The sequence below is a fragment of the Amblyomma mixtum genome, chromosome 3, assembly GCF_055824585.1.
Source record: "Amblyomma mixtum isolate Tamu chromosome 3, ASM5582458v1, whole genome shotgun sequence".
NCBI classification, from domain to species: Eukaryota; Metazoa; Arthropoda; class Arachnida; order Ixodida; family Ixodidae; genus Amblyomma; species Amblyomma mixtum.
In genome coordinates this window covers 17,548,567-17,620,655 of record NC_143014.1, presented here as the reverse complement: position 1 = coordinate 17,620,655, position 72,089 = coordinate 17,548,567, and positions in this window count along the sequence as shown.

Sequence of the window (72,089 nt, the reverse complement as noted above, 5' to 3'; positions counted from 1 at the left end):
ACGTGCGGTGCAGGAGGCGAAAAAACTGCTCACGAAGTGTCCTTTCGCAACCCTGGAATTTTACAGCGCCCTGCTGGAGTGGCGAAACGTGCCAAGGGACGAGCAACTGAAGTCGCCCGTTCAAAGGTTGATGGGCCGCCAAACAAGGACCCAGTTGCCGGTTCTTCCCCAGCACCTCGAACCACAAACTGTGCCATCACAATCCGTTCGCAATCGCCTCCAGGAAATAAGAGAAAAGCAGCGCGTCTTCTACAACCGAACGGCTAAGCGTTTACCACATCTTCGCAGCGGGTCTCAAGTATCGGTGTACGACACCATACGCAGAACATGGTCGCCAGCTGTGGTTTTAGGCCCTGCAGGAACACCTAGGTCATACACCCTACTTACAGACAACGGACAAGAGCTGCGGCGCACCAGGGAGCATCTCAGTTCCAAAGAAATGCAACCAACGTCGGACCCTGAAGCGACCATTTCTCCGGAGTCGGTATCCCAGCCTGACCAGCTGGCGGAGCTACAACCTGAGGGCATCCTTCGTAGAAGTGACCGTCAGCGTAGACCGCCACAACGTTACCCCCTGCCAGAGAGACCGCAGCATTAGGTCCCTGGCATGTGAATTTGGAAACTGTTTTTCCTTTTTTTCTTTTTTTTCTTTTTCTCTTCGAAAAGAAGGAAGATGTAAGTATGCGCACTGTCATGTTAACACGTGCCCTTACGGTACCAAGTGCGCATTCTCATGCTTGTACCTGTCCTTATATAAGCAGCCCCTTGTCTTATAATAAACACACTTTGTTCCCTGCCTCCCGGCCGTTCACACCGTTGAGCAAGCGGCAGGTCGGTAGCGATGGCGCGATATTCGGGTGCAGTCATACAACAATCTAGGCAGAACCTGGGGACAGGCATTTTGATCGGAGAAGTCGTAGACAAGAACAGGATTCAGTTTCTCAACACACCCGAGGCATTCGCCGCGAACGACTGACGACAGGCAAGACAATGAGTCGGAGACATAGACGGCACAGTGACCATCGGAAATCGTGAGAGTGGCGAAAGGAAGCAGAAGCCGGTGAAGGCGGCTCGCGGTTGCAGTGTGTGCAAAGAGAGCAGGACTGTTGAGAGCAAAGTCAGAAGGGAGCGAAACGAGCTAGGCAGAAAAACAAATGACGGCAACTTCATCTGCAAGAAGCTTAGCGGAGCACACAGACAGGTCGCACAACGGTATATTACTAACGAGAGAAAGCATAAGTTCAGCATGGACACAATCACTGCACTTTGGGTCGAGACGAAGTCACAGCCGAGGATGACATCGTGAGAACCGTTACGCAGCCCAACAACCTCGATGCTGTCTGCTACGTTGTTGATAGAAACTCAGAACGCGCAGGCTGCGATGGGATGGATGCGCTGCGAGCTGGTTGTACGGAGCGAAAGTTAGACAGCGGCATCGTCACCTTGCGAATTTTGCGGCGAAGGGCGTCGTAATTACCGGCACGGCAGCGCCCCTGTCAACAAGCGAGAGAACCGGGACGCCTTCAACAAACACTCGAGTCGCATTAGCGGGAGGAGAGGGAGGAGTTAACGAGTTCGCAAAACACGCAGTTCTTACCTCCGGAACTGCGGCATTCAGTTTTCCTCCGGGAGGGGAACCGGTCGTCGGAGCATCAGTGTAAGGGAACATCTGCGAGTTGAAGGCGACCGGTGAGTGGATTATTGTAGGTGAGGCGTTGCCGAGCCAGAAGAGACGCTGGGCATGGGCGGCTCCGGATCGTATCTGTGCTGGCGTACATCATCCCCAGAACGAGGTGAGCGCTCACGGAAAAGACGTCCGACGAGGCCTGGAAGCCCGCAAGCGTAGCAGATGGGCTGGTTGTCGTCGGCACGCCAAGACTTCGTAGGGTGTCGTTGGGATCGAGAAGACTTGCGGTGGCGGCACGTATAGGGGTGAAGCATAAAAGGCAAGACTGCCGCGGAACGTGGGAGGGGCGAGCGAGCGCCGTGTCTGGGAGGCTGTTCGACATAGGCCAGTGGGGCTGCCTCTGAAGGAAGCCGGGGGACTGGATGGAAATACTTCAGCGACCGGCTCCCGAATAACATGGCGGAAGTAGGCGTGAGGGACGACCTAGATCAGGAGTAGGACAGACAGGGTCTTGAACGTGATGCACGAGGGAAAGCTGGCAGGTGGCTTCTTCGCGGAAGAAGTATGACGTGGTGCATGAACGGGGACTGCTCATAAGACGATGCACCAAGGGCCAATCCAGCAAGACCCTCGGGATACGCGACAGAATGCCGCGTAGACGCTCGTTGTTTTCGTAATTCGTCATAGCTCTGGCACAACATGAGGACGTCGCCGACGGAGCTAGAATTCTTCGCCAGGAGCATTTGGAAAGCGTCATCGGCAATCCCTTTAAGTATGTGGTTAATATTGTCAGTCTTGGGCATCCATGGGTTGACACGCTTGCATAAATCAATGATGTATTCAATATAGCTAGTGAAAGTTCCAGCCGGTAGCTGAGCTCGAGCACGGAGACGCTGCTCGGCGCAGAGTTTCTGCACGGCGGGACGGCCGAACAAGTCGGCAGTTCTTGTCTTAAATTAGAACCACTGGGGAGATGGGCTTCATGGTTACAAAACGACAGGTTGGCAACGTCCGGGAGGTAGAAGAGGATGTCGCTAAATTTGGCGGAACCGTTCCATCGACTGTAACTGCTGACGCGCTCGCTGGAGGCCAGCCAATAGTCAACGTCATGGTTGTTGGTACCACTTAAGAGACAAGGGTCACGCTGGCGTTGCACCCCGAACAGGACGGAGGCAGTAATGGGCGGTGATGGTTGGCTCGGAGCACCTTGCATGGTGGCTGGGGCCCGTAATGTTCTGCTCCGAAGTTCCATGATGAGGACGGGGACGTGGACCGACACACCTCCGCCATTTATTCGAAGCGCAAGTCGATGGGCGTAAATTGAAAAGCGCCACGACGGACACACTTGTTCGCTTCTGGTGGAATGGAACAAACGCAGCGCGACGGATTGAGGCGTCACTCAGGATTCCAACTGCACTCCGCCTACCTCTTCGCTGCTGCGCTTGAACTGCTGCCGGTCGGTCCGATCACGTATGCACCATCAGCTGATGATGAGCTGTAGATTTCGCTCGTGATTGTTTGTGACAGGTTAGAACGGAAAGTGGTTATTACTGCGTCTATGATGTCTTGAATCTTCTTGCTTGGAATGGATAAGGCATGGGTACGTTTGCCTGTCTTTCTACTGAGTAGAAATACCGCCCAGTGGTCGCTGATATTTGTAAATTTCTTTTTGCCAACTTCTTTTCCCCGCACAGCTGCAGACTGGAATGACCTTCTAAGCGTCATTGTTGTCATCATAGTGACGGTTCAATAGCGCAAACACACACAGACCAAGGAGGAGACAAGACACACACAGCGCTGAACTTACAACTGTAAGTTCACGCAGTTGTAAGTTGTAAGCAGTTGTAAGTTGTAAGTTGTAAGTTCAGCGCTGTGTGTCTTGTCTCCTTCTTGGTATGTGTGTGTTAGCGCTTTTGAACCATCACTATGAATTTACACCAACTAGCCCAATCTGCAGTTCTTCTACAGTTTGTTGTCATCACCTGATCATCCAGTCTCATTGAAAATGTAAAAAATATGGGCTAACGTAACAGTGTTTTCCTAACATTTTCCAACCCTTATAAAATACCCCACTCCTGAAGCCTTTAAGGAGATAAAATGAAATGGAGTCCTCCAGCTGTCATACAATATTCAGGTAAATTCAATTAGAAGTGAATGTACTGGTGCGGAGGAATTTCTTGTCATCCTTGGGGCTGTGTGAATCATGTTCTAAAGCCATGCGAGGAGAGAATCGTTTGAAGCACGTGTTCAAAGAGGGACAAGTTAAGCAAGCCTATGTTTAAATCACACCCTAGTATTAACGTGTAGTCATTCCAGTCTGGGATTTCTAGCAGTCTTTCAAGGTAGCCAGTACAACTGTTCTCGCATCCATGTCTTCGCCTGTAAATCAAAGCAAAAATATAAGGCTGACGATCAAGAGCAAAATAACGGCCTGAGGGGCGAGTTGGTACATGATGAAATGAACGCATCCCTCTCTTGTTAGTGACCTTGTTGCACCGCCGTTCATTTCATCAAGCAAGAGCAAGACACACAATCCAGGGTGTGTCAGGAAAGTAATTCAGTTTTATTCGTAGAAAAAAAATTAATTAAAATATCGTTACAAACGTTGAAAATTCTTCGAAGTAGTCACCTTTGGCATCTACACATTTAGCCAGCGACTCTGCCATGCACTGCACGCATGCTGGAAGGCGTCGACAGCAACCTCGTTAGGGCCTCCGTCACGGTGGTTTGGATCGCTTCGATGTTGCCAAAACGGACTCCTTTCAGAACGCTCTTGATTCTCGGGAACAGGCAAAACTATACCGGAGCCAGGTCAGGGCTATAGGGGCGGCTGGGGCAGCGTCGCTAAATTGTGCTTGGCCAGGAACGACCAGAAACGCGCAGAAACGCGCAGAGAAGTGTGGCTGGGGAGAGATGTCGTGGTTAAACAGGTATCGGCGATCCTTCGCGCTCGGAGGACCCTTTGAGCACATCCACGTAATAGACAACATTGATTATCTGCCCTTGGGATACGAATTCTTTGCGGACAACAACCTTGACGTCAAAAAAAGACAATTAGCTTTGTTTTCACTTTCGACCTGCTCATTCTTGCCTTCCTGGGGCGATGGGACACTGAGGTGTGCCATTCGGAACTTTGGCGCTCCTTCTCAGGTCGCCGGTAATAACACTGTCCAAAAAATAAGGTTCAATTTCCACGCGTTCCAAAATTTCGCTCGCGATCACCACTAGCTTGCTCTTATGATCGTCAGTCAAAAATTAGGAAACAAGCTAGGCGCCCACTTTCCGCATGTTCAAATTGTCATTTATGATGCCATGCACGGTGGTTTTCGAAATTTCGAGTCTCTGCTATGATCCGCACACTCATTCGACGGTCGATGTTCAAAAGATCACGAACACAAGACACATTTTCGTCACTTTTGCTCGTTGATGGCCGTCTAGAGCTGGATTCATGATCAACGTTTTCCCGGCCCTCCTTAAAAGCCTTCAACCACCTTTAAACTTGAGAATACGACAAAGCAGAATTTTCGTACGCTTGCTAAATTATTTTGTAGGTGTCGGCAACACTCTTATTGAGTTTGGCACAGAACTTGATCGCGTACCGTTGCTCGCGTGTGGATGCCATCGCGCGTCATGACACAGCACTCTCAGTAGGCTCACGGAAACAGCGGTCCCGACGCTCCCAGAGCCTGGAGCAGATTGCGTTAGGAGTGACGAAAAGCTGAACGTTCCCCGCTCCCACCTAACCCAACCAATCCGAGTGCCGTAGGGACCGATAGCAGCGCTCTAAAAACAAGTAATTGTATTACTTTCCGGACGCACCATTAATGAATTACTTAGGATATCACATTGAATGCATTTAATATTCAGTTGTACTCCTCCACTCCGTATTAGCCACAGGCTAAAAAAGAATGCCGTAATTATTTTCTTGTAGAGCATGTTACCGTTAGCATGCGTATATAAATAGAAAATGTACAGCTCCGACGTCGTGTCCCTACTGGCCCAGTTGGAATGTCGTTTGGAGAGTTGCTTGGGCGAGAGGCAGCGAGCGGGAAATGAACGGGGAGACCACCACCGACTCGGGCAGGGAAAAGTACGCAGTTTTCCCTCCCGACGTCCCTGTCTTTGCCGGGGGACGAAGAAAGCAGGTTATTCAACGTGCGCACCTATTTGTATGCTCGTGTTCTGGGCCGAGCTTAGTCCTTTCGCCCGCCAGTGCGGCGCTAGCGCTCCAGATTCGGGAAGGCCTGATTTGGCTGGTTCCTTGTCAGCGTCGGCTGTCGCTGGTGGCGACGTCGACCTGTGTCGTCAACATGTCCTCAGTGCATTCCCCATCCTTTCTTGTGTGTAACCCTTTGGTTCGCCGTGTTGTCCGCCAGCGCCCTTAGCTCGTCGCGTGTGCAGTCTTCGCTTTGCGCATGCGGGGACCCGTTTCCGGGTGCTGAGGCAGGGATTGGTGCAGTGCTCTGTAATGCAGTATAGCTAGACAGCTAGGCTTGCTGTGTAATCAACACTTGCTGTGTAATCAACACCTGTGCCTTTGATTAACTGTGCCTTCCATTCTTCTGAGCGAGAGCGCAGGCGCTAAGTAAACGCTGGTTGTGCCCTCACCTGCCCTGACCCGAGTCCGCGTTATGTGGGCGAAGTACCACTTAACACCCCTCATTGGTAACCTTACATATTTGGCGCACCAACGTGGGGCAGTTCCTGCCTTTCTAGCTACTGCTTACAGTGGCAAGCTTTAGGGCCAGTTTCGTTCGCTGGCAAAACGAATTTAACTATCATTTCTATCCTCCGTTGAGAGTAGTCAGGATCTGTCAGCAAACGTGCTATTTTCTAGCTTCGAGTTGATGGGTGCATAAGAAAGGAGCTTTTATTCGGAGTTGAAGAGGGATGCACTCAGACTTCCATCATTTGCCTGCTTGCTACTATCACGCCTGTTCCGAAGGGGACTCTGCGCACGAGCAGCCCCGCGCCGAGGAGTGGCAGAGCAGAGGCTCGGCTTGGTATGGCACTGGGTAACCTAGCACACTCCTTAGGGGCAGAGAGTTTAGAATTGACGGTAGTTGCGGGGAGACAATGCGTCGGAACGTTGCTGGTATTGCGACGAGCGCAGGAGGCCATGCAATTCTCGCTTGGAGAGCGACCTGGCACCATAACTCTGGCTTACAGCGGGCGCATAGGGGCCGAAGCCAGCATTTCCCCCGGGGCTTGCCCTGGGGGGTCATGACGGCCCGTGCCAAATTGTCGATTGACAGCATCGCAGCATCTCAGCCAAAAATAATCAAACCCTTTCACCACCCATGGCTGTTGACGACGGTCAGTACGGCAGACTGACCGCGACAAGGCACTCGCATTCGCTTTCGAGGTGTTAAGAGCCGATCCGAAGAGTTTTTCCCCAGCAACACTCGCCAATCGTTGTTGAGATTGAGCGATGAGAGATGGCGCGAAAGGACCTTTTCTCTGTACACGCAGTTTTCCTCTCGGCTTGTTCGAGCCCTTTATAGAGCACGAAAAAGTCGGGTTACGCTGCCGACTCGGTCGCTTACTGCTATGAAAGAGGTGATTTTGAGGTCCATTGATTTCACGTCTTGGCACGCGGGCACTACCGAAGCACCTTCAATTGTCTCTTCGCTGCCTCTGACGACGACATCCACTTTTGCGTTTTGTCCCACGCTTTTTATCGCACATCTTATATTCAGAACGTTACATATCGCACATATTATATTCAGCTTTCGCCGCGGTGAGTCCGTTCTGTGGCTTTCCAGGAGCAAGCCACTTAGCTGTGTCGATAGCACAACCCGAAAGGGGAAAGAGTGCATGTTACGTTTCTGTACAGTGCTATGAATGATGCAACGTGTTTTTGCGTTTAACTGCTTGGTGGTTGCACATTACGCGTATATTCAAGTGCTTTGTTTGGTCCCTTATGTACCGTGTAGTGTTGTAAATCCAACGTTTTTCGGCTAACTGCACAAGAGGTCTTTCTTTTCTCTCATTGCTTGTATCGCGAAGGGTCCTGCTCGGGGTCTGCCTCTTCCGGTAAGAGCCGGTAAGGCTAGTGCTGCGGGGCTGAAAAGCCTTTTTTTTTCTTTTGTTGGTGGGCCCTGCTCCTTTTCTCTGTATCCGCTCACCACGTAGCTGCTGCTGTTTGCACCTCTCCCTCGCCAGGTGTCTCTGCAGATGTCGGAGAGGTAGTGTGCGCGAGTACGAATCTGTCGAACGAGGGCCTTGTAAGGGTGTAGGAATGTGAAAAGAGCATGCAGAGCAGTCACTGAAAGGCATGCTTGTTAGCGGCGTTTTGGAATGTGTGTGCGCGCTCATTGCGGTGCGTGAGTTGTTCATCTCCACTCTGTTCGTGAACATGCGCTGCCCGGAATAGCGGCTGGAGTGTGTTCGGAAATACTTTTCCTTATTCAACGACATGTACCCCTTTAGCGGCTTTCCGAGGGCCCCGACTTTGGCATGTTTCATTTGGGACGCTCCACTGCTGCCGCAAATGCTCTGATGTGTATGCGCAAGCTTGAGGCTTGTTGGTACGTGACAGAGGACGTTGTTGGACCAGCGGGACTTCAGAGGCCACTTGCGCGGAGCTAAACGTGTCGTCGCCCTGCTATTAGACTATTTTCACAGCTTCGGGTGCCTGGCGAGCTTGGCAACCGCAGCGCGACGATAATCAGTTAGCTGGTTTCATAAGAGGACAGCTAATTCTGTCGGAGATACCGTGGTTCAGCGGCTAGTTGTGCCGAATTTTTGCCGGCGCGTTATTGCGCCCCTTCCGACCCATTGTGGCAGCCCGAAAGCAGACTTCATTTAGTATATATGCGAGACTATAGCTTATGTAAAAGGTTGTAGCCAATAAAGATGTACAGAGTGCCGTGTTTACGTGATGTTCGAGTGACCCTGGCAAAAACTTCCGAACCAGTTCGACGCCGATGCGACAAACTGAGAGGCGTGGTGCTGGTGCGCGAGGTAATCAATCAGTTTTCCTTTCTGGGGTCAATAACACGTGGTAGCATTCTTTGAGCTCAGAAGTTGAGCATAATGTTATCCGTTCAAGCCATGTAAGGGAGGAAGTAGCATTTCGGGGCACTTTTCTCGTTGTATATGCAATCCGAGGAAGCCAAACTTTATCATGGAGTCCGATAGTGTTATAGGATGTAATCTCGGCTCGTTATTCAAGTAAGAGTAGCGGTAATAGCTGCAACTTTCCCAGGGGGCGCTGTGAAACTGCAGCAGTCCTGCGCGCTCACCGTGCGGGCTCATCCCCCCGGAATGCGCCTTTCGCTCCACAGGAGCAACTCGACCCTGGAGCAAGAGAGCACGAAAAGCAAAATACACCCCGGGAGTCATCTAGGCGTCTCCGTGCGTCTCTCATAGCCTTAGTCGCTTTGGGACGTTAAACCCCATAAACTAAACCAAACCAGTCATCTAGAATCAATTCTGGGCATCGTCAATGGGAACCACGTTGCTTTTATGTAAGCACCCGTGCTCAGTGACCGGCGCATAGGAGAAAATACGCGGAGGTAGAAATGATTGGAACGCTTTGGCCAGTCCACTCGAGCTGACCGGGGTCCTTCGCTCACAAAAGCCGGACGGCTCCCGGCTGCAGAAATGAAATCATGGCATGGTTGCACCACAAACAAGCAAATAAGAACTCTTATTGAGCTGATTGGACAGTGTCTGTTCGGCCGGGGAGGAGCTTTGGCATCAGTAAAAGCTGAAAATCTGAAAAACAAACGGCAACTGAAGTTTTCTTAAGACAAAATCGTGCTCTAGGGACTGTTGTTGTTGTTGTTTGCCTCAGGGACTGTGAGGCAAGATTTATTTTTCTGTCATAGCGCTCAAGTCTTCGCGAGCGAAATTGTCTTCTTTGCTTCCCACTCATAGCGCGCTCGCTACGCTGCTGCTGCTACCCTCTCAGCTTTGCCTTTTCTGTGTAGTTATGGCTACAGAGGAATGTGCGGGACGCAGCAGCATTGTCTGAGAAAACGATATCATCTCAGGAAAACTCGTTTAGGCGCGGCGTTTTCTTGTGCGTGTTATTTTGCACTAAAAAAGGCCTCTGGTGCGAAGGGACTGAGCCTGTGAATGCGCAGTTGCGTGCGCATACTCCAAATTTAAACTTGGTGTTTAAAATTAGATTTTCTGAATAACTCCAAAAACGAACAGCGAGCAATACATGAAAGCAGTTTTTGGCACGTGTGTTATGCGACAAAGCGGGCACATTTTGAGGGAATAATTTTCGTAGTCGGTCAACAATTTCACTAAAATCATTTAACAAACGCTTTAGTCGCTTCACTTAGCACGCATACTGTATTAGAAACAGAGAGGCGGTCACATTCATGGACTACCCGATTTAGTGAATGCTCATTTTCAGCTGCATCCACGTAACTGCTCATGCAAGGTGGTATCGATCGCCGCAGAACTACTTCCGGCGTGACGTAGTTGTCGCATAAGGCATTTCGTCCACTAACGGCTTAGAACAAAGAGTGAAGCTGGTAACTATTTATCTTTCGCTTTCTGCTAGCGAAGTGCAAAAAAAAAACGCCATAGACGTATACGCTGGTCCCCGGCAGTGCGGGCGTCCGATGGAAAAGCAGCATTTTAGCGACCAGGAAGGAGCCGTCTTCGTCTTTTCCTTCGCGGTTGTCTCAGCTGATGTGTTCAGTAGAAAAGTGATAACTCGATTCGGCACCGTCCGCGCCTCAGACGGCTAGGAAAGGACACAGTTCTCCGGCATTCACGGAATTGTGAACGGATGCGCCATGCCCGGCAGCCGAGGCCGCAACAGACCCATATATACAGGCAGCGGTAGTGCGAAGGGGAACACATGATGGCTTACTTGTCATGTGCGAGTGAACGAAAACTCTGAAAAGTTTTGTTCTGCATTAATGATGCACATTCGACGATTTCAACTTCGATGCAAAATTCGCAGTTATTATGTGCTAACTGTCTGTTCCCTTTCATATTGAAGATCCCTGTGCGTATCGCCAACTTGGACGAAAAACAACGTAGGCGCACAAATATTCACCGATGGGTGCTCCCGCCGAAACTTTCACTGATATTCACGTCACACGTTACTACTGCCTGACGCATCCTTTATTCACTGGGCCCATACTGCATTTTATTTTTGTCCTCTCATCTCTAAAGGCCCTGAACGCGGGGCCCACCGTGCAGTTGTAAAATTTGTCTCCGCCGCAGAAGGGCACATTTTCGACTTTTTGATCCACAACTCATTCACGTACAGCACGTTTAACCACCGCTACCGAAATTCCGTAAGCGGGCAGAGTGGGCGAGGGAACAAACACGAGTTAATGACATCCTAGTCGAAATCAAGAGGAAGAAACGGGCTTGAGCAGGGCACATAATGTGAAGGCAAGATAAACGCTGGTCCTTAACGGTAACGGAGTGGATTCCAAGAGAACGCAAACGCAGCAGGGAGCGGAAGAAACTTAGGTGGGCGGATGAGATTAAGAAGTTTGCAGGGATACGGTGGCCGTAGCTGGCAAAGAACAGGGTTCATTGGAGAAACATGGGAGATGCATTTGCCCTGCAGTAGTTGTAGTCAGGCTGATTATCATCATCATCATCATCATCATCATCCTCATCATCATGATCAGGCTGACAGCGGAGTCACGTTAAGCAGTTGTTTAACGCTCTTGGCAAAAAGATGCGCAGATTGGGCTAAATAACTTGTCCTCTAGCCCATTCCGTGAAGAGGAAGTGACTCTATTCTGTCAAAACGAAATATATAATGTATTCCCGACCAGGAAGTATTTTGCCGCGCGCAATGGGAACGTTTATTTCTTACTTCAAGTAATTAGTAAAGGGTGCTGAGAAAACTTTCTTTTTCATGACCACAGGCAGGCTTTAAAGGTATCCTCTAAAAATTAAGTTTACTAAAATTTAAGCGGTTAATAAGAAAACTGCGGGAGTTTGTTTTAATTATTTCGGGCGGTATGTTTTAGGATCCGCTGCTCTCGTGCGAGCTTTTCTTAAACTTGCTGCAATCTGGGAGCATTAGAGAAAGGATGAAGTTATGCTATAAAAAAAATTATTACAGTGCACATGCAGCATTAATAATAAGCAACCTTGTTTTTGACATTTTCTTATTCTTTGACTAATGCTACCGACAGTATCCTCATTCCACGTGCTACCTCACTGTTTACAGGATAGCTGTGTTCTATTTGCGTTTTGCCATTTGTTGTTTTTTCTTAGAATGTTCTTGTTCGTTCTAGACCATGCACTCTGTTCTTAACTAAATTATGCCCTCCTGCAACAATGTTCCTGTATGGATAAATAATGTACCCCACATTAACCGAAGGAAGCAGCGACGAAAGAAGCGCCGTTCTTCACTCCTCGGCAGGTGTTGTCGTCCATTCATTCTGATGGTTGATATGTTTTGCCGAGCTAGTAGCGTGTCCCACCAGGCATCGGGTCCAGGATCACCGCCGCATTGCCGAAGGAGGAAGGAACGTGGGCCGGAGACGGGGAGTAGGGGAAGTGAAGGAAAAACGCTTTATACACTTATTTACATTATGTACATAGAGCGGGACTGAGAATGGCTCTCAGTGGAAGGGGAACGTCTTCGTCAACCGTAGTCGACTGGAGCTAGCAGGCTTTTTTCGGCCACACTCACGGCCCAGTTAAATATCGTTCGGATTCCCCAGATCCCTGGCTGGGGAATAATGTTCGACGAGCACTGTCCAATCGGATGGACCGAAGGGGACGTTCTTGTTACCACCCACGGCTGGGCAGGTGCGGGCTTTTCCACTCTCTCGCAGCTGGGTCGATGAGAGGGGGAGATGCTGACTCATCCAGCCCTGCGGGAAAGGAATCTCCCGAAGTCTTCCAGCAGGTGAATGAACTTGCTTCCCCGCCGATTGCCCAGAACGCGAGTCGGGGACACAGAATTCTTCAATTAACCGCCAGCGTGACCGGCGCCGGCACGTCGCCTCCGCTGTGGTCGCTCGGACAATACCTCCGGCGCGTCTCCGGCCTTCGCCGCTATAGTGGTCACCTCCGCTCAAGGAATTTCGCTGCGGTTACTGCTGACAATGGCCCTTGACATTCCTGCTACACTAATCCGCTCAAGGAATTTCGCTGGAGTTACTGCTGACAATGGCCCTTGACATTCCTGCTACACTAATCCGCTGAGGCTCGGAGGGGCATTCCAAGCATCCCACTTCCCACCGCCGTCGCGAGGTTGTCGGCCTCGTTGATTGTTCACGGTAGATGCTTGATCGGGCCCACGTGGTCAGAAGTACGGTCACAACATGGTGTTCAACCACACCGGACGTCACTGGGCTCATGGTAAATCTTTCAGGCATGCTAGAAAACAACAGATGCACTAAACTAAAATTGACATCGCCATCCTAGTAGCAGGCGAAGGAAAAAATGGCACAATGAAACTGCGCCAGGCATGTGTCCCTGTGGATACATGTGCGGATGCGGACCCTCAAAACAGGTCGGTACATGGAGGCACTGGGGATCGAACCCGGCACTTCCCGCTGTGACGCGGATGCTCTACCACAAAACAGCCACATGCCTGGTTGCCTTGAATTGTGTCCTTGCTAAATTTTTCAAATCTTCATGAGTTTGAATAAAATTGCCGCATTGGCAATAAACGCAAAAACGCACTACACAACTGGTATCATAGACATACAATGATAATTCTTGCAGCGGAGGAGGGTACTTCACACCAAAATGTTGAGTTAAAATTACTGACTGACACATCACTCCCGTGCATACTCTATTCACTGGAATTAAAAGTCCCTCTTTTCAGTGAAGCAGAACTTACCCAAGATGGTGCAGAAGTAGGACGCAACACGTCGTTAACAACCACGTTGTATTGCATGGTCGTGACTGAAATACATTTCAATCACGCAAGGCGTGGGAGATATAGAAGCCACTTAAATGAATTGAAAATCTCCTAACACATAAGTGATCAAACCGTAACAAAGAGGTAGCGAATTTTCTTGTACGAAGCGCGATGGACAAATATTCAACGCATGTGTCGTTGATATGCTCAATACCGATGGCTTCGCTCATATCTCTGGCGCGCTGAACGAAGTACAAGCACCTCGCCCACACCTAGAATGTTGAGGTAGGAGCCCATTTTGAGATATTAATCAAGCGGCCGCCTGCATTGCGACAATGCGAATGAACATCTAGGTGAAGTGCAGCATAAATCTGGCTTACAACATGCGACTGTTTACAGCATCTGACGGAAAGTAACTGCTACTAGCAATTTGGCTATTTTGCGCAACTCAGGACAGAAGACGGAAAGAAAGAAACCAGAAAAAACATTAACATTGCAAAACGAAATACCAAATGAAATGATGGAAACACATATAAATGAAAGAAAAACGAGGTATTTGTGTCCATCATTTAAGGTCATTTCCTACTCATTCTTTGTTTGATGCTAACTGTTACCAGATAATTGTGTTCTATTTGTTTATTTTATTTATTTATTTACAAGATACTGCCGGCCTCAGTTTGAGGCCTTAGGCAGGAGTGGCCATATCAATAATACATCAAGGAAATGCACATAACAAAAAAGCATCACAAGAATTCAAGTGACAACTTGTGAAACAACGCAACGGCACAAGACCAGACGACAGCGCTGTGTATCGTCCCTTCTCGTCAAGTGAGAAGGAGAGACGAAATCAATCAGTAATAATAGTAACGAAAAGTAAAGCGCGACAAAAACAACAAGGCGCGTACACAGCAGCACGACACAACCACGCATGCTCAATCACGTGAGCAAGAAACTAAATATACAAACAATGAAAACAATCATGCATATGAAGCACTCAAGGCATTGCGCATAACGACACGATGGTAATGCTATTTTGTCTCAATACTGTTAAGCATGCCGCAGAATGACTCGACCGGCGGGCATTCCACTGTACTGGAGGTGAGCGCACTTCACTGACTTACTGTCCGTGGAAAAAACAACGAGTTTTTAAACACGTTAGTCCTGCAAGAAAATTCTTTTAATGTTTTCGAATGATTAGATCGTGTTGGGCTCTTAGAAACTAAATTAATGTACACATCCTTTTCTATTCCCAGCATATCATGATATAGTAGGTGCATATATTTCAGTCTGTCCCTATACCGTCTCAATTTTAATGGCTCTAAGTTTGCGTTGTTTAGAAGAACCGTCGGAGACACTTGCCAGCTATAACAGTGGAATACAAATCTAACCGATTTTCTTTGAATGCTTTCTAACTGTGTTATGTTTTTCTGGGTATACGGGTCCCATAGCTTAACTTGCGGACTTCTTTTAGATAATAGCCAAAGGTGCACTCAACCCGGCCCCTGTTTCGCCAGTACCCCCAAATAAACCATTTGCAATACTTACGGGGCAATATTTCTAAAATTAGAAAGCAGAACAAAGTACATCTGTTCTTTATAATACCCCACCCTCGATATTACTAATGAAAACATTTGTGGTAAAGTTAGTAAAGCGATCTGACAAGCAGCATTCCGAGGAATTTCATTTAATTTATTGTTTGCTTAAAGGCCCGAAGGCATTACATAAGGGGGGACATATTGGTTTGCAATGGCGAAAGGGATGTGAACATGCATAACACAAAACCAAACGAACAAACAAACATAACAGGGGCTGTAATCATGTCAGTTCTTCCAAAACATAGCTCAAAAAGGACACGGACGACACAGAAGGGGACAGGACAGGCGCTAACTTGCAACTTTATTTTTGAAATGTCACCACGTCTAATATTTAGGAGCCGATCACCACCATCAAGCGATGGGTATGCGCAAAGAAGAGCACAATCAAGATTACAGCGTGTGGAAAATAAGCAAAAATTACGATAAAATAAGAAAAGGAATACACGTTGCCGGGGCAACAAACGAACAGAAAAGAGACATCGCGTACTGGAACTTATTGCAAAAATGCGCTTTTCAAGCTTGTCAAGGTTAAGAGCCAAACATATTCATGATATTGTTCACAGCGCAACAAGAACGGGAAAAACGAAAGACGGAAAAGTAACACAAACAAGCGCTGACTATCAACTAGTTTTTATTGAAGAACAGAAGCGGTATATGTAGAAACACTTATCAAGCACACAGACGTTTTCTGGAAGGCACGTGGGAGTTCAGATACCTCAACTCCCTCTCGGATAAGGCAATCGAAGGGCTGCTGATACATAGACTGCCTTTCTGATGAATATAAAAGGCCTCCATGATCTCTCGTGTTACCTTATCGCCGTGTCGGAACAGGATACGCGTGTTCTTATAATCCGGTGCGCATTTGCATTCCTTGCACAGAAAAGTAGACTGTGCAAACTGTGCTAAACTTCCGGTCTGGTCATTCTAAGCTCATAAAAGAGGGCATTGCCGTTTCTTGCTTGCAATCAGCTCTCCGGAAATCTTGCCATGAGAGAATGGGAGAGAGCATTTTGGCGCAAGCAAGCAGGTTGCGTGTGAACGGGTACCCTGATCGACTCATTTCTAGAACAGCGGAGAAGCTTCTCAGGGAGCTTAAGAATGGCGTTCAGCCGAAAGAAGGCCAAAAGAGGAAAAGGCCGGCAGTGGTCCCATATGCACACTGCCTATCACATGGGCTGAAGAAAGTTGCAGGCAGATACGACATTGACGTCGTCTTTTCTGCGCCCAGGAAGCTAAGCACGATGTGCAAACAAATCAGCCAGAGGCTAGAAGGGAAGAGGGGTGCCTGCCAGGTGCGGCATTTGTCCCCGGCGGTACCCTGCGAAGTAGGGGTGGTGTACCAGGTTCCCTTTTCATGCGGGGCTATGTACATCGGCCAAACCGGCAGGTGTGTGAATAAGCGCCTGTTGGAGCATGAAAATACTAGAAAAAATGAACCCCTTTCCCACACAGGCGCCCATTGCAGGAACTGCCAATGCGAGCATATGAAAGATCATGCTGAAAGGAGGGCAAGAGGTGACCCCCTTGCACAGTCTACTTTTCTGTGCAAGGAATGCAAATGCGCACCGGATTATAAGAACACGCGTATCCTGTTCCGACACGGCGATAAGGTAACACGAGAGATCATGGAGGCCTTTTATATTCATCAGAAAGGCAGTCTATGTATCAGCAGCCCTTCGATTGCCTTATCCGAGAGGGAGTTGAGGTATCTGAACTCCCACGTGCCTTCCAGAAAACGTCTGTGTGCTTGATAAGTGTTTCTACATATACCCCTTCTGTTCTTCAATAAAAACTAGTTGATAGTCAGCGCTTGTTTGTGTTACTCTTCCGTCTTTCGTTTTTCCCGTTCTTGTTGCGCTGTGAACAATATCATGAATACTTACCAACTCGCCCAAATTTCTGCTTTGCTGAGCCAAACATATAACGCGGCAAAAATGAGGAGAAAAAAAAAGGTCGACTAAAAGATAAAGGGAGTTTAAAAGGCTCCACACTAAGACAAACACGTGATCAACAACACAAAAAAAAAATAAATTAATTTAAAAAATCCCCTATGCTCCTTGGTTTCTGTGGCTGTTGGCTTCTCTCATATTTATAACGAGCCCCTCATTCCCCTCCCCTTGTTTGCTTAATTGCTTAGCGAGGGCCTCGGTTCTGGCAGCCTTGACGCCATAGGAAGCATAAGAGGGTTCTCACACAGCTTCCACCCTCGCCGTTAGATGGCGTTCTACGTCACACCAGCGGTAACTCAGGACGTTCCACGTCCGCCGCTTACGAACGTGGGTGGCGCTGATGAACACTCTGAAGGTTAGGTTATTTGTAAACATAAATACCCCCGAAAGCAGAAGGTTTGACAGCCGTCGCCGTAGCTCAGAGGTAGAGCACCGGACGCGTAATTCGGAGGTCGTGGGTTCGGATCCCACCGGCGGCATGTGGTTGTTTTTTCTTCTGCCTTTCTAATCAATTAGCTTTAAGCGACAACATATTCAGTAATATTCTTACTTGATCAACACCACAAAAAAAAATAAATTAATTAAAAAAATCCCCTGTGCTCCTTGGTTTCTGTGGCTGTTGGCTTCTCTCACATGGTGAAGAAAGGCAGAATGACAATGGGGAAATTACATTTATGGGCATGGCAATGGAAGTAAAAGATAGCAGAAAATTAGGCCGAGAACAGACAAGGGCGGTGATACTATATATAGTAAAATGAATTTTTCTTTTTTTGAACTAGGAAACTATAAAATATATGTATATGAACAATACAGAAAGAACGAAACAGAAAACGATAAAACGAGAAGTAAAAACACGAGTGTCGAGGGCTCCACGCTAGAACAACGAGGGGGGGGGGGGGGGGTGAATGGGATATGCAAATATGAGAAATTGAAATAACAAATGAAGTAAAAGCCAATAAAACGCCAATGAATAAAAGCAAGAAAACGCAAAGGAAAGCGGGACCATTCCAGTTCACAACAACAAGAAAGGGTGCTTACGGAAAGCAGTCTTAAGACATGGTTCACAGCTACAGATAGCCATCAAGGAATTCAACTTCACTGTCAAGAAAATGAATAGAAGGTGTGCTGACGCACTTTTTCCCAGCTTTTCTTATAAAATACCCCTCCATGACTTCACGCTCTTTTTCCTTCAGCTGATGTTAAGAATTGTTTTATCTATTTTAGGATAGCATCCGTTCTCTTGCTCTGTTTCACATGCTTTGCAATGTTCGGTTAGGTTACTTCCTGACTTGTTGCGTACGCATAATCTATGTTCTTTTGCCCTCTCATTGAAGAATCTTCGTGTCTGCCCAATGTAATGACTCCCGCAACTGATAGGAATTCTGTACACAACGTTCGCTTTACATTCCGTAAACTTCGTTTGATGTTTCGTCGTGCAGTTATCTTGTTTTTCCATTTTCTTAGTGCAGACCTTGGAAAGTTTACATGGGGCAGAGGAAACTATTTGTACATTATAACACGCTGCCAGCTTCTTGAAATTATGTGAAAACCTATGATAATATGGTTTAGTTGGTTTATGGGGTTTAACGTCTCAAAGCGACTAAGGCTATGAGAGACGCCGTCGTGGAGGGCTCCGGAAATTTCGACCACCTGGGGTTCTTTAACGTGCCCTGACATCGCACAGTACACGGGCCTCTAGAATTTCTCCTCCAAAGAAATTCAACCGCCGCGGCCGGGAGAGAACCCGCGTCTTTCGGGCCAGCAGCCGACCATAACCACTGAGCCACCGTGGCGGCCCTATGATAATATGGTATTACCTTTTGTTCCCCCGGCACCGTGTTTTCCTTTTCATAATTTATCGTAATTTTTGCTTATTTTCCACACGCTGTAATCTTGATTGTGCTCTTCTTTGCGCATGCTCATCGCTTGATGGTGGTGATCGGCTCCTAAATATTAGACGTGGTGACATTTCGAAAATAAAGTTGCAAGTTAGCGCCTGTCCTGTCCACTTTTGTATTGTCCGTGTCCTTTTTGCGCTAGGTTTTCGAAGAAGTGTTACCAACTAGCCCAAACCAAGCTACTGTGAAATCATGCCAGGGTTCAACAGCAGGCGATACACCACTCTTCAAAGATATATTCAACAATACTCGCCACAAAGTGCCCAGAAGCGATCAAAATCTATACGAGGTGAATTTTTATTTTTCTCGCGGACCGGTCGAGAGAGTGCGATACCACTTTTCGCCTCGCGAGCAGCAGAGAGCAATCAAGCGGTGCAGCTAGGATAGTGCTTCGCTGGGAAAGAGGTGTGCTGCGGCAACGCCTCGTTCATCTTTCCTGTTTATCCGTTCCTGTAATTCTTGGGCCAGACTTCCTATTCAAGACAGATAGACATAAGCAGCGAAAGCTACCGAGAGCGCACGACAGGCGCCTTGAAGCTTTTCGCGAAAGCGCCCGGGCACCGCAGTCAATTCAGGCTCCGAACACGGCCAAGAGGGTGAAGACCGAGAGACCCGCGCCGGCCCGAGGACCAGTATGCAAGCGGACAATCGCCGCTGAGAGAGAGGCCACAGAGAAGGCTGTCGCGGTAGAAAATTGCTCTGCCGTGCAGGGAAGGGCAGCGCACCCCTTGTTGTCAGAAGTGAGCAGCGTTTCGGAGAGGGAGAAGGTACGTTTGTCATCTCTGTTCTACAAATACAACGCAACAGTCACGGATCGTCCTGGCCTCACTACACTAGTAAGGCACAGAACAGACACGGCTGACGCACTGCCTTAGAAGTGCAATCCTAGACGGATTAGCTTGACTAAGAGAAAAGCAATACACAACACTTTAGACGAACTTATGGACACTGGCGTTGTTGAGAGGTCTAACAGCCCTTGGGGCTTCTCGGTAGTCTTAGTTCCAAACAAAGACAATACGTATCAACTTTGCGCGGACTACCGCAGACTGAATGAGGTTACGAGAAAGGACGCGTGCCCTCTACCAACTATTTCTTCTCTAGTGTCCAACCTAGGTGGGGCGAAGTACTTTACAACGCTCGATGCTAGCCGCGGATACTTTAAGGTTAAAATGGGTGAACGTGATATTGGCCCATTTTTATCAGTTGAGAAGTGGCCCACGGGATGGGCCCTTGTAGCAGACTGTACAGAAACACCTAGTTTGTGTTCACAAAAGCCTCTGTAATTTCCCACGATTCTGAACTGTCTTCAATAAGAAAGTATAATGCATTCGACCATCGTGAACGGTTTTCGAGGTCGTTTGCTAACATCGTTGTTGCAGGTTTCTGGAAGCAGCTCACAGGACATAAACACAGACTCAAGGTCATCGATGCGTTTAGTGAGCGTATCTAGATCACTTTTAAGGATGATATGCATTTCTAGAATTTTACTCACAGATTCCAGAAGACCCGTTATTTGCCTCAAGGCGCTGGATTGCTTTGCACACTGAGTCAAGCATCTCTTGCGCCTTGTTCATCGGACTGGGGTTCGCCTAGGTATCACCATCCCACAGGTACAGCGCAAGTGAACTAAAGCGCGTGCAATAATCGGGTGGCCACGACACCGCTTCAAGGTAGACATTGTTGTCACGTAAGACATAGGAATCGGGATAGCTAACCTGTATAAATGTGAACGGTGAGAACGACATTGCAACTTCGGTGGCGTGGCCTGATGGGCCGAAGGTGTTGGCACCTTTTTCACTCGGCACATCAGGTGACAAAATTCCACGCTGCCAAACGAAGCGTGCTTCCGTGTCCACACGTGGCGGTGAAGGTCGCGGCCAGCTCGAAGATGGGACGCATTCATCGATTCCAGTGGCGGCAGTCCCAGTTGATGCATCAGCCTTCCACCATGAAGAGCCCAGTAGATGAAGTAGGCGTCAGCAGACGCAAACTCAGTCACCAGCATCAGTACAAATGCGAACTGTGAGAAGACACCACAACTGCGGTGGCGTGGCCTCTGTCACTACGGTGGAAACACGCTCGCCTATCGCTCTTTCATAAACTTTATCATCATGATCGTTTCCATGACGACTTTTTTCAATCACCCTCTGTCATTTTCCCCCGCCGTGATCACCCTTACAAAGTCAAACGCCCAGCGTGTCACTCAGCTCACTACGCGCAATCATTCGTACCCAGAACCACAGTCGATTGGAATAACCTACCACCTGACATTCGTACTGAAGTTCAACCAGATAATTTTACATCAGAATGTGACGTGTCTGTGCGCTGTTAAAGTGTTTTTTTTTTCTGGGGCGGGGGAGGGGGGGGGGGTATTTTTTACTTGTGCTCGCCATCGTTCTGAGTTTGTTTTCTTTTTTGTTCGGATTATGTATTCTGGATCCCAGTTATTTATTACACGCTTTCTTCTAATTTTGTGCCATTTTGGTTTTGTCCGAACTTCGATCTTACTTGCCATATTGATGTCCACATATTTTGTTGTGTTTTCTTTTCTTGCTTGTTTTCGTGTGCCCCCCCCCCCCCCTCCATATAGTACCCTCTTCCAGAGGGCCTTTAGCAGTATTTCAATAAAAGTAAATAAAATAAAATAGACTGTTTCTGTACAGTTTAAGCATCTCCTAGAAATGTATTTCGAGTAAATCGGAATCAAAATTGGCAAAAATAGAAGTGCACGTAGTTGCGGGAAGCCGCCTTTTCGTGATGAATTGTGTTTGGTTCGAAATATATTTTTTCGAATAAAATAATTGCAGATTCCTTCAAAGCCGTAGCATAGAACATAAATCCAAGATGTCCACCATCCACCCACTGCATTATCTGCGATCGTCCTGCTTCAGGTGTGTATTCCCAACGACTGCACACCTCGTATTTGCACATTATGCCGTGTGCACTGCAATGGTGTCGACGTTGCAACGGTGTCAAAGGCTGCAGTCGGTTATCCCCATATACTCATGTACAGAGATTTCGTTTTATTTTTTTCAACTGATGTCCAAGGGACAAAAGTGACTCTGCTGAATTTACGTCGACGATATTCATCGGCACCCTGGAAACACAAATACAAATTGTTAAAATTATATGGCAACCGAACAATCACGCTTACATTAATTCTATAACAAGTTACCGTATTTACCCTTCTCAGTGCACCAGAAAATTACTTCCTGCGATCACGTCTCGCTTGGTCGCGCGTCAGTGCACGCTGATCTGTGACCTCTTTGAGGCGGTGCCGCTCTTTCGGAAACCGGTGTGGCGTCGTCGCGGCAGCGGTGCTGTTACTGTCCACAGCTAGCAAGACTCATTCGACGCAGCTGAGAGCGAACTGAGCTTATCACCGCCCCCGATAAATGGTATACTCAAACATCGCGCTAGTGCCTCGTCTGACACCTCCCATGATTTATTGTCCTTCGTTCATGAGCTCTGCAGTGCTGACGCAAAAGGGCTACCGCAGAAGTGGTGCCCCGAAGACCTGACGTGCAATACCCAGAAGGACTTTTCGTCAAAAACCCCCCATACCATAGCCCAGAGCGGCATTCGCTATAGCGCCGGCGTGTCTGAGACCCCTCAGTCATCGCCGCAGCTTCTCTTTTCTGTTTAGGCATTACTTTGTTGAAATTATATATGCACAACTATCTAAATGTAGACCAGGACGCATACCACCATACAATGGCAAGGCTGAGCAGGCAGTTAAAAGGCGACACAGGTCTCGCTTGTAACTAGTTTATAATCGACATATTTAAGATGCGCAACCATCTGTCAAAAGCATAATTTTTATCAGACAACAGACTACAAAGACGCTCTATCGTGCAAGTTTTCCATGGGCTGTAGAGTCCAGGAAGGAAGAACGTGTCTAGGGGTGCATCAGTGGAGTGTAGGATAGTAAGGTAGCGCACCGTACGCGAATTCAAATTGACGCGCTTGGGCAAATTCCTCTCGATGAATATGATGGTTTTTAATAGCGCAAGGGCAGCTTTAGACTAGGAATGTCATGGCACAAGGTACTCAAGGTGGGAACCGGGACCCACAAAGTCCTCTAGAGAACGGATTAGTTTGGTTTGGTTTTTTAAAACGACTTGATGACGTTATCAGATTACTGATAGCTTTCTGCAAGAATATTGCGGCTTCTTTTGTTAATTTCCCGCTTCAGAGTGACAACGAATGCGTGTGCGTGGTTACAGTCATTGGCAGGCAAAAGTACACTCTCACTGGAGTATATCTGGAGCCATGCAGACCGTTCGACAGTTGAAGACTTACGAACTTGATAGTTACGCCGCCTTTACCGCATATGGTTTCTGGAGGCTTTAATGCTCATAATGAACTTTGGGTAAGCTCGCACCATGTGTGCGAGGTGCAAAACATGCAGACCTTCTTTCAAAGCACTCATTTGAACATCTGAATGACGGCAGCGTTACCTACCTTCTAGGCCCGACGACCGCGAGCTGCATCGAAGTCACCTTTGTGACAAGCTCAGTTGCACGAAACTTTGCATGGTGCAGTGACTCGGAAACACGTGGAAGTGACTGTTGCCCAATCCTTGTATCTGCTATCCATGGGCAGATGACCCCAAAAAAATTCCTACTTATAGGATTTACTTATTGGGGCGCATATAAGCAAGCAGCAAGCAGGGGCACCACTGCTGCGACCCGGAACGAGGAATTAGTCCCGACAATAGCTCACTCGCTGGAAACAAGTACGCGAATGTCAGCTAAAAATGGCAGCTTACCACCAAATGGCGGCACCTTTGAGATGCTGTGTACTATTCGGATGTGAGCAGGAAGGAAAGCTCTGAGCACAAAAAGCTTTGAAGACCTTCGCGCTTGCCGCCGGAGACACATCCGGTGGTAACTGGATAAACTAAGTCGACGAAGTGTGGCGAGAATTTTTTTCTACGTTGAATGTGCACGAACCAGTAGCCAAAATCTGGCGAACTATTAGAGGCATGCACAAACCGCCCCAACAGCTGCACCTCTTCACCGCACTGTCTCTGCATGAAAGGAAATTTTAAAAACAGGCCCCGATGAATATTGCACATTACTGTCAGCAGGATCGAGGCCATTGACATTCTCTGCAGATGGCCCACCGGGACCCCCACAGGCAGCGACGCTTGCGTTGGACCTATCCACGATAGAAGAACTGACCATTGCTATCACCCAGTCAAATAAGCGCACGTCACCAGGTCATGACAAATTGAGCTATGAAGCTATCTCGAAGCTACTTCGCCACTCTTGCTTCCGGGTCCTCGAAATTACAATTCTTCTTGGATGACTGGTGAGGTCCCCAGGGTATGGAAGCTGGCGAAAATTCTGCCCGTCTTGAAACCTGGAAAGCAGCTAACAAGGTACGCACCTTTCCGGCCCATCGCCCTACTTAGTTGCGTAGGTAAGCTTATAGAGAGAATGATCTACAAGCGCATCACAAGGTTCCTTGAAAGCCGTCAACTGTATCCCCAAAAATGGACAGGTTCCGCTAAAGCAGGTCGGCGGCTGATACTGTCAGTGCCCTCATTTCGTCACTTCAAGAAGACCGTCACGCTGGGCGCATCCCGACAGCTTTCGGTCTCGACATCGAGGCTGCTTTTGACTGTTTTTCATCACGACATACTCGCAGGCTTGGCCAGTAATGTCCCGTAGGGAAATTGCACATGTGTACTGAAAACTGCTTAAAAGAGAGGCAAATTTGCATGAGTACTCCAAACGGTCCAACGTCGTTTCATGCAGTAGAGAAGGGTGCACCTCAAGGGGCCGTACTCAGCCCTCTCCTGTTCAGCGTTACCGTGATACACATAACAAGAACCCTAACCCTAGGAGTATACATTGCGATTCATGGCGTTGAGATCTTCATCTGGAGCACGCCAGTTTTGCGCCACATCGCCCAGCATTGTCTTCAGAGAGCGTTATCGAACATTTCTATGTATTTGACTCCCCGATGTTTGTAACTCTCGCCATAAAAAAGTGTCGTCATGGCGTTCGCAAGAAAAAACAATGATCAAGTACCCGCTTCACTTAGGTAGACGGGCATTGCCTTACGTGCGATACCAACGATTACTTGCCATTGTTGTAGACAGCAATCTCCCTTGGAGTCGCCAAATTAAAATGCTCCGTGAGAAGTTTGCCATAGCATCTCAAATTTTCAGAAACATGGCGGGAACACGATGGGGCTGCAACTGCCGCTCTATGGTTCTCGTTCAAAAAGTCTATGCTGAAGGAATATTTCGTTACTTCTTCTCAGTTCTTCACAGATTATAGCCAAAAAGTAAAAGGTCACTACAGGCCGCGCGGAACAACTGCCTGCGAATCGGTCGAATAGGCTTCGAGAACAGTAGCGGTAGCAGGATGCCTTCTTCCGCTTGACGACACCGCCTCTCAATAAGCTATACGATCACATCTCCGGCATCTGCTCCAAGAAAAAATGCACTTCCTACACCGGATACACATCACCCTCAGTAACGCTGACTTTGGGCAAGCTGTGCAACTGCTCAACATGCCTAATATTACTCCGGCAAAGAAATTCCTGCCTCCAACCTTTCCGGCCTGGACACATTCGCCTCTCAACATAAATCAGTACATACCAGGTGTAAATACGAAGGGATGCATGCCACAAGCGGCTCTACTGCAAGCTGCTGTGATTTTCTTCGCTGAGAAATACTCTGCGCACATCCACATCTTCACAGATGGTTCGACTTCACAGGAGTCTTCCTCTTCTCTTCTTTGTGTGTCTTCGACAGGCTAAATGTTGTCCCATCGCCTGCCGCGGAAGACATCATTCACGGCAGCAGAGCTCCACGGGATTAAGGAAGCTGTCTCCTATATCTCGCGCCAAATCCCTGGCCGTTGAGTTATCTTCATGTACTCCAAAACATCGCTGCAATCTCTGCCCAACCCACCGAAGAAAAGTAACCACCAGCCAGTTTCTTTTGGCGTTAGTTACCTACATCACCAGGCCACTGCCGCACGCCACTCTATTACATTCCAGTAGATTCCAGCTTACTTTGGAATCACAGCCAACAAAAAAGCGGATGAAGCAGCCCGCAGAAAAACCAGTGTGCGATTATATTCACGATTATGTAATTTCATCTAGTAAATTCCTGTGCTAGAATGCGACTTTTACTACTTTTTTTATTTTTGGTATTTTTATTTTGTAAAATTCTAGCTTTAAGTCCCAAAATTATCCAAATACTCCGCTCCTTGCACATGAGTGCGTTTGCATCCGCTATGCAGCCTGGCCAATCCCCCCCCCCCCCCCGTGATTGTGTGCCATTAAGCCTGAGGACATCATCATGAACACCGAAATAACAAGCTGATTTAGTTCACGAGGTCTGAGGCGTCCCAACTAGCTAAACAAAAGCGCTTACGAAGAAGAAAAACGGGTTCAGTTTTTAGTTTTCAGTTTATTCACTTTGGATGAGGGTGATATTAAAGAGGGCGATAAAAGCATTTGGGCCCTTAGCAAGCTGCTAGTTCGGGCCCATGCAATAAGTGCACAAAATAGCGTACCCAGGCGTCAACATAAGAAAGAAAAAAAGTGTATATTTTGTACGCATAGCAGATATTACACAAAACTACAATCAACTGAAGCCAGCATATGCAACCAATGAAATGAAGGAAGAGACAACGGAGGACGTTCGTTACAAACATTGAATAATACATAAATGCAGATTCAAGAGTATTAGATGACTCTATACAAACCAAGTAATACACTTTTTAGTAGACTACATTTCTGCTAGAGATCGAAAGTTATTGTTATAGATAATGTCCTTTACCAAGCGAGAGAAATTTGGGCTTCTTTTAACTATTACTGGAAGAGCTTTCCAGATTTTTGTACCAGTATATGTTAATTTTCGCCTGCTGTATGTGTTGTAAACGGCGGGTAAGTTAAAATTATAATGATCCTCACTTCGTGTGTGCCTTTTTGGGGGTATAAAGATGGTGGGAGAAATTTTATGCACAGCACAAGCTGTTTTGTAATCACGTGCGACTGTGAATGGCATAATCTGCAGTTCGGGAAATAGTGCCGCATTGTGTTCTTTGTAACCTGAAAAGGTTAGAATGCGCAGAGCACGTTTCTGCAGAATGGTGAGTGGTTCTAGATATGAAGGATAGGTATAGCCCCATGATTCAATACAGTATGTGAGATGAGAGTGAAATATTGCGAAGTATATTGCTCTGAGCGTTTTGAGGGGTCGTGCTTGAAAAAGTACAAAACATGCATGGCTTAGTTTCTTGCAGACGTTACTGATGTGCTCCTTAAAATGCAATGACGAATCCAGCGTGACACCTAAGTATCGGCATGATTCGACTTGAGCAATGTCTTTCTGACCAATCCTTAAGTTAATGGAACCTTTGTTTTTGCTGCCTGAAGATGTGAACATTACGTAATTTGTTTTTGTGCAGTTCACTGTTAATTTATTAGCCGTAAACCATTCAGCTATATTATTTAATTCTTTATTACGAGTTTCTTCTAGTCTATTACTAGCTTTACCTGAAATGAGTACAGCTGTATCAACGGCGTATAAACGGCATCACCATCTTTTAAGCAGTTGGGGAAATCATTTATGTATAAGGAAAACAGAACTGGCCCTAATACCGATCTTTGTGGTACCCCATGCGAGACTGGCAAAAAGTCGAACGTGTCTGTTTCTATGTGTGCTGTTTACTGTCGGTTTGTGAGATAGTTTCGAAAAAAGTTTAACGCTACGTCGCGGAACTCATAACAAGCTAATTTCATCAGGAATAATTCGTTATCAACCGTATCGAAAGCTTTCTGTAAGTCCAAAAATATGCCAATAACTGTTTCTCTATTATGTAAACTATTATATATATTATTTCTAATGGCTGTAACGGCTGTGCTTGTTGATTTGTTGGTCGGAATTCGTGCTGATTAGATACAATGAGATTGTATTTTAATAAAAAGTTTAACATTCGTTTTGTTATAAGTTTCTCAAATAATGTATTAATTGTAGAAAGGACTGATACAGGCCGGTAGTTTTCTAACAGATCTGGATTCCCACACTTGAACGCAGGAGACACCCTTGCCTTTTTAAGAACATCAGGGTACGTGCCAGAGTGAAAGGCAGTATTAAATATCTTTTCTAGGAATGCACAAAGTACCCCATAAAGCAAACCAAACCCATGTCTATATTCGATTTTAGAAACTTTGCGGTTATAGCATCACAACCGGCGGCTTTACCAGTGGTTGATGACAACACCAAGGACCTTATTTCGGTGGATGTTATATCAAAAATGCAAAAGACTGCACAGAGCTGGCAGGCAATCGGAAATGACTAATTTGAGGGATTTGTAGAGCTAGGTTATGACCAACATTAATGAAATATTCATTAAAGCTATTTGCCTGCTTCAGCTTTGAAAATTCATACAGGGAGCAATCTGGGAGCTTCGGTAGGTGCATCTGCCCCTTGATAACCGAGTTAATTACCTGCAATAGCTTTTTTTAGTTTTGTTGGTTTTTCAAAATAATTCGACTGTAGTATGCTGTCTTGCAACCGTGTAACATTCCAGCTAGCTTGTTCCTGAAAAACTTGTACTGGTTTCTGTAGAAACAGTTTTCTTTGTGTTGCTTGTGCTTTTTGTACCAGTAATCTTTGCTGCGGGAAAGTTCCAAAGCATTGCGTGTAATCCATGGCTGAACCGGCTGCTCAAAATACTTCTTTCGAATAGGCGCAGTTATTACAGATTGTGAAAGTGCATTGGCAAAGCAAGCGTACATTCTGTTTATGTCATTGTGGCATAGAATCTTATCTCCAACTGCAGTGATATTTTCGCGCAGTAAGTTGCTGCCAAAACGGGAAGCCGTGCGGAACGCGGATTTGGGTACATTAGACTGGTTGCGGAGCTTGCCGACACATCATCGCCAATTTCTGCACTCCATCGACTTACACTTGAGATCAAGAATGCTACCCAGACTTCCTCGATATCTGAAAGCTCTTTATCATCGACTTTGTCTAAACATTGCATTTACAAGCGCCTTACATTTCCGTGAGGTAAAGCGAACAGTCTATATTGCGATAACTGCTGCGTAGCAGAAAGAGTGGAGCCTATTTTCTTGGAGTGACAGCGTATGCTGAGAACGGTGTACATTATGAACATCTTATGAAATCATTCACTCAAGTGCCTCTAACACTCGACTGTGTATTACGACCCTTAGCCTGCCATAGGCAGCAGAGACGCGCGATGAACTTTGATTATTTAGATGACATTTTTCTTCCATACAAACTCTAATCCCTCCTTTCAGCACTCTCACTGCGCATTCTCTATGCAGTGATCTTTATCACCCCATTTCCAACACATCTCTCATTCCAACTTTCTCTTCCCGAACCGCTTCCCCACGCAGAGTAGCGAGTCAGCGAATTTAAACGCCTGCTCAATTCTCTTTTTTCAATTAAAGAGTTCCTCTCTCTCTCGCTCTCTCTCTCTGGTTTTAGGGGGTTTAAAATCCCAAAGCGATTGAGGATATTAGGAACGCCACAGTGGATAATTTCGACCAGCTGGGGTTATTCAACATCCCCTAAATTCGCACAGTACGCGGGGCTCTAGCATTTCGCCTCCATCGAAATGGGACCGCCGCATCCGGGATCGAACCCGCGTCGTTCGGGTCAGCAGTCGAACACTATAAGCACTGAGCCCCTGCGTCGGCCGGATTGATTTGGAGGACGAAGTTGAAAGCCCACGCTATAGTTCTAGAGATCCGTCAGAAATGGTCTAATCAAGCAAAAGAATTGATCGTCGTTGAAAAAGAAGCGAGGGGTTGGATTCCCAAAACAACAAGGAACACATGGATATCGGCGGTTCAGCTGGAAGTGTATTTTTCGATTAATGAGAAGAATTAGAAGATATCGTTACTCCTATGAAAGGACGTAAGATATATTGTAAGCACAGTGTGTGACCTTCGTCTCCATCTCTACATATTCATCATCATCGTGCAGTCTTCGTCTTTTTCTGTACATATTCATCATCATCGCTCATCTTGGTCTTCGGAGAAGTGGCCGCCATACTTGCGATTGGGAATAAAGGTCCCTAATATTAGACTTATATTAAATATTATTATTAAAGCCTGCACATTATTAAAGACTTCCAGGTCAAACGCGCGGTCAATCTCAAAGTGGCAAAAACCAAAGCAGAACCCATAAAAATGGCCGACAGGGGGACCCCACAATGTGAAGGGTTATCTGCACTGCTGTTTAATATAGCCGTGCTGGAGCTCCCACAGAAATTCTACGTTATAGAGGGCATAAAACATGCCCTCTGGGTCATAGAATATGGACGGACAGCGGAGACGAAGGAGAAATACAACTGCAGGAAGTTGCAAACACAGTGCAAGCGCATGCAGGCCTAAAATACGCATCGAACAGATTAGAACTCCTAATGTTCAGTAAATAGAGAAACGGCAACTCCGACGAGGAGAGGCCTAACGGCACCAGAATTCAGAATGTCCCACTGGCTAAAATCCTCGGGCTGACTATCTCTAGCAGCAATAATCAAGAGGTAATAAGACGTCGAGCAGAGACGGCAAAACAGCTAGCGAGAATGATCGCCAGAATCAGCAACAGGAGAAAAGGCATGAAAGACACTTTGCAGCTAGCACAGGCTTTCATAATCAGCGGAACTGCATGCGTTGCGCCGTACCTTAGCATTCGTGTTTTTGTTTTTTTTTTGTTTTTTTTTTGAGGAAAGGAAATGGCTCAGTAACTGTCCACTACTCGATGCACACCGCAACCACTCTATAAGGGAAGGGAAGGTGGGAGTGAAAGCAGAGAGATAGAAAGGGTACCGTAGTGGAAGGCTCCGAAATAACTTCGACCACCTGGGTATCTTTAAAGTGCACTGGCATCGCGGCGTACCTTACATTGAAAAAAGCAGACAAGGAGAAAATAAGCGTCCTGATACGGAAGGCCTATAAGAGAGCCCTCGTCATTTGAATTAGCGCATCAACGAAAAGGCTACTAAAGCTTGGAATTTACAACACGCTGCAAGAAATAATTGAAGCCCACCTAACATAGCAGAAATGCCGCCTAGTCAACAGAAGGACATGCAAAGCTGTGCTAGACTCAAACTGCCATACACTATGAGCTCTACGCAAGACCGACATGAAGTCCTCAAAGAGCTGAACAACACCTTACAAGTAAAGCCCATACCAAGGAACTTGCACCCGGTACAGTACGCAGGAAGAAAGGCCAGAGATCAAGCCATAGAAAAACAACGGAATAACAACACAAACACTGTACGCAGAAGCAGCAGGTCTGGTTAGAGGTATCATAACGATAGCTGTCATGGATTCGGATGTCAACCTCAGAAATAGCGCATTAATCAGGTGCAGACACGTAACTCAAGCGGAGGAGACAGCTATTGCGCTCGCAATACCCACTCGGAAAAGAACGAATGTTATCACGAATTCGCAAGAAGAATGCAGGAACTACATAGCGACAGGATAGGGCAGGCAGCCATAAGATTCTGAAGGACATAAAGAAAGCCGCAAAGCAAGCAAAGCTCACATGGACGCCAGTGTATCAGAGGGGAACGAAGGCGCATACGCCGCAGCCCGAGCACTCCAACCGACGGACGAGCACTACTGCTCAGACATGCTGATCACATGCACAGAAAAACATTACAGGCAAGAGAGAAGAAAATACGCGCCACAGGACGAACAACTAGGCAAGGAACAAGAAATATCAATGAGAAGAATACAAACATATATTCAAGCCCAATAAAGATTTCACGCAATCTACCCAAACAACGCCAAAATGCGCACATTGTTCAGTTCAGTTCAGTTTATTACCTTAAAGACCCCTGCAGGGGTATTACATAAGGGGTGGATTATACAGAAAAATAAGTACAATGGTTGCCATGTGGGTTCAACATATAATATAATGTGTTACCGAATATAACGTACGGAAGCGTGGCCTTGTGATTCTGCTTCCGGCCACCGAGCGTGACGGACGTGTGTATCATGGGCTCCCAAGGAGCGGATTTAGCGGCCCAGCCGGGCCGCGGTATCAGGAGTACGATCAAACCGAACGAGGACTACCAGCTGATTTTGCCGCATTTGCCAACAGGTTCGAGCGTTTTGCATACTGTTTTTTTGCATGGCGACGTCCAAGCCAGGCCATACCGTGTTGAAAACTTTCGTGACGCTCTTGAGCGTCTGTCATTGCTGCCGGAAGTGGTTGCCCTCGGGGCATATCAGATGAATCATGTTTGGGCCGTGACATTCTGCAATGAAGAAGGAAAAAACAAAATGCTACAGGCGGAGGCGTTCAACGTCAAGGACCACCGCTGTGTGGTCATTGACCCATGCAACCAGGGCGTCAGGCTGAAGCTGTTCTGGCTGCTACACGGCGTGAAAGATGACGACGTGAAGGCAGCTCTGGCGGCTTTTGGAAAAGTGACCGACATAACTCGGGACAAGTGGAGAGTCAAAGGCTGCGTCGACAAGTCGTCTACTACGCGCTCAGTGACATTGAAGCTGAAGGTGGGCGTTACCATCGAGGACTTACCGCACCAGCTGCGTGTTGGAGAGGACGTCGCACTCGTCCACGTTCCTGGCAGAGCTCCGCTCTGCCTCCGGTGCCGCGGCACCGGACACATACGTCGGGAGTGCCGTGTGCCACGTTGCGGGCTCTGTCGTCGCTTCGGCCACGACGACGCCCAGTGCGTGCGAACATATGCTACCGTAGCTGGTGCTGGTCGTAGGGACACTACTGAGGAGCATATTATGGACGAAGTCGACGCAGTAGAGGCGACCCGTGAGAATCGGGAAGACGCAGTACCGAAAAGCATAGCCTCAGAAAAAGCAACGCTTCCCACGGAACATGAGGCTGCCAACTCAGAAGAACCGCCTGTGCCTGACACCAGAACTGAGGCGGACGCGGGAAAAGCAGATGATGCTGCGGTAGGTGCAGCTGAGACGGTTTTGGAATCGACCGACGAGAAGGACGTTGACACGGAGATGCCCGCGGCGTCAACTTTGCCAGCGAAGAGGACGCACGACGAAGCTGATGACAAGGCGACGAGCTACGACGGGACGGACCATGAGGAACCTCTTCCCAAAGCGCCTCCTGTTCGACGTGCGGCCTACAAGCCCAAGCCGAACATCCCTCCTGATCGTAGGACTTCGTCGGGTGTCCCTCCGCCTTAGCGGAGGTGCCTTGCAGGGTCTTCGTGTTGGTAACCCGGTCTTCGATCGGGTTCAGTGCTGACACCGCCGTACTTTGCAAGCTGGAAGGATTTTTTGATGAGGTGAGCTGCAAACCGATGTCACTTTGAGAGCGGCGAATCCCAACCATTTAGATGGCGCCTCAACTAACATCTAGCTTGCGTATTGCCACACTGAACGTGAGAGGTCTTTCTGCGCGAAGAAGGCAAAATCAGCTTAAACGTCTCTTGTTCGAAAACGAAATCGATCTGTTGGCTGTTCAAGAGACAAAAATTGAAAGCGAAGAGTTGACAGATGCGATGGCAGAAATTTACCGTGCACAGTTCAGTGTTTGCGTGTGCCATGCAAAAGGAAAGTCGGGAGGGTGTCTGATTTTAACTCGAAACGGCAAAGTCGCTGTGGAAACTGTATTTTCCTGTGAAAGTCGCCGGATTGTAGCATGCGATTTTTACTTTTCTGGTGTAGAGTGGAGAGCTGTGTGTGTATATGCACCTAATAGAATTCCCGAACGAGATGCCTTTTTTCGCCGTGTTCAACCTTTCCTGCTGACAGAAAAGCGTGTACTATTGCTTGGAGATTTCAACTGCGTGTGTAGACCTGAAGATAGAACAAGCAACAAAACCCTGCAGGACACGAGTGCCGAGCTACTGTCTGAGATGATTAATGAACCAGAATTGGAAGATATTGGCATTATAATGCAAGGTTCAGAACAAGCACAGTACACGCATTTCCAAGGCGTTAGTCACGCAAGGCTGGACAGAATTTATGTTCCTTCTGAAGTTGTGCCCTTGTGTTCCCAGTACCAGACTGTGCACGTCAGCTTCAGTGATCATTCTTTAGTCGTGATCACACTTGGGGAGAGGAAAAGGACTGTCAAGTTTAGTTGGGAATTATGGAAATTTAATGACTTATTGTTGGAGGATGACGAGTTTAGCAAGAAACTAAAAGACTCAGTCAAAAGCTTGTTAGAAAAAGAGACAGACTTTATACAAACATGGGAACAATTTAAATGCGACGTGAAAGTGGCCGCTATAGAAAGAGCATGTGTTTTAAAGCGTAAAGAAAAACAGCAAGAAAAGGAACTTCGTACCGAGCTTGATTTCATGCTCAGCATGGAAGGCGTCAAGCCGGGGTTGTACAGACAAGAAATAAAAGAGACCAAAACTAAGCTTGAACTAATAGATGAAACGAAATATCGAGGTGCTGTGATAAGGGCACGCAGCGAAAGATTTTGGCTTGGGGAGACGCCCACAAAAAGGGCGCTCAGTGACGAAAAACAGTCTGCAGTTTCGAAAGAGATAAAGGAAATTTGTTATCGCAATGACGTAACTTCCGAATCTGAGGTGATTGAAAGGGCGTTTCTGGAATATTACCAAAACTTGTTCAGCCTTAAAACGCCTGATGTTGAACATTACAAAACTGCATTCCTGTCGCTAATGCCAAGAGTCGAGGAGGACCTGGCGCAGGTACTTGAGGAGCCCATAACGGCAGCAGAAATCGAAGCTGCAATACAGCAGCTGAGCTTGAACAAGTCGCCTGGGCCGGACGGCCTCGGTGCCGCACTTTACAAGGCTTTGAAAACAGAAATGGCAATAGCATTACAGCGCGTAATAAGCGAGTGTTACGAAAGAAAGTTAACTCCACCTTCTTTTCGAACTTCCCACGTGGTGTTGATCCCAAAATCGGACGACCCGAGTAGGTTGCAGTCAGTTGAGTGTTACCGCCCAATAAGCTTAACTAACGTAGACTACAAAATTTATATGAAAGTGCTAGCCGGACGACTCCGAACAGTAGTTAAAACCCTTCTTGGCCCACACCAGACCTGCGGCATAAAAGAAAGATCCATTTTTACTAACATACACGTAGCTAGAAGTGTCCTTGAATGCTGTGATGCAACGGAGGGTCGTGTCGCCATGATGCAACTGGACCTGCATAAGGCGTTTGATAAAGTTGTGCATGAAATTTTGTTCGTGCTTTTGGAACATGTGAATGTAGGATGTATCATCACTGATGGCGTGAAAATGGTTTATGATGGCTGTACATCAAGGTTCATAATTAATAACCGCCTGAGTAATAGTATTCCTGTCTTGTCGTCAGTGAGGCAGGGTTGCCCTCTTTCTCCACTGCTTTTTGCACTTTACCTGCAGCCCTTTTGTTTAAAGCTGTTAACTACGCAAAACATTCGAGGTTACGCCTTTTGTCATAATGAAGTGAAGGTATTGGCATATGCAGATGATATAGCAGTGTTCTGCAGAGACCAGGAAAGCGTGCAAGAAGTGGTGAGAGAAGCCGTAATTTTTTGTGATGCAAGTGGCTGCGCGATAAGCTGGCAGAAATGTTTTGGTTTTTGGCATGGAAAGTGGCAGGCCACGCCAGAAGTATTCTGTGGAATGAAGTGGGTAGACACGCCAGGAAAGTACCTCGGCGTGCCGCTAACCAAGTACACAGAAAGCAAAGAATATTGGGCCCATGAAACCGAACGAGTCAAAGCTCAGACAGGCAAATGGGGCGGTCACAACTTTTCCATGTTTGCAAGAGCTACGGTGTGCAACATGTTTTTAATAGCGAGGATTTTCTATGTTCTGCAAGCGTTAACTTTGCCAAGGACTTCAGTGCAAAGGTTGCACAGAGTGTTTGCAACATTTATTTGGGCGTCAACATGGGAACGTACCAGCCGATGCAATCTGTTCCACAAGGTGCGGAACGGGGGGCTAGGGTTGTCAAATTTATTTCTGAGACAGATAGTCACTAGATTCTTTTTCTTGCGTCAAGATAATGATTTTCTGCGAACTGTTATACAAGTGCGATTGTCAGAATCACTGCCTGATTATGTTGTGTCATCTATGTCTGCAGGGCGGAGTGGGTTAAGTGCTTTTTTGCAAGAAGTTGTTGCAGCAGTCCGTATTCTTCGGTCAAAATTTTCCGATGAGTATCTAACCATTGTAACAAGGAAAAAGATGTACAAGGACCTGCTTGATGTGTTTCTGCCAGTGCCTGTTTATCGCAGTGCTTATCTTCTGGGTCCCGAAAGGGATAGCTAAAAAGAGTCAAAAGAATGCCGGTGAAGCCTTCAGTGCGTTCTTTCTTTTTTCACTTGCATACTGGAACCCTCCCAGTGAAGCCATGGTTGCAAAGCAAAGGCCTTTTTGTACCTTGGTCAGTAGAGTGTCTTATTTGCAAGAAAGTGGAAACTATAGAACATATCTTTCTCGACTGTCATGACGCTGTTTTTCTTTGGGATGTGTTGAAGCGCACACTGAAAAAAGATTTCCCCCTGACTCCTTTTGGAATACGCTTCCTACCATGTGCAGAGCCAGGTGAAGTGCCTTGCGACCTGCTAATGTTGCTCTGCATGCACAGCCTATGGCGTACGCGAATGGATGTCAGGCACGAACATGTCGTTGTAAATCCGGCTCATCAGTATTTCATTGAGAGCATCATGTATACTCAGGAAGTTTTCGGACAGCAAGCTCCTCAGCCTGAGTGGCTGCCTGTCCTCGACCAACTAAAATCATTTAACCCATTTTATCATCGTGCACTAGCTAGAAACTGACCTGTGCTTTTATTGTCATGTCATTGTATTTTTGTTTTGTTTGCCCGGCCAAGTCGGTAATAAAGAAAAAAAAAAGAAGCGTGGCCTTGTGGTAGAGCGTCCGCCTCGGATTCGGGAGGTGCTGGGTTCGATTCCAGTGCCGCCGGGTACCCACCGGTTTCTTTAATGGGTACAAGATTTCCCCTGGCCTGGTGCTCGGCTCTTCTAGGGTGACTCTTCTAGGGTGAGATGCTTCGGAAAAGGGTCGTAGAACAAATAGTTGCCTTGACGGATCAGAGATAAGTTCCGCCGTTAAGCAACCCTAAATCCGCCTCGTGCAGTAGAAGCCCAACTTGTGGCCCTTTTTTCGCTTTGTCCACGTGACTCTCGGCCCACTGTGACGGGATTTGAAGGCGCAGGCTCCTTTCCCAAGCCATGCACCCTGAGAAGCCGAGCACCAGGCCGCGGCATAGCTTGCACCCATTTTGAGAAAACCGGTGGGTACCCGGCCGGCGGCGGGAGTCGAACCGACCACCTCCCGAAGCCGAGGCGGGTGCTCTGCCACATTGGGGCATAGAATTGGACCTATACATGGTATCTACCTGCCACAGCAACACAGTAATTGAAAGGATATAAGAACCGACGACTGGGCAGTGGGAGGAAATGCTGTCCATCTCCGACCCGAAAGTTGAGCAGGAGCTGACAGAAAGGGCAACAGCAGCTGCACGGCCCAATCGACTCTCGGAATAGGGGGACCGAACACAAATATTAGTTTCAATTAAAATGTTTTCGTCATCAAACACTAGGCAACGTGTTTTGAATACCTGTCTCTGTAAGCTTTCACCCTTTAGTGCCGCGCTTCCAAACACCCAGGTGCCGTAGTGCTTTCACAGTCAAGCCAGATCAGTCAAGATGAGTCAATTTTTCAGTGGATGTTTATCTCCTTATAAATAGGAATTTCAGCGATAGCCGCCCTGATGCGAAATTCTGTTGTTCGTCGGAGAGACTGCGGATAGGAGTGTAGGATGTTTGTTGCGTTTATGCCGCTGCATCTACACTGGACTTCATTAGAACACTACAGTTTCGTTGGAATTACACTTAAGTTTTACTCAGATAATTAGAAACTTGTTAATCAGCGCTGCCTGTCTCTTTAGTTCCCCATTTTTAAGCATCATTGTCATCGAGCCAATTGAACCACCTATCTTCTTTCTTTCACAGCAATAACTTCCTAATAAAAAACACCCAAATGCGATGTCAGCAACGGTGTGTTCCCAAGCTGGCTCATTAACGAAGGGCAGCCGTTCCACACCGGGCCAGCTGTGCCCGCATATCGACTTTTATTAGATCGATAAGCAGACGGGACAAAGAAGGCAGCCGTTGGGCTCGACGCCCAGCATCGACTGGCGGGGTCCGCGGCAACCAGAGCCGCAGATGCGTGGCGCCCTGAGTGAAAAAATCTCGGGAGGGAGCGTACTGCGGCCGGCCTTCGCCTCTCTTCCTATTTCTCCGCGAACGCCACAGTAAGCCTCACGTGCGCGCCGAATCTCAACGCAGACGCGGAATCGACTTTCTAGTTTTCGCGATTGTACTTGAAAAGTGTCACGTGCTCTCCCTCAGTTCCAATTACTTGATTCTTAAAGGGGATCATTATGCCACCTTGCTCAGACTGTGACGCATTCGGCCAACATCCTCGTGGCTCGAGCTCATTGATACGCAAACTCGGATTAACAAATGTGAAAAAAAAAAGATTGCTATCCCCTCCTGCTAATGGTGCCAACTGCGAAAAATATTGACGCTCAGGGAGTAGCTTGGTGATGACGAAGCAAATTACTGCACTGCGATCATCAGGTGGAATACGGCACGAATATGAACAACAAAGCTGGCTTCCAACTCTGTTTACTAGCAGCACCCAAGCAACATTATGGGGAACACACTCTTCCCTATAGGCAGCTTTACGCACTGCAGAGAAACAGCCTTTCTTTTATGAGTCAAAGCCATCGAAGGCGCCCTCACCCATGACGGTCGTCCACTATTGGCAGCGGTCAGTAACTTCAAGTTTTCTCGAACAAGTCCCTCTCGCAGCACCTCTTTATCGCAGTGGCAAGATTCACATCGCACTATAACCCCTATGACGGATAGTCAGGTTTAAGGCAGAAGCATGCTCCCGGGTGCCGTCGTATGCACTGTAAAAATAATCTATCAAAATAGCATCGTCACGTTCGGTCAATGCAGCTTCGCCCACACAAATTAGAATTTTTACTTGCGCACCCTGTAAACACTGGTTTCTTGTTCCGATTGAATTGAAATCGGCACAGTGTCCCAGCTCGATCTGCTTTGCTGCCTTGCAGTGATTCACACGAAGACGCTTTGCCAGATGCATAGTCACAACACCATCCACCTCTATCATCACTTGGCAGTAGCAGCTCCGGCTAGTGACTTGCGCCGTTGACACCTCCCTGCCCTTCTTCGCACATCTACCTGCTGCCGCCAGTTCCCGTATTCACCAGACTGCATGGTGCAAATCGTCGCCTATGTAGACCTTGTTCCGCCTAACGGACGGCGCATAGCGCCATCATTAGCGCTATGTCTCAGCTCGACCTGCCTTCTTGTGTTGCAGTCATTGTCACAGAAGGCGCTTTCTCAGTTGCATAAAACCAGAACGCATGCACCTCGGGCATCGCTTGGCAATGGCAGCTGTGGCAACCGACTTTCGCTGCTAAACACCATCCTGCCCTTTGGAAGCCTACCCGCTTCCGCCGGTGACCTGCAGACTGGTGGCCAAATCATCGCCCTCCTGCACCTTGTGCCTCCGTACGCACAACCCATAGCCCCATCATTAGCAAGATGTCTCAGCTCGATCTTCATTGTCGCGTTGCAGTAATTCACAGAAGGCGCTTTTCAAGCTGCATAAAACCAGACCACCATCCATCTCGAGCATCGCTTGGCAGTAGGAGCTGTGGCAGGCGGTGACTTGCGCCGCTAAGCACCTGCCCGCCTTTCTTCGCAGATCTGCCTGCTGCCGCCGGATCCCGTAATCTGCAGCCTGGTAACCAAATCGACCTCGTGCCTCTGGACGGATGACGCGCAGCGCCATCATTGGCATGATGTCTCAGCTCCATGTCTCATCTCGTCTCAGCGGCGACGTCTCAGAGGCTCAGCCGGATGGCTGCATCAGGGGACCACCTGGAATTCAGCCTTCTATGCCTCCACATCGCCGTTCTACTAGTTGCTTACTTCGAGCTACGCGCACAGCGGAAAACTATGAACGACGATATCCACAAATGAGGTTCTGTTCCTGTTTGATGGTACAACTTAGCATTCCACCGCGTTCATGCATGCCCGAATGTTCTTATTTTACAATAGATCATAGTGCAGTTATTTTTATGCGTAAAAGTCTTATGCTACACACACTCCGAAAAAGTGAATTTCCGGTGCACTACACTACATATGAAAAAGTCTACTTAGCATTCCAGGGCATTGATCCCCGAATGTTCTTATTTCACACTACATCGTAGTGCAGTTATATTTTTATGCGTAAGCGTTTTACGCTACATGCAGTGCAATAAAAGTTAATTACCGCGGTACTGTATCGGTTATGAATAAGCCTTGTAGCATATTGAGTTTCAACAACTACGTGACTTTATCCATCCTTGGGTGTCTTCTAACATACATGCACGTGTGTACTGTCATCACAGTGCATGATTCACTCACTGTTTTTGTTGTTCATTCCCAGAAGGTATCGGTACACAGCATACCGACAGTTTGTTCGGTGGGAAAAAAACATCGCCTAATTTTGCCAGCCTGTGTTGTGGCGAAAATAAGGGCATCATTCTCGGCAGACAAACAGACAGGGTTCAATACACTGAATATTAGGAGGCACGAACAGTCGATTCCTCAGGTTCTGGTCTAGATTCCGCGCTCCCAAAGGTAAGAGCAGAGAAACTTGGTTCTCCTTGCTTCTCAAGAGAGCTTCTTATTGGGTGGTTGGTAGCTGCTCATTGTAACTATTTAAAGGCACCAAAGCTGTTACTCATCTCACAACGGAGGACAACGGGACAGAGCACCACTCACAGCTGCTTTATTTCACAGAAAACAAGTGCATGTGTATCCTCAGTCGTCAATTGCTCAAAGAACCCATTCATGCATCAATTCATTGTCATCATCAGCCTGACTACGTCCAATGCTGGACAAAGGCCTCTCCCATACTTCTCCAATTAACCCTTGCCTGTGCCAGCTGCGGCCACCCTATCCTCGCAAACCTCTTAAACTCGTCCACCCTCCTAATTCTGTTCATCTCCCTGCTGCGCTTGCCTTCTCTTGGCATCCAGACCGTTATTCTTGAGAACCAACAATTGCCTTCCCTTCGTAATACATGCCTTGCCGATGCCTATTTCTTGATTTCAACTAGGATGTCATTAACCCGCGTTTGTTCCCTCATCCTCCTGTCCCTGAACGTTACGCCTATCATTTTCCTTTCCATAGCTCGCGGTCTTGCCCTCATTTCAAGTTGAACCCCTTTCGTTATCCTCCACACTTTTGCCCCACAGTTCAGTAGCGCTAAGTTAAAGCTGTTATATACTTTTCTTTAGAGGGATATTGGTAAACTAAGAGAATTGGCCAAAGGCGCTCCACCCCATCTTATTCGTCTAGTTATTTCCCTCTTGTGGCCCAGATCTGCGGTCACTACATACCCTAAGCAGAGGTAGTCTCTTGCCAATTCCAGCATCTCACTGCCAATTGTAAACTGCTGCTGCCTTGGAAGACTGTTGAACATTACTTTGGTTTTCGGCATGTTAATGTTTAGACCCACGGCTGTATTTTGCATGTCTAACTCATTAATCATGTTTTGCAGTTCATCTGCTGAGTGACTTAGAGGCGATGTCATCAGCGAATCGCAATTACTAAGATATTCTCCATTAACTCTTATCCCCAACTGTTCCCAATCCAGGCCTCTGAATGCCTCCTGTAAAGAGGTTTTGAATAGCATTGGCGAGATCATGTCTTCCTGCCTGGCACCTTCCCTTTTTGGAATTATATTGCTGACTTCATAGAGGACTATAGCAGCTGTGCAGTTGCTATAGATATCTTTCAGTATTTTTACTAAAGGTACATCTGCACCCCGATTCCGTAACGCCTGCATGACTGCCGATGTTTATACTGAGTCAAATGCTTTCTCGTAATCTGTGAAGGTTGTATAGAGTGGTTGGTTATATTGTGCGCATTTGTCTATCACCTGATTTATAGAGTGAATATGGTCTATTATCGAGTAGCCTTTACGAAAGCCTGCCTGATCATTTGGTTAATTGAAGTCTAAGGATGTCCTGAGTCTATTTTCAATCAAGTGCGATGTGATAAAGGGTGCTGAGAAAATCTTTTCTCGGCCTTATACAATGTTATAGAATTTTTACTGATGCACGAGCTACCTTTATCTCTGATGTAGAATGCTTCAATCAGTTCCCTGGCTATTGTATCCTTACTTCTGGCAAGAAATCGCATGCCAGCAAAGCATGGTTCACAAGAGCGAGAAAAGTAAGTTCGGATGTGCTTTGTTAAATTTCGGCCCTCTTTATTTTATTCAGTGTTTTGTTCATGTGCCCTGATATTTGATCATTTACACAGTGTCCGGTTTATCCTATACAGGAAAAACCACTTGAGAGGGCGATTTAATATACTACTGGAAAATTGCAGCGCAGCAGTAACAAGGACGAGACGAGAAGGACGCACTACTTCTACTTTTAAGAGAGCACGTTGTTGGCCGAGTCGGTCGTACATACTTAAACAAGGTAATTGCGCTAAAGAAAGACACGGACGAGAAGGAATTGAGCCCGTCCTTGTCCTCTTCTCGTCCGTGTCCTTTTTTAGCGCAATTCCCTTGTTTAAGTAATATACTACCCTCTTGGCGCACTTCATGAACGGTCACCCACACTTGGTCCCGCAGCCCCTTTTTCTTTTTTCTTCCTTCTCTGAACCACAAGCAAAGGCCTCCGAGCTGCCTACAGGCTGAAAAGACGAGCAGTACACAGTTATTGCTCTCAAAGTTCTTCAAATTGTGGGCCAACTTGTGCACATACAGCACCATCGCCAGTCTCACCTCTTCTCGAGGGGCATCTGCCCCAGCTCTCAGTGTTTTTTCTCTTCAGTTTCAGCATGAGGCTTTTGGCGACCCCTTTCACGAGTGAATGTAAGAATCCAGATAAAGCCAGCCTGTCCAATCGATTTTCAAAGCTCAACTGCACCTTATGAGTGTATGGCTTCCTGAGCGGAGATTCAAGGAAAAGTGAAGGAATCTCTTTTTATTAATTTTGAATATGAGGAGTCGAATGGCAGAAACCCTTTTTTTAACACGTAGCATGACACCGGCACATCAAATTCGTACTCAGTGTTCAGATCTGAAAACTAAAAAGCTACCCTCAGGCCATTCGAAGGTAAAATAAAAGCCATGTTGTCGACATATGGATAAAACAATACCTACAACTTCTTAAATGGTTGGTTTATGGGGTTTAACGTCCCAAACCGACTAAGGCTATGAGAGACACCGTAGTGGAGGGCTCCGGAAATTTCGACCACCTGGGGTTCTTTAACGTGCACTGACATCGCACAGTACATGGGCCTCGAATTTCTCCTCCAAAGAAATTCAACCGCAGCGGCCGGGATCGAACCCGCGTCTTTCGGGCCAGCATCCGAGCACCATAGCCACTGAGTCACCGCGGCGGCACAACTTCTTAAATGTAATCAAAATGTACAGAACTAAAATGAACAGTCTGCCGAATTAAACTAGAAATGCGGGGGTGGTTTAGTGGTTGTTAGTGCATTGGCATGACTGTTGGTATGTGCCGCTGTGTGGTCGCACTGTTATGAGAAAGATATAGTTTCAAGCGTGCTAGAAGTGCCTACTCGTCTGCTTGGATTGTTTGAAAAGGCACTCAAGGCTGCATGCTTGTTGCTACTATCAGGTTATGTAAGTAGTCAGCACACTTACGTATAACATCACGCCAGGGCTAACATACAGCCCCTGTATTGCTTGCGTAGCCATTCTCGTCAAGTAAACCAGCTTCAAGAAGTGCTGTGCATGCCCACTGTTGCATGTGTCCTTTCCTGGCAGAGGTGCAGCTTTAATTTAACAGCTTTCCAGTTGGCGAACCGATTAGTTTTGAATTTTAGTTGTTGACAAAATGTGCAGTTGTAACACTGATGGGTGCAACAAAGATGTTTCAGTCAAGACTATCTGCTGTGCATCATGGTTATTGCCAAGTTAGCGGTATTGCCAAGTTGCTGCCCAACACTTGGGCAGCAGCGGAGGCACAGAAATCACAGCTCTGAGCGCATTCTTCTGTATTTTACAGCTCTGCTGCGGTACGATCTGCAGGCGCTGCTTCGGAAGGCCACGTGTTGCATGAACACCGTGACCCGACTTCGTGCTGGAAAGGGTTATCGGTGCTTTCTTCGGATTGACGGCTGATAATCGAAAAGGCGTCTACGAGCAGCTCATCGTATCGTATCCAGCTTCGGCGCAGAATCATCGCTACCGACACCAGTTTCGCCGGATATAAAGGCAGGCCACATCGAAGCCATCAACACTTGGGCAGCAGCGGAGGCACAGAAAGCACAGCTCTGAGCGCATTCTTCTGTATTTTACAGGTTTGTGCATATACTATATTCCCTATCTCCTAAAATTGTATCACTGTGCCTTTGACTGCTGCCCTTGCAAAAATTGTCTTGTAAAATGAATTAAACGAACACGAATGATGGGAGTTGCTATGACTGTGGGCTGCCTACTGAATCTGGCCGGGAATGTTTAACATGCAAAGATTGTTTGTGCTCGTATCATTTGGGAAACTGCTGCGGTGTCTCTGAGAGTACTTACAAATCTAAAGGGGAAAGCGCGAGAACACAGTGGCGTTGTCCTATGTCTAGAGGAACTAAGCAAAAGAGAGATCGACTATCCTAATGTTGTTGCAATAGACGGTTTACAAAAGTAGGTCTGGCAACAGTGACAGGCGCGCTGACCTCGCCTGACTCCGCGGTGGCGGCCATCTTTGGATCGCTTCGTCCGTCCGTTCCGTGTCCGTCCGTCAGTGCCCGCCGTTGTGTCCGTGCTTGTAACGTTGTCGCCAAGTGTACTGTGCGTGGAACGGATTTTCAATGTCAAGCGAAGTCCTTTCCTGGTCTAGGGACCTCTCTGTTGTCCCTGACGGTTTCTGCCAGCGAAGGCTAGAGACATATTTTGAGAGCCGCGGCGTGGCGGGGCCCTCCGGCCGTGCTGCCGAGCGCAGTTACAAACTGCTCGGCGGACCATGTCTTCATGTTCTCTCCGTTATCACCGGTGTTCAAAAATTCCAAAATTGTTTTAAAAATTGTGTATGATGGCAACCCTGTATAGAAGCGCATGTCGTCATCATTGTTGATGAACCGTTGGACAGAAAACTGCTTCCCAATTTTTTTCTCTAGCTGGTGGGATTTTTCTCTGGCCAGCTCAAGCTCCCTGCTGACTCGGAACAATGTTTCTTTCACGAGCTTCAGTTCTTTTTCTTGTTCTTTGGCCTGCTGTAGCTGCATTTCAACACTGGCATTTTTTTCTTTTGGTGAATTCAGCTCTTCCTGTACTGAAGAGAGTTGTAGCTCAAGCTCGTTGATCTTCTTTTCATACACCTCAGCTTTTCTCTGGCTTACGCAATCAAGGCTGCAGGCAGTCGACCTGTGCTGCGGCGTGCACTCTTCCGTATGAGCAGCACTAGCCCTCTGAGCGCCACTAGGCTCAAGAGTTTTTTCAGGGTCATTCTGTGATGCTGTATCACACTGCAAGTCTGGTACAACCGGCTCCACTTGCTCTTCTAAGTGGGTTTTTGAGGCCATGGTATGCCGCTCTTTTGGTGCCTTCCTTTGTTTCCTGGCAGCTTTTGCCGGAAAGTTAAATAAACTTGGCACAGCATGCTCCTTTAGCCGTTTCATACCTGATGCATACTTCGGGTAGAAATCATCTCGCTTGAAGTGCTTGGAACACACTTTGGTGTGATGCGTTATAGTGAAGTCTTTCCCCACATCTCTGCGTATTGCAATAATCCACTTCTTTCTCAAAGCCGGGTTGCTTGGGAAACCATGGAAGGAGACCTGCACAAATAATAAACAGGTTTTGTCAACAAGCACCACATTATAGCTGTGGATGCTATACTTTATAGCAACACTGGAAAATCTGATCACACGAACTCTTGCACGAAGCAGGCATGGCGCGTTGATAGCTGATTTCTAAAATTTCTTATCATTTCAGCACAGTTCCCTTTTCTCGAGGCCGCCCATTTCAGCTCTTGCATATGAGGTTAAAGCTTGAAATGTCTACTAAAAGAGGAAATAAACAAGAAATCGTCATCTTTACAAAAACAACTGACTTTTCAGGTGGCTGTCAACTAAGAAACCATCATGGGATTCGAGAAAACCCACTAGAGTGAAACGCAAGCTTCGTTATTTTGTGGATCGCGCTGGCAAGTATTCATAGGCACAGGCTACAAACCTGAGCTGCGCGCTCTGGACGAGTACCGGACTTCGCACGCGTCATCAGGCGATAACATCTTTTGAAACGGGCTGGATGTGAGCATGACGCTACACGTGTGATGCCTCATCTTTTCCTGCTTTACAGGACGCCGCGGCTTTGGCAGGCGCTTTTGTAGCGTGAAACAGGCAGCTTGGGCGCCCTAGGCAACCATTTTGCCATCTGCACAATGCACTGCCATTTCACACAATGGTTTGAAAACTAGCTTCGGTAATCATGCCCTTGTAATAAGTCAAATAGAGAATGGCGAATGCAATCCACGTACAAAAGACTCCAACGGATCTATTCGAGCTTTAGCGTTCGTTACACATGTATTGCTCCTTCTCCAGTGTCATTTCCCATCTCAGCACAAGGTTTCGTGAAGTTCACAAGGCTCCATTGCACGCAAAACAACCTCGCTGTTTCAGGTGATCGCGATCGCGTTCTATGAGCTATCTCCCAGTCAGAGGCACACGCCGTAATGCCTGACATGCTGCAAGTGACACTTGTAAAGCCGATTAAGAATGAAAACGAACGGTCGTATACACACCTTGTTTCCGTGCGCGTCTACGACGCTGCGCTGGCTGCAGAAAGGCACGCAGCAACATGCTGGCATTCCGAATGGAGCTTGGTGCTAGCACCGACTGTTGTGATGCCAACAAATGACGCAATCGCTTGCGGGAATTCCAATGAAACTCGCTGTGCGTGCACGAGTTCCACGAGGTCTCACGTTGGCGCGTACTCTCCGGGTACAGTGAACTGTCCTCCGAGTACACCGGGAGGCGCGGACGGACTGAACCAAACATGGCCGCCGTGCGCTGTTCATATTTTTCTCACTCGATGGCGCTAACTTTTGTAAAGGGTCTATTGCAGAACTCCAGGAGGTAGTGAAAAACCTAAGGGAAACCGTCAGTGCTGTTGAGGCAAGTGTCCAGATGATATCTGACAAGTATGACCCAGTACTCGCACGCCTTGACAAACAAGAAAACGAGGTGACAGACATGAAAAAACGCATTGACCAAATAGAGGGTGACAAAAATGGTCCTGAGATCAGTGCCATCAAATCCGATCTTAATAAGCTTGAATGGCACAACAGAAAGTTGAACTTAGAATTCCATGGAATCCCTCGAACTGACTCAGAAGACCTCCTTGAAAAGGACAATGAATCTGCAGCATTGCTTGATCTTCCAGAGCTGACACACAACGATGTTACTGCTATACACCGCCTTCCTGCAAAGAAAGACAAGACACCAGGTATCCTTGTACGCTTCTGCAGGCAGACGGACAGAAATTTCTGGCTGCAAAACCGCAGGAAATTGCAGGATAGCAGCTGAAATGTGCTGATTCAAGAAAATCTGACAGAACAGGGACGTGCACTTCTACAGGAGGCAAAGCAGTGGGCACGTGAAAACAATTTCAGCTATGCCTGGTTCAGCCACGGGAAGATACTTGTCAGGCGCAAAAATGGTGAATCTGCAACTGTAATTAAAAGTAGAAGTGATTTGGATGCTCTTCTCTAGGTTGGCTGAGGTCTAGTACGCTAACTACATTGTCATAATGGCTCTCTCACCGGGTAGCCTAGCAAAAGAACTAGGGAAAAATACATATCTGGTCTGACGTTTTTTTCATTTAAATGTACGATCAGCTATGAACAAAGTTGCAGGTTTAAAAGCTCTCTTTCATGAAATTGAATTCGAATTTGACATCATCATGTTAACGGAAACATAGTATACGAACAATTCTGACATTATTTCATTGTCAGGATACAATGTATTCTGCTTGAATCGTCCTGATCACTGTGGTGGCGGGGTATCCCTGTTAGTTAAGAAAATCTACAGTTGTAGCTTACTGCAAGAATACACATGCTCAAACGTTGATTTTGAAATGCTGTCATTAGCGGTGAACAACTATGTCATTTCCACTTTATATCGCCCACGAAATGGAAATTACTCTAAGTTATTAATACATCTGGAAACTTTCTTTTACCACGTTTACACTGATGAACTTAAAATTGTATGCGGGGGTGATTTCAATCTTGACATGCTGGTTGATAACAATGCTAGCCGTGAAATAACATGGTTATTTGAGAATTAATGCTATCAATCTGCCTACAAGAGTTACCGTTCGCTCGTCAACTTCAATAGATTTGTTTGCTACCAATGTTAGTAGAGACAACATTAAAGCTGGTACTTTAGCTAATGATCTCAGTGATCATCTTCCCATATTTCTAGCCATTAAAAACCCGCAAAAAAGGCAAATCCTTGCGTCTCAACACGTCATATCTCTGAGAATCTACATAACTTCCATCAGAAAATAATGAATACATCTTGGACAGAGGTCTTGTCCTCAAGTAATGCAGGCGTTGCATTTGAGCGATTTCTTCGTATTTTTAAGCAAATCTATGATGAAAACTTCCCTGTAAAGAACTTCTGCCCGCCAAAAAAAAGTCAGGAAACCATGGATCAGTAAAGAACTATTTCGTAAGATTAAAGTGAAGAATTCTATGTATCAACGTTTTCTCTTTGAACGTGACCCTGAACTCTTGAAGGACTTCAAGAAGTTCCGCAACCGTCTAAGTAAAGAACTTCAGCGTGCAAGAAACAACAACTTCGCCAACTTACTAGCGGAAACGTCAAATAACACTGCGGCTATGTGGAAACAATTCAACTCGCTTTTCGGGTCTTCAAATGCTAATACAGGAGTTACAGAAATTGTAATCAATAATGTCAAGATGAAAGAGAAAAATTTGGCAGATGCGTTTAATGATCATTTCGTGAGTCTCATTTCGCCGCCACCGTCAGGAGGCCATGGCGCGTATATGAGCAGTGAATGCGAACATACAATTTTTTAAAACCCAGTTACCGATACAGAAGTTGTTTCGACAATTATGCAGTTAAATAACTCTACATCCCGCAATTTTTACGACATAGAGGTACGTCCAATTAAATTTGTTGTGGATGTTATCAAAGTGCCGCTCACTTACCTTGTGAATCTCTGCCTTACAAATGGCTGCTTCCCTGAGGCATTGCAGATAGCAAAAGTGTGTGTTCTTAATAAGAAAGGCGACAAAAATAACCTAAATAACTACCGACCAATATCAATCTTGCCAATATTTTCTAAAATATTTGAAAAAAATTTTCTTACACGCTTAGTACAGTTCACATATAAATACAACTTGATAACAAATTCACAGTATGGCTTCCGGAAACAACGTTCTACTGAACTTGCCCTGCTTGATCAGAAAGAGTTTATCCTTAAGGGTATTGAACAAAACTGTTATGTACTGGGAATTTTTGTTGATTTCAGCAAAGCTTTCAACTCTCTCAACCACCGTTTACTTTTACAAAAGCTGAAATTTTATGGTGTACGGAGCACTGCTTATATTCAGTCGTATCTTGGCCATCGCAAACAGTATGTAAATTTAAATTCTTTCTCATCCTCTATTAAACCTAATCTCCTGGGAGTACCTCAAAGAAGCATTTTAGGTCCATACCTCTTTAACATATTTTTAAATGATATTGTCAACATAGATACATCCCTAAAATTTGTCATCTACGCAGATGATACCAGTCTTTTTCTAGTAGATGCTGACAGCGAGGTACTCTGCCGGCGAGCAAACGATGCGTTAAAGAAACTGGAAGACTGGGCTTCTAGTAACGCATTAATCATTAATGCTGAAAAAACGATGGCTGTAATCTTTCGAGCGAGAGGGAAGCAATTAGATCTTACTTATCCCTTAGTATTGAATAATAAACCCATAGAAATAGTCAATAGCTTCAAAACTCCAGGCGTCTTTTTTCAAGAACATATGCAGTGGGGCATGCACGTCGAGCATGTCGTAAGTAAATCGGCACGTGTAATAGGCATACTGTATCGCAACAGGCAGTTTACCAATAAGCACTAGACTTCTCATCTATCATTCACTCTTTCTTTCCCATATACAGTACTGACTTTTGGTATGGGGTACAACGACGGCGACAAATATGTCAAAGCTAATAAAACTGCAAAATAGGCTGATTAAAATTATCTCTAATACTCCTTCCACTCACAACCCTGACGCTTTGTTGAAAAAAGTTTCATTTAATAGCTTTATCAGGCCTATACAAATATCGCCTTTGCAAAACATTCAGAAGCCAACAAAAACAGGTATTGAACTCGTTATCACACATTGCTTCTTTAAGATATAACAGTCATTATTATGCAACGCGCCAACCTGAATTTTGGTTTCTGCCTCGTTCACGGACCAATTACGGCGTTGAAATATTGTGCACAGTCATTCCAAGTATGTTGAATTCTTTCAGGAAAATTAAAATCATCATAGAGAATCTGTCATTAAAAGCACTAAATTGTTTGTTTCTTTCATGTATTTCTCCACATCCATAAAATTATGTAAATGCTCCAACATGACACATGTGGTGTGCATTTGCTATTACCTGTGTTTTTTTTTTTCATTGTAAACTTTGTTTTATTTCATTTATTTTTTTACACTTTGACTATGGGCATTTTCTAATACCTATTTTTTGTTTTTTGTAAACTCTTTTCTTTCTTTTTTACTGGTTGCAGTTCAACCATGTATTTGCTTGCCTCATTGACATCTATATTAGTTGCTGATGCTCTGCTCTTGTATAGGGGATGGGAGCCTAGTCAAGCTGCATTATAGCGGCTTTTTCTCCCATCTCCTCATGTATGTGTATTACATGAAATAAATCAATTCAATTCAATTGTGGCGAGGTATGAAATGTCGATTTGCTCATACTTCACTTTTGGCAGGATAAACAAGATAGCAGATGAATACACATAGAGGCTAACATTCATTATAAAAAAGGTACATTCAGGAATGCTAACAAAGTAAATTGTAGGCTGAGCTTACTTTCTGTTGCTTCCAAGGTGTTCACTCTGGTAGTCGATGACAAAACCAGATCGGTGTTTGTTACCTCAGCAGAAGGATACAGGGTGGGTTTTGACATTTATTTAACATACAAGGCCGCTAGGGCATAGAGTAATAGAATTACATGTCAATAATAAACACAAAATTGGAAGACAAGCTTACAGGATGAAAATAGAAACATGCATTCTAAATAAGACTCGTTACAGTGCTAACAAATGTAGGTTGCCCCAGAACGTCAGAAAAAAGCCAAAGACAAAGGATAAAAACAAAAAACTACAGAGAATGTTTACTACATTCGAATCGGAGCGAAAGCACGGATTTCAGCTACATAGAAGACGAAGGTGTGCAGGCAGTGCCGCGGGACGGAGCCGATGGGAGTTGATGAAGACGACGCTCTCCAGTGCACAGCGCGACAGTGTGGTGCAGTTTAACACGAGCCGCCGCGGTGGCTCAATGGTTATGGTGCTCGGCTGCTCACCCGAAAGACGCGGGTTCGATCCCGGCCGCGGCGGTTGAATTTCTTTGGAGGAGAAATTCTAGAGGCCCGTGTACTGTGCGATGTCAGTGCACGTTAAAGAACCCCAGGTGGTCGAAATTTCCGGAGCCCTCCACTACGGCGTCTCTCATAGCCTTAGTCGCTTTGGGACGTTAAACCCCATAAACCAAATCAGTTTAACACGAGGTGTGTTGGCTGCTGCGATAGCCCAGTCAAATTAAGTTTTTAGCCTATGGAGATGATGTCGTCTTCTTTTGTTCTGACAAAACGAGTGTGCTTGAGGTCTTACATTTGACTGAACAGTTTTGTGAGGTATCAGGTGTGGCTCTTAAATTAGATAAATCCAAGGGGTGTTGGTTGGGCCATTGGGATACAACGCCAAGTCATTATGGTGGCATAAGCTGGGACTACGTGCGGGACCCTTCTTCCCCAAATTCGCAACAGTGGAGCCTACTGGGATTCACAGATCATCTCCATGAGGCGACAAACCCAGACCCAGGCTTGGATGGGTAGAAAACTGTCAGCGTTTTCTCGGGCTCAAGTCTGCAGCATTTTTTTATTGGCAAAACTTGCCCATGTGCTGCAGGTTCTCCACTGTGCGAGGAAGAAAGTGCAGGTGATGCACAGAATATTTGCTACCTTCGTATGGCGTTTTTAATGGGAACCCATGCGTCGCGATAACCTATTTCTTTCTAAAGAGTCTCGTGGAATAGGCCTTGTTCGCATATTCGTGCATCAGCTTGTTTCGCATTTTTAGAGCGCAGCTCTTTGGCGCCCGTTTCTGCGTTTCGCGGCGTCGCCGTCGCCGTTGCCATCGCCGTCGCCGTTGTCCGTTGTAACCAGCAGTGGGCACCTTAGTCGCGCTTTAAGCTGCGGAACCAATGGAGCGGGAGCTTGGAAAGCTAAGTAAAGGCGCATAACTGCCCTCTTGGAACAGTGGACACCTCAATCGTGCTTTAAGCTACGTGACGGCAGTGACAGATGTGTGCTGCATGCGTTGGCATTGACAGCGTTGTGCCATTTTAATGAAAGGAAGTGCGCATAACTGGCTCCCTGGGTCAGTGGATGCCTGAATCGCGCTTATAGGTACACGGGTAGATGAGAGAGAGATGTGGGCTGCAGGCATTGACAACGTTGTGCCAGAAACGCGGCGCTGAAGCCATAGGCCGTCGGCGTTCCTTGTGTTCATTGGCGTTGACGCTGACAACGTTTTACACTCCGATCATTTTAAGGAAAGGAAGTGCGCATAACTGGCTCCCTGGGTCAGTGGACGCCTGAATCGCGCTTATAGGTAAGTGGGGTGATGAGAGAGAAAGATGTGGGCTGCATGCGTTAGCGCTGACAAGGGTGGGTGGGGACCTTAATGTAGATATAAAGACAAACAGGAATTTCTTACCTCTTATGCGGGAGAACATCCCGTTCCTCTCGCTCGTAACGCCTCCCACAGCTGTGACAACCTCGCGACATATTTGGATAGACCTCGTCTTTAAGATCCAGGCATTGGGGCAGCAAATCGAATATATATATCCATCTATTTTTCCGACCACAAAGCTTCCTTCATGACAATCAAGAACTGTTGGTGGAGTGTTTCTTGAAGAAGGAAAATGTGTAAAAAATAACAAGCCGTCTGTAATTGTACATACATGTCTTGCTCGAATTCTTTGCCTCAATCTATCGAAAAGCTGAAACAGCTGGTGAGCTGCGCTCAAATTTCGCGTTAGGAAGTAACGTAATCGTCAACAATTTCTTTCTTTTTTCAAATCGGCAGACCACCCTTTATTAGTAGCTGTGCTTATTAGGTGACTCAGTGTTCATTTCCCTTTCCTGTTCGCACCGACTGGACACACTCGTGAGGGGCTTTTATGGGGATTCCTTAAAGAAGTTGCTGACACCTTCAATTTCCTCACTGTGCGCTGCTCTTTATAGGCTACCTGTGTAGCCTGTCCAGAAGGCAGATGACTCAGGCACTTACAGAGTATTTGTTTCCTGTACCGTTGTATCGGCCACCTTTTCTGTAGTTCCTTGACACCAGTGTTTTAAAATGTGTTAGGCGAATGCGCATTTATTCTGCTGCAAAAACATTCTTCTTTAAACTGCAGGCATCTACGCTGCCTGTGAAGGCATGTCTTCACGCTAAGGAGATGCTTGTGCCATGGACGGCGAATAGACGATATGCGAAACTGCTTAGGAGTCTGGCAACAATGCACATGCCACTATCTTTTTTCGGTCGAGGTGATGCAGGGAGAGCTTTCAGACTTCGTTTCTTATGGTTTCTTACATCATACAGAGGTCGCCAAAGTTACCATATGAGCAAGGCAGCGCATGAATTTGTATGCTATCGGAGGTACCTGATAGTAACTCGAGCAACTCAGCGTGTTTTCGGTGAGGTTACTTCTGGTGCGGTCCAGCTCTCGCTTCGTCTGCTAGATCGTGCGTCGTCTGCTGCGCATCATCTGCTCGTCCTCTGCTACGCGTGCATGGCATTTATGCCAACAAATGCCAGGCACGAGTGAAACCTGTCAGCTATAGCTTCAAAATAGCGACAGGAACGCAATCAGTCTCATCGCATAAAAAAACGATAGTCAGAAAGAATAATGTAGTCATAGCCCACACTAGACAGCACACATTTTTTGCCTTGGTATGCCTGTGTATCCTTTTAAAAGGCGCATTGCGCATGCGTGCAAAGTTCCCGCGCCCCTGTGTGCACAGTAAAGGTAATCGGCACTGTGCAGTTCACAATAGACCAGCTTCGTTGCTTCTCAAGTTGCAACCATGCTGCGTGTACGAAGGACCTGAATGTGGTGCCTTTAATTTCTGAGGAAACGCTGAAATCGTTCTGTGACGACAAGCTGCCCTCGGCCCGGCAAGAAAAGAAATAGTGCTGCTTTGCAGTCAAGGCATACTGCTTGCCCTCATCTCTCAGGACCAACGGCTGCGATCCTGGGTAAGCATAAACATTTCCGCGGGCATGACCGTAGCATAAAATAGCTGATAGCTGATCCAGCGCTGGAGCTCTTATCACTTAGATATATGCCCAGATAACTTTCAGCATTATATGCTTGATCGTCTTCCGGCGCCAAATGCAGTGCAAACGTTATCATAATGATGCAGGATCTTGACGTCATTATTTTGATATGCTCGCGAAGTTCCGGAGATTTTGTTGAAATTGAAACAAGTCCAAGGTAGATGTACTATGGTAGCGTAGGCTGCATAGAAGCCCATACGTTCAAAACATGGCGGCTTGTGGTGCGCAGCCAGCGCCGTCTTCGAAATGCGTGGCCAACTAAAAAGTGACGTCATAATTAAAACAAAAATGCGACGTCAAAGTCACGTGTTTTAGTGACGTCATGATCTTGACGTCAGCGCAACGTGCTGCTCCGGTTTAACAATTTGAACATCTTTATTGGTTCTGTGTATAGACCCCCGGATGCAGACGTCTCGGTTCTAGAACGACTGCACGAATTTTTGTTAGAACATGGTAAAAAATATGCTTATGTAATGATGTGTGGTGACTTTAATTTACCAAAAATCAACTCGGAACTTCTGCGTACTTTAGCTTCATGTCAACATTCTGATGTTTTGCTTGATATCGCCTTTGCATTTAATTTAAAGCAGGTCGTGCAGGGGCCGACACGTACTGCATCAGGTTCAAGCTCCCTTCTAGACCTTGTGTTTGTTACCGATACTATTGAAAAACTTGGCTTCTCCGTTGAAATCATACCAGGCATTTCTGATCACAAAGCTGTACTCTTCAAAAGTAACATGATGCGACCGCCTGTCCCTGAGTTAAGAAAACCATTTCTTGACTTCAACAATGCCCTAGACGAAAGTATCTTAGATTTATTGGAACAAGACTACGATGAATTCGTTGAGAAACACGTGGCTGGTCTCATGAAAGTTAATGACCTATGGGTGCACTTCAAGTCTATTGTACACAAATGTATCACAAGATACGTGCCGACTAAACTTAGAAAAATGAATCGCAGTAGTCCCTGGATTACTCGCGAACTGCTCCAGCTCAAGCGTCGTATCAAGCGTCTAGGATCCAAGCAATTTAAAACAGGGCACATTTCCCTACAGTCACTTCGCACAGAGTTGCGCATGAAAATTAAACAGTCTAAGTACACTTTTTTAACGTTAAAATGCATAACTTTCTCACCGCAGACCCACACAAATTTTGGATACACTTAACAAAGAAGAAGGATACAGTTAGTAAAATTCGTTTGAATAACAGAGAAAGTAAGGATCCTTGCGACATTGCATCAGCTTTCAATAATTACTTTTCTTCAGTGTTTTCTACTGACAGTAGGCAGGGGCCTGAATTTCAATCCACGGGCCTTATCTTACCAGACCTGCAAATATCTGTCGAGGGAGTTTTTTCAGCTCTACTCAGTTTAGACAAAAAGAAGTCTCCTGGGCCCGATGGCATTCCAAATGCGTTTCTCTCCCGCTACGCAGAATGGTGCGCGAAATATCTTGTCATCATTTACAATGAAAGTCTTCTAAATTCAGAAGTTCCGGCTGACTGGAAGACTGCAAAGGTCATCCCTATCCACAAATCGGGTGACAAACTTTGTCTAAACAACTACAGGCCAGTTTCACTCCTGTGTACCTCGGGTAAGGTTATGGAGCATTTCATTTTCAAGCACTTGATTTCTTTTCTAGAAAGCAGTAACTTCTTTTCTAGTAACCAGCATGGGTTTCGGCGTGGCCTGTCCACCGTAACACAACTAATTCACACAACCAATGAACTTTTGGCATGCATTGATAAGGGTGGGCAAGTAGATGCAATATTTCTCGACTTTGCGAAGGCCTTTGATCACGTTTCACACCGTAATCTAATAATAAAGCTCAAACATCTATTACAAAATCAGCGTCTTGTTCAATGGCTCGATTCCTACCTCTCTGAACGGCACCAGCATGTCCAGATCTCAGGTTCCAATTCTGTGCCAGCTCCAGTTCTCTCAGGAGTACCCCAGGGCTCCGTTCTCGGTCCACTATTGTTCCTTATTTACTTAAACGACTTAAACTTCCACTCCCCTGTACGGTGCCGTTTTTTCGCTGACGACTGCGTTGTATATCTGCCTATTCAAAATGCGGAGGATCACCATGTGCTGAATGACTACCTTTCAGAGGTCTCAAGGTGGTGCCTAGTCTGGCAAATGTCACTAAACACGTCTAAGTGCTCAAAAATGACATTTACGCGTAAAAAGTGTTCTCTTAATTACACATACACAAGAAACGGTGCAGCTGTCTCCCCCGTAAACGAATACAAATACTTGGGGGTTGTATTCAATAGTAACTTGAGTTGGAGTTCGCACATCGGGCATATAGTTTCAAAGGCGTCCAACAGGCTTTGGCTGTTAAGAAATCGTCTAAGGCACTGCACATCTAAAACTAAATTAGCAGCTTACACTGCACTCGTACGGCCATTACTGGAATACGCAGATGTGGTTTGGGATCCGCACACCCAAGTAGATGTACAGCGCATTGAAAGCGTTCAAAGGAAGGCGCTTAGATTTATCTACAACGCATATGGAAGGCACGTTTCGGTTACTAATCTATTGAGGGAATCTGAACTGCAGACACTTCAATCTCGTCGCAAGTTGCACCGTCTAAAAATGTTGCATGGGATTGTTAATAACTTAACAAACATTCATTTTGAGACCTACATGGCATACAACACTTCACGACCAACGCGCAATAAACACAATTTGACAATCATGGTGCCACGGTGCCGAACGAAAGCGTATCAGTTTTCTTTTTTTCCAAGAACGATATTGGAATGGAACGGGCTTCCGTGTGACGTGGTCCGTTTGACAGATCAGAAGTCTTTTTTATCTGCTGTCATATCATCATTTTAAGCGTAGTGTATTCATTCATGCTCTTTTGTTTGCTTTCTTTTGTATTTTTAGTTAACCGAGTGCATTTAACCTTGCTCTTTGTCTTTCTATAAAACCCTGTGTGTTAGCTTTTGCTTCTTTATTCGCATTTTTACTTGCTTTGTTTTGTCGCGATGTACGATGTATCCTTGTACCGCTCCTGCCTTGGCCACCAAATGGAGGCTGGCAGTATTGAATAAAATAAAATAATAAAATAAAAATAAACTGCTGAACGCCGCGACGCTTCAGCGCGACACCCGACACGAGAACTAAGAAAGAAGACACGACGAGTGCCGACCACCAACGCTATCTTTAGGTAGTCAGTTCTCGCTGTGCCTTTTTCCTTCGTCCTCGCCTCAGGTGTCGCGCTGAATGTCGCAGGTGTAGCGCTGAAGCGATGAAATGTGACGCCGCCAGACAGGTTATCGCTCGCACATCGTGCAACCGCACACCTCTTTTTTTGCGTACGGGGGCCCCATGGCCACAGACGATGCCCTTTTGGGGCAAAAGCGACAGAACCGCACCCAACCGAACGAAACTACACAGAAGCGCTGGCAAAAGGGAAAAACGGAAAGTGTACACGAACGATGCACACCAAGAACTCGAGCAACAAGCAACGAGGAAAAAGTAGGGCTAGCAGAATCGAGTTTCAAACAAAAACAAAGCAGAATGGTCAAAAGATATGACCAGGGTATTACACCAGAGCACCGTCAACCTTGCCATCGTCCCGCTGCCATTGCCGCTGCTCTGAGCAAACGCTGTCATAAAATTTTTACAAAGCAAGCGCTATACTTTCTAACAAAATGCACACAACTAAAACATTTTAAAACGGAATCACTGCAATTGTTTTTGAATGGTTTTGAAACACAAAATATGTCCTAATTATTTTCCTCTTCTAGTAGTGTTTGTCCACTCATTTCATTTTGGCGCTTTAGTTCCACCACTAATTTGATGTCGCTAGCACTTGGTTCTGGACCGCATTCAAGCCCCGGCTTCGCGACCTATTTCAATTGACCTTGACAAGTCTCTTGAACTGAGTGGCCCATGTTGTATGTAGCTGGCCAGTCGCAGAATAAGTCACTGCTAAATGTATTTGAAAAAAAAAATGCTTCCAAAAAGCTAGTTAAAGGTGCTTTCTCCATGTTGCCAAAGATTTAGCTGGCAATTTCTCTTGTTTTTTTTTAATTAGTTAGCAATCATATGCAGAGAGTGAAACCTACAGTCACTTTAATATTAATTTTGGGTACACCTTTAAGGCAATGCTTTTTTGTTATCCTTGCAGCCTTGGCATCACCTACGTATGGCGCACTTGCTTCCGGAGCCAGAAAAAAGCTGGTCAAGCCTACAATGATTTAAAAAAGGGGTAATGAAGTGCCTGCTGACACTGCTTGTGAGTGTTCAGCAGGAAGCAGTGGAGCTTGCAGCCATATATTGGGAGCTTTACGTCTTCTTATTCTTTTAGAAGAGCAGCGGTTAAAACAGGCTCCACCACAACTTGCTTGCACTGAACTTACGCAACAATGGAGACGCCCAAGGCAACAGGGCATTAAAACAGCCAGTGTCTTAGACGTCGACTGGCGGAGCCCACGTGAAGGTGGCCGGTCCCTGCCAGTGCCAGCACGTATCTTTGATGCACGTCGAAACATTGAAGAGGAAGCTGAGCAGGTGGAAGCAATACAAGCCCTGGGAAGCAAGCTGGGAAGTCTCTCCAACAGCCCTTTTGCAGCTCTTCTCCTCGAAGTGAGACACCCTTGAAAGAGACCAAGATGGACCTAGCCCCACATGGCTCACCGATCACATAGCAGCAAGCCAAGAAGAGCCATGGGTTCAAAACACGCTTATCCAACGCGACAACTCCAGGAGGAGGTACCATTTGTCCTGTCCCCAAACTACTACTTTTTGCTGGTGCTTCTGAGCACACATCGTGTGATGCGTTCACTCCTGATGAGAACCCTATACTGACAGTAAGCTTATGAATGGCTAATTTTGCTTTTCAATTCTTCCAATTTTTTGTGAGGTTTAGGGTAACCATCACTTAAAATTCAAAAGTTCTCATTGCTGCCTATAGTACACCTTATGTCAGTGTGCATGCCGGTGATAACCGTCCAGTAATGCAGCAAAGTTCTAAAACATATCCTTCAGGGGTGAAAGAAAAGCAGCTGCGAAATGGGAATGTGACTTCGTGAGGAACATCTGTGATATGTCCACGCAACTGCTCAAAAAATGAAGCCAGAGGTAATTTACTAAAAGAAGAGTCAGAGCTAGGAGGATACGCTGTCCAGAACGACGCATCTCCCCCTTGAAAGGTACTTGAGAAACAGGAAAGGTAACAGGGTAATGGTAACATACCTAATGCATGGCTATATACATGTGTCGGCATTAGTATTGTGCGTTAATGAGAAGGTGACAAATCAAAACCTGTTGTCAGGCATGCCGAGCAATAGGTCAAGTGGCTCGAAAAGTGCTTTACTGCAGCATTTGCGTTGTGACAAAGACTGTGACTGTAGTTGTGACAAAGTGATGATGCTTGGATGTAAAAGCACTCAGTATGTTGCATGTTGACCTAAAATGCAGGAGTTTAGTGCAAGAAATGCTTTGGCAGGTGCTGAATTCATTCAAACCAAGTCAGCAGGGTTTACTGGAGATATGGGAGAGGCTTTCGTCCTACAGTGAGCATAGTTAGGCTGATGATGTTTGATACATTCATTAGAGGCAGTGTTGGCTACAATTGGCACTTTGTACCAGTGCAAAGCCAGAAGAAATTACAAGACCTGTTGAAGGTTCCAGAGGGTGCAGTAGGTGCAAACAATATGAACATGATGGTTTGACAGCTCAGTCATGCAAAAAATGCTTCAAATGTTTCTTTTATCATAGCAGCTTCAGTTACCTACTGAAGAAGCACGGCAAATGGAGGCCAACACAAGGCAACAGTCGCTCGGCAAGGAATGGCACTCTGCCCGGAAATACCGACCGACAGCTTCTTCATTTGGTAAAGTAGTCGAGCGAAAAGAATGGGCTGAGAAAGAACTACAAAATCTTTTTCAACCAAAGGACCTTTCAAGAGTGGGTGCAATTCAGTATGGCACGAAAAACGAGTCAGTTGCATCAGAACGGTATGCAATAGTCACGAAAAGTGTGGGACACAATGTACTGGTGCAGCACTGTGGCCTCATCATTGACCCGAGCACGCCATGGTTGGGTGCCAGTCCTGACAGGCTTGTGTTTGACCCGGAAGAAATGCGTTATGGTGTCTTAGAGATAAAGTGTCCCTATTCTCTGAAAGACAGTTATGCTAGTGTTGTGGCTACCAAGAGCGTCTTTCTTACATTAGAGAATGAAGTCCCACGTCTCAAAAGGGACGAGGAATACTACCATATGCTAGGACAGATGGCCCTGACAGGGTATCTGTGGGCTGATTTTGTTGTTTACTCCAAGAACTGGATCGCAGTCGAGCGGATTCGTTTTAATAAGGGGGAGTGGGCAAATGTTAAGGTGACCTTGGACAACTTATTTTTCACAACTGCACTGCCTTACTTTGCCAACCAGCAGACCTCAGCCACTACAGTTTAGCCATGTGATGAACCACTGCCTAAATGGATGACCCCTTTGGTTGCATGAGACCTTTTGATAACACTACCATCTTTTAGGCCGTAGATCTATTGTCTTCATTTTTAGTACAAGGAGAAGGATAACTTTTTGCTTTGAATTTGTTGCATTTATACAGTGCATTTACGAGCGCATGTTATTTATACTTGTTTGGAACAGATTCATCAGTAACATTACACAACTAGTTGACCTGCACATAGCCATCATGCTTATAATAGGCGTGCGTTAATTATGATGACCTGATGTACAGTTTCAGCCAGAGTTATGTAGCAGAAGAAAATATTCACCAAGCAAATGTGGACAATCTTTTGTTTCATTGATTCGGTATGAGCAGCAGGATCCCTATAGGTGTGATATGTCGCTGTCTTAATGGCAGTTGGTGCCAAGCTCATTTTGTTTTAAGTACATGTTGCTGACCGTAGCAACTTTATTTTCTGTTTTGGCAATACGTCAATTTGCATGGCCCATTCATATAGCTTGCCATGGTGGTTGCAAAATCTATTGCAAAAAGCAGGCAACAGCTCGGCATTACCTCACTTTCATTTCATTTCATTTATTTTTTCCCTTAAAGGCCCGAGGGCATTACATAAGCGGGGAGCAAACTCAAGATTTGTACCAACGAAGACAAGAACACTACAGAGAAAGAAAAAAAATAACAGTAAAAAGGAATAAGAATGTAAAGCAGGTAAGTGGCGCTAAAAAGGTTATACAATATGTAAGAAGTAAAAAGAAAAAAATTGAACACATGAGTAAACAAAGGCTAAGGAATGAAAAAAGGCAAGGACAATTGTCTGTATCAAGCCCAATATATAATTGAAAAGATTGCTCTCACGAAAAATGGTCCTTTAGTATTTCACGGAATGATTTGCGATTAGTGCATGCTAGAATGGTGTTTGGCAGGGCATTCCATAATGCTACTGCGTGCGGGAAAAAAAGAAGAACTGAGTGCTAACGTGCGACAGTTGATGCGAGCGATGCAATGATTATGGTTCAAGCGGCTAGACGTCCTATGGGGGGGTTCTAGTTTTGCGTGGCGTGAGCGCGGATGATAATAAATGTGATGCAGAAGACAGAGACGAGATATGATGCGGCGTGACATGAGCGATAGAATGGAGACGGACTGTTTCAGTGCTGTGATGCTGGTTTTCCTTGAATAGGAAGATGTTATAAAGCGGATGGCGCGGTTCTGTACGGCTTCGCGGTCGGAGGCGAGATAAGCTTGAGATGGATGCCAAATGGATGACGCATATTCTAATTTCGGGCGAATGAATGTCATGTATGCTAGTTTCTTTATTTCAGGGGATGCGGCCTTCAAGTTACGTCGTAAGTAACCGAGTGTGCGTGAGGCTTCTGCGCACACTGTAAAAAGGCAATAAGAGTGCGCTCAAGAAGCAAAGAGTTTGTTTGAACAGTGAACATATGTGGAACTTCATAGCATGATATGTTCAAATATATACCTTTTCATGTGTGTTTTTGCAAAGTCTTAAGCCATGTTCCTGTTGGTATTGGTTATGCAGCTATGGTTGTGTCTGTTTTTGCCACTTGTTCAAAAATAAAAATTATCTGCCAGTGGAGGTAGTGTTTGCTTGAATTTTCTTTTAGAAAAGTAAAATACGGCAACATTTTCGTCACAGTCACGAAACATGTTAGACATGAGACAAACCAACGCTGCATGCAGAATGTGAAACTCTTTTTTTTAATAACGACACCAAACTTTCATCTGAATTGCACTCCAGCATGAGCATAATTTTACAAAAAAATGGCAGCATGTGTCCATATGCCTGGCCATGGGCGCATGACAGTACTTGAACTTATTGTCAAGTAACTTGAACTTGTCTAACAACACATAAAGGACTTGCAGCACTATGCAGGCAATCCAAAACGTCTCACTCAGCACTTCAAATTATGATCAGAATTTAAAGGCGGTAACTACAGATGCGTGAACATACAACAAAGGTCACGGCAAACAACAGACTAGTAGGCTGCCGTGAATAGCTGCCATTCTTTTCCTGCATAAAAAAATTCTTTGCCTAATACAAGCTTTGGAAGAACAAGATATATACATAGATACATAAAAATTTCCCAGCCCACATTGGCACTCCATGCGTGATGGCAAGCGAGCACGTACAGCAGGAAATCGAAACTTATTCACATCCTGCTTTCAAGTATTTAATACAAATGCTGTAGTAGTAATCCTTGACGCAACATGTCGTATTTACTCACACAATAAATGATGCCCTTTTTTTCCCCAAACATCGGAAAAAACTTGAGGGGCGACATTTTTGCTTCGTATTGCCACCTGGTATTCTCAGGTGGCGCATGAAAGGACGAGGTTTAAGTGTATCGCGCTGGCTAGCTGCCGTATTCTGCCTGTCAGTGACCCGCCGCCCTATCTTGCGTGGCAGTATGTACAACAACCACAAATAATTTGAAGTGGCAAGAATGAGGAAGAAAAGTGGGCTACTGGAATAAATGCCTCCAGTATGAATCTTCAGTAGTAAAAAAATACACTCCTCAGCATTGTTTTCATGAGAGAGACTAGTCAACTTTTTTCTTAAGCCTGCATATATAGCTCATGCAGTGACTAAGGATGCTGTGTGAAAAAACTAGACTTCATTTGAACAATATTCTAAATACTCAGCACGAGGCCTAACCCCAACAAGTTTCTACATCCTTAATATGACAGATCGAACAGCTGGTCTGATGTGGTTTCTTCTGCTTGTTGCATTCTCCGCAATAACATTATCTTTGCAGTGCTGGGAGAAATATAGTAGTTTTTACATTGAGCAGAAGGCACACCATACGTTTGTGTACTTGTTTCAGCATTAAAAAAGGGCACTAGCTAGGATTCACTATCAGTAGCAGACAGGGCATCAGAAGAATGGGGTGCGTTCATTATGCGAGGGAAAAAAATCTGCACTTTTTTTTACAGCCAAAAAAGTGATGTGTTCCTGTACGACGGCATCCATGATGTGAATAAATACGGTTTTCAGTCGCTATTATTATTGATGACTGTGCTGTCACTGGCTGCAGCACTGCTCAGAGGACTCTGAAAATTCGTTAGGATTGCACATACAGTCCAAACCTGATTAATTACGGGAGCCAGTGTGAGTGGAATGAGCCGATCAAAAATGTGAAATGACTTGATTCTCCTTATTTTTCTTTCCACATGTATCCTCAAAGAGGCAATCTCCTTTGTTTGTCACTGCTCTTTTTGAAACCTTGTTCTTGCAAAGATATGGCGGGCTGTTCAGCTTCACACTTATGTTCTTAAGGAGGTCTTCAATCAAGAGCCCCTTGTCTGCCACGACCGTATCATTTGAATAAACGCTAAGGTCCATGAAACCACTTCGAATGACAGCCTCTTTATCTGAAATTCAGCCTGTGAGAGCTCCGGCACAAAGCTAACCAAGCCATTCGGTGAAATTCCTATGAGGCCCTTAAATGTGTTTAAAGATTTGTAGACTGAATACGAAGTTGACTGGAGAGCAAGTGAAGATGGAACTTCACACCTGATTTCAGTGGCATCCAGAATTACCCTGGCTGTTTTGTACTGTTAAAAAAATGCTTGAGGCATGGTTGAATCAACAACATCTCTCGGGGCCCACAGTGGCAATGTAGACAGTTTAGTGTACATGAAGTTGAGCCATGATGTGCATATTAGGGACACTGTAGACTGTGCAATGGAGAACCTGTGGGCTAGATGATGCTCAAAAAGGCCAGGACGAAGCCTTACAAGCACGAAGAACAGCTCATTCTCTGTTGATAGCTTTCTCTTTCGACCAGCAGTTGCTTTTTTACTACCTATACCCTCAGCCCGCAACACATTACAACCATCCTCACCAGGGTCCAAAAACTCCATCATGTTCATAATTTGGAAGTCCTGTATATGCTAGAAAGCTTTCATCATTGTGCTTGAAACGCTCTATGCAGAATCTTTCAGTCTTTTCTTTTTCCTCTTCTAGAAGCGCAGTGATGCAGTCGTAAATCTTTTGTACCATGTAGAACTTTTTCTTGGGAGCGTCGGATGTGCAGGTGAGAGTAGCTAACTGAGCACATTGCTGGTCAACTAAACATTTAAGGCGTTCTAAATCTGCCTTTAGGAAGGAATCCTGTTGGACAGGCGTATCCTCTGAAGAGGTTGTTTCAGATGCATGTTGGGACATATCTTGCTCTTCGCTTTCAGTTTTTGAAGAAAACCCTACAGCAGCTGCCGTGCAGGCTTGAGGCTGGTCAGGCCTTGCGTGCAGATGCGTAGCCCGCTGCTTCGGTGGCTTCCGAAACTTTTGTCGTCTTCCAAAGTCGAACAAACAGGGCACAGCTTCATCTCTGAGCAAGTTGTGGAATAAAGTCGGATGGTTTGAAGTGTTTTGAGCACACTGCTGTGTGCTTCGTAACTTTGAAGTGTGGTCCTTCATCATGCTCAATGGTTATTATCCACTTCTTGAACACAGTTGTATCCCATGGGAATTCATGGTAAGAAATCTGAAAAAGACAACAAAATGGCGATATTTTTTTCCTCGAATTCCGCTACAAATTGTGTTAATCAATGAAAAGCTAAATAAATCAGCTTTCTTCACGTCATTTGCTGCAGCAATGGACAACTCGAATTATGGACAACATTTCTAGGGGCCAATACCTTTTCAATGCGTTTATGCATTATTAGTATGGAAACGTGCTATCCAGACAGTGGGAAGGGTGAAAATGAGCTCAATGCGATCCATGTACATAACTTGCTTACGGAGTATGAGAACGAAATCTTTACCGCCCCCAACAAATTTTTCATTCTAGAGTTTTGAGTGCACACATCAGCAAACAGCTGTGTGAAATTGCAAATATCTTATAGTGACGGCCATTTTTCTCAATTTACACTGCCAAGGTGTTTAGTGGGCACACACCACCAATAACTGCATATTGGCCAGGAATGGCTGTGAAAAAAAAAACTGTAGCGCTGAATATGCTATATGACCAGAATAAGAATACATATGCAGTTCAAGGGATGCAGATGCCTCATATCGTACAATGAGATGTTATCACACATCGCAGGGAGCATTGGGCATTTCTAACTGCAGTGCATTATTTCATGTAAGTACAATAGGGATCATGCATGCAGAACATTAACTGCACACGCAGTTCCCAAAATTCTGTTTAATTTCCATTTTACCCTTCATTATTTTTCAGTTTTTATTCGTTCTTTTTGGTCACGATTGATCACGATCGAATGACCCTCTTTACGGAGTTTTTCCCCAGGAACCCAAGTAGGCGCGACTGAGCTCTATGAATGAGCTGAGAAGCCGAGCGTTCTGATTTAGTTTCCGACATGAGGTTCTTCAACACGTGTAGCCCGCGGTCTTTTTTTGTGCCGTGGAACTGCTGCGCTGAGGCCGAGATACCGCGCCCCGCGTACTTGAACCCAGCAGCCGAAAGCCATGCAATGCCACTTAGGAGCGCTGCGGATGCAATCATGTGTGCATGGTAACAATTGCGCTATCGCGGCACTTAGCGAACTTCTTCTAAAAATACTAAAGCAGTATGGGTTGCAACATAATAAATTGCTAATAAAAAGCATTTGACTAGCGCGCACACCACGGTTTGAGGACACCAACCCTCGAGCGTAGCTGAAGTGTTGTGCGCGCGGCCACGATTTAAACTTAAAAACAATTACGGCTCCTTCTGCACATACAGCAAGGCTTTAGTTCTGCAGCCTAATTTGAAAAGAATTCACAGGCGAAGTGAAAACTGAGGGCAGAAAACAAAAGCTAGGAAGGGGGTTGCCACGCTCCGCTCATGTGACGACACCCCGCGCACTTCCGTGAGTGCTCGCAGTAATAAACGCAAAAAACGACGTAAATTTGAAACATACCTTGTTGCCATGAGCATCGAGCTATCCTCGTTGCGTGCGCAGAGGAACACAACAGTGCATCGGCATTTCACCATTCGAATGAAGTGAGGCCGCCCGCACACGCTCGTGTTTGCCCAGTGCATCTGGCAGTGGTTTCGCTTCCCTTTACCGAACAATCATGGCGGACGTAGTACTCAGGCGCGCCAGAGATGGCGCTGTGCATATCGTCTATTGCCGCCTGTGCAGTACACCAGAGACAATTGACCTTTGCTTTATTCTGTGCACTGATGTCGTGTTCTTCTGGGCCATATTACAACGAACAATTAAGAAGAACGTTGGCATCACGCCCTACGGCATCCGTTTTTTTTTTTGTCTGTAGACAACAACTGTATTTCGCCATATGATTTATTTATGTTGCTGGGACTGTTCAGTCTCTGGAAGAGCCGCATGATGGACCGCCGCGCCGAATCATCATGGTCGTCGAAATCTTTGTTTCGTGAACAATGGTTTGGTTTGGTTTGGTTTTACGTCCCAAAGCGACTCCGGCTATGAGGGACGCCGTAGTGAAGGGCTCCGAAGATTTCGACCAACTGGGGTTCTTTAACATGCACTGGCATCGCATAGTAGAATTTCTACTCTAGAATTTCGTCTTCATCGAAATTCGGCCGCCGCGGCCGGGATCGAACCCGCATCTTTTAGGTCAGCAGCCGAGCGCCGTAACCACTGAGCCACCGCGGCCGTGAGCAATGCGCTTTGCTGCGGGGAGTATATGCTGCCCTGCAAGAGCCGCCTAGCTGGCTCCCCTTTCTGGACGCATGTGTGAGGCTCCCAGACTTTTGATGTTTTGGAAGGTGGGGTCACGCAGGGGTATGGTGGCCTGGTGTTTTGTGGCGTGAGCATGCTCAGATTTTTCTTTTCGGCACTATTTCCATGCAATAAAGAAAAAAAGATGCGGCGATAGCCTAGTGGTCTGGCTGAGCGGCCCTTAAAAATCTGTTCGCGCAGGCGCGTGATCGACTCCTAGTAATGGTTATTGATTTAGTTTTTTTTCTATTTTTCATGGTTTCACCTCTAACTCGAATCTCACGCAAACTTGATTCGTCCCTGATTTCGAAACAGTAGTCGCGGCGGGACGGGGCAGATGGAAGTTGATGAAGACTCTCTCCAATGCACAGCGCGAGTGTGTGGTGCAGTTTAACACGAGGCGTGTTGGCTGCGGCGATGAAAAAAAATAGCCCAGTGGCCTCGCTGAGCGACCCTTAAAGAAGATCTGTTCGTGCAGCCGCGGGTTCGACTCCCAGTCATGGATATTGATTTAATTTCTTTTTCTGTTTATCATGGTTTGACCCCTTACTGAGCTGAAGGTCAAAACTAGGCACCCGGCGATCGAAGCACGAGGTCCTGTGAAGCTTTAACTTCAAAATCACGACCAACGCACAAGGTAAATCAGTGGTATTTAAAGTGCCTCATTTTTCATGGAATGATTTATGATAGCAAGATACGCAAATGATTTGAATAGGTATATCCTTGCACTGTTTCATTGCACGAGATACTGCACATGAGTTGAAGGCTTTCCAATTCTTTTTCCCACACCTATTTCAATGCAGAAGCCATTTCACGGCTTTGCAAAGAAACGTGCTTCGTGGGCTTCCACCAGGTCTGCCTTGGGTGGTCTGGTCTGCATATTTTTTTTTTTTTTTTGCGTACGCTGGTCCCACTCTCAGTTCAGTGTGTTCCGTGGCATCTCTGAAGCTAGGGTACAAAAAACACAGCTCGATGACCTTCATTTGTAGGTCCTATGCATACCTTGCAATAGACAAAAGCAATGGTCTGTCAGTGATTGACTTCAGGTGATTTTTTTTTCACACTCTGCAGGAACTACAGCCTGACTAGTCGTGCCATACGGGACCGAACAATGTTCGTGAACGAGTCGTGAATGCTGATGCCTTGCTTTGCAACCAATGTCAATTAAAGAGACTCTTCACGAAATGCTGACTTTTGCTTTGATGAAAACAGTGGTATTGTGCATTTTTTGCAAGATGAAGAGTGCTCGTAGTTTTATTAAAGGCTTTGAACCAGAAATGGTTGCTTCCTATGCACTTTTACAGACAACCATAAACTACACAGGAATATATTATGCAAATCACATCGACTTGCCAAATGTTGGCGCTGTCTTCTGTGGGGTGACGAATGTGGCACCGTTCCTGGCTTTTGCGGTCTTTAGGTGCCACGTGGGTGTGCCATCGCTTGTTACTTACTGTTCTCTCTCGCCATTCTCATAAAAATGAAGAGCCGCCAGGAGTGTGCTAGAAAGGTCAATAAATATGACCCGAGACTTTGAGACATCATTACCATGTTGAGAAAAAATTTCGTTTACCTTGATGTGCTGCACTACTCTGACATGGTGGATAATTTTCTGCATGTATCCTTGCACAGACTCACCTAGCCCTCATGCTTTCATATGTAAATGTGGTCGATTTGGGGGCGTCCCCAAAGCAGCTCGTCGGCAGAAATAATTTCGACGAGTAGTACTTGATCGCATTGAAGAGCTGGTAAAGCGCTTTCATAACAGAAGCAGACGTGCATAACGGATATTTTCAAGAAATAAACGCCACTTTTGCCTGACTTTCCATTTTTCGCTGCGATTGGTGAATCCCACTTATAATGAGCTTCGGATACAATGAACGCCGTCAGTTATAAGTGGACTCCTCTGTACATAGCAGCTAGGGGAAACCTAGCCGATAGGTCAAGTCATCAGAGTGCTGGTGTTTTGACGCACGTTATTTTACTTTCGAGCATAGAAGTGGAATACTCACAGAACTGCTGTCGTCGCGCTGCAGCGACGGCTATTGTCCACTTGTTGTCGGAAGTATCGATGGAACCGCGCCTTGGGATAGTTTCCGGCGCTTCCAAGGAATCCCGAAAGAAGCACTCAAGGATAGATCGACCATGTAGACTTCGGGACGAAAATGGGAGCGAACACACGTGCGCATACAACGATACGCTGCCTTGCACCTTTCATAGCGGCATAGCACGCAACCAAGTGGCTCATCTCTCGGCACTTTATGGTGCATCACCCCACCGGCACTGCTCTGCTGTGATTCGGCACGGCTGTTAGGACAACCTGCGACGTCACATTGCCCGATCTTTTGCTGTGCACCAGCCTCCGTCTGCGTTGCTAGTACAGCGCTGAACTGTTGATAAAGAAGAGACCGACGACGCGTAACGTCCGCCGCGTACGCTGGCTGTGAGCGCGGCGCACACCGAGGCACGAAGTAGCGCGCACTCGCAGGGTAAACTGCGGCAGAGGCATCAGCTGTGTCCGGAGAGCATGGTTAGGTCGTTTCCCCCTTCCTCCGTGAGCAGCCGCTGCACATTAAATATCGGAGCCCCAGTGCAGGGAGTCGCGTGGACAAGGCCGGCGCATCGGAGGCTTCGGGGCCAGTGGATTCCTTGAACGGCGCCGTTCAAGGCCTCGAGGAGGTTTCCCAAGGTTGCAAAGGGCCAGACTTTTTTGCTACAAAAAACAGATGGATGCTCGATGGCGCTCGCAATTAAAGTTGGCGGCTTGAAAGTAAAGCCAACGCAAGACGCTTCAACGGGCTCACGTTTAACAATAAAGCAGTGTGTACGAAACCATGCGCCCTGCGCGTTCCCGGAGGTACGGGTCCACTGGATCTGGCTCTGGCGCCCACTTGAATCTATACAGCCGGCCAAATCTTTTGCTGGCGTGCGTGACGGCCGCGTTTTCCGTGCTCCTGTAGCTTATGACGGAGCAAACCTGCGAAAATATCATATTTAAGCACAGGCTCACTAAACCCGCGCTTATTATTGAGCTTTCCGCAAGTTTGCTTCAACCCAAAGTGCAGGAGCACAAAAAAGGGGCCGTCGCGCACGCCAGCTAAACATTTGGCCGGCTGTACCTTCAGATGTATACTGTGAATGGATTATATTGGCCGAGAGCACGAATAGAACAGCTCCACCGAACTGCCGAAGCTATTGAATGGAGCCGCAAATGAACGAATTGGAGGAGCGCGCCGAGTCTCGGCAGCTTGCAAATCTCTTTTTCTTAATTGCCTTGTATCTTGTCTCCCATCCCTAATAAACGATTTCCGTTGAGTAGCTCGAAGTTGACTGGCACAACCGGGAACGTTTCGCTGGGCGAGCGTAGGAAGACACAAGTTGCTCTTTATGCTGCTAACTGCCTTGTACGATCACCGACCATCGTGTCATCATAATGGTTTTTCATCGACCGTGGCGATCGTATGACAGCCTCAACAGTCTCCTTCAAAAGTTCACTAGCACTTGGAGTTCCTCTGCTGTTCCGTGCTTGTAAATTGAGGCACGTCAAAAACGAAACCACGCGGGTACGCAAAGCGCATACACGCATGGAGGAAGGAAAACTCAGGAGAGGCCCTCGTTATCCGAGCCGCACGCCAAAAAGTATGCCGGAAGTCACGCTCTTTCGCAAGGACTACTGGGAGTCTTTAGTAGACGGCGCAGCCAATAGTAACACCGGGCGCAGCGGCGTCGTCTGCTGCAATGTCTGCTGCGCATGCGCAAGCGCGCCGCGACGGCGGCCAAGTCAATGTTCAGGTTAGTTTTCAAACTTCCCATTCGAGCCATGCATGCAGATGGCACATTTTTCTTCTCTCGCGGAGGCGTAGTTTCGCTGCGCGTGAGCCTTATTTTCCACTCCGTTTCATAGAATAGAAGCTATGCAACTAGACATTTTCGGGGGGAAAATTAACTATGCAGGTGGAGAAAATCGAGCAACACCCAATGCCTATCTCCCTGAGTAATACCGCGAATATGTTGTGCTGGGCTCGCGTATCACACGCGCATGCTTTGCATGCCGCTTTCTCAAAATGCGGCCAGCAACGAAGCCCAGCCGCGATCTCGGGTCTAGCCGCGCGACAGCAGTGGGTTGCGCATTATGTAGAGCTTTGAGTACCTTTAATGTGATTCAAGTTGTTTGCAGCCACCAATAATAAAACAAGCGCAACAATTTTGAAGCCTTCAGCGAAGTTTCTAGAAATCTTTATAGCAAACTTTTTAGTGATACAGCTGCAAGGTATTTTCTTCTAGATGGGCCGATGCAGATGGTATATCAGACGTATATAAATGATAAAAGCCAGGAGAAAGTAACGATGAGGGGTTCAGCGGCTCGCAGCTTCCCCCCCCCCCCCCCCCCCCCGTTTTTTTTTTTTTGTGCGCTC